The following is a 72089-nucleotide window of genomic DNA, read 5'->3' as shown; positions in this document are numbered from 1 at the left end:
AGAATCTCTCATTGTGCAGTGAGAGAAACATTTCATTGGGTGATCTTCTCGCATCTACATCTATATCTGCCTGTTATCTGCGTACAGCTCAGTCTTTCCATATGACTTTCCATGCAGTTGCTCATCATCTTAAAGTGAGATTAAACTGCTAATTATCTTTGCTTTGCTCTAGAGCTGTGGTGTTTAACTTCTGGGAAGTAATTTGGGGGGAATTCAGGGCCTGATTCAGACCCGGTCGCTCTGAAAGCGCTCGCTCTGAATCAGGGCCGGGGTTTTTTTTTTTTTTAGAACGGCCTCCTGGCCGCTCGCATAGCTGTGGGTGACCACCCACAGCTACAGCGAACGGCCATGATGAGGGTCGCGATGGTCAAGACCATCGCGACCATCGGGCTTGCGATGAGACCCTTGTGGTAGGGTCTCGTGGCCGCAAGCCCCAGAGAGATTTCGGCTCTAACAGAGACGGAATCTCTCCACTGACATCACAAGTGATGTCAGTGGGGCTGCCCCCAAACGACAGGCGTTCTCATGGGAACGCCTCCGTTTGGGCAGCCACCCCCCCGGCCCGCCCACCAAAGGGGGCGAGCTGTCACTCAACATTGACAGCTCGCCCCCTTTGTTGCAAGACCCTTAGCGACGGAGTGCCTGTCACTAGCCGGGTCTCGCGCATGCGCACGACGGAGCTGGCTCCGTTGTGCGCATGCGCTGTGGGCCACCATCGACCCCGTTGCGAGCGCTCAGCGCTTGCGACCAGATCTGAATCAGGCCCTCAGTTCTATGCGATGTGATATCAGGCAGTTACAGGAGTGCCCACATCACAAGTATCCTCTCATTTCTATCTGGTGGAAGAAGAGATTTACGATGCAGGCGGATGCTATATGCCGTTTTGCGATGGTAAAGCGCATGGATGGTGGATAATTTTATTTATTAAATGAAATAACCTCTCTCTTATTGACAGTACCAAGCCTGGCATTCCTGCAGGTCTCGCTGTATTCCATCTCGTCTCTGATGATTACCGGTCATTACTCCATGTATTGGCTCCCCGGAGATCTATGAATGAATGCTGACTCAGAGCTGTGCGCTATTGCTGCCACAGATGAGATTTTCACAGTTGAGGATTTGTGAGAATATGCTAATGGCACAGCGGCCGGGACTTGTACTGAGATGCCCACCTGAGCCATCACACCTGCCGCAATTGCGTGCACATTCGCTGCATCGGACACAGATAATGCAAACATCGACTCCCTGAGTGAGTCTTTGGCCAATCAGAATGTCCACCAGAGCCATGTTATCTGCGTACTGGATCACAGACACAGCTGGAGAACCGCCCGGAACATACCTCCATTTTAGTTGACACTCCCAGTTACCTCCCACAAAATGTTCGCTTCCTGTCCATCACTTGCAAATCACTGCACCGTAATCGCAATTCAATCGCCACGTGTGCTCATTGTGGCTGTGACGCATGCGTAGATCATCGATAATCGCTCAATTGCGTGAACATCAGATTAGCGTACAACTTTGAACCCTACACTTGCTAATGACTGACCTTTGGTTTGTGTACTGATTCCCAGTGCTGTGCTGCCAGCTCCTGACCCCCGGCCTATCCCTAACAACATGTCTCATGATTCTATTGTCACCTCGGCCCAAACTTCTCAGTTGCTGCCTGGAGGAGCCAGGGGGCCACAGAATGTGCATAGCTCACAACAAAGCAAATTATGTCCTTAGGGTGGCCCTGTTCTATACTGGGGTATTCACTAGACCCATCCCCCATGTGAGCCAGCACAAACTACTAGTAGAAAGTGGGTATATTGCTGGTGCTGTGACAGCAGGTGTTTACTTGGTTCCATCAAAGACCACATCAAACTGTAAGTCCTTTTAACAGAATATTACAACTTTCTACTTCAGGGTCCACAGGGTTGACCTTGGGGTATAGCTGGATCTGGATCCACGGGCACCACGCAGTTAAAGCTTTGCTGCTCCCAGGTTGCACTTGGGTCCGTCCTCCTCTATACCCCGCCCCGGCCACAGGCACCTCAGTTTTAGTTGGTGCCCGGCCGGAGTCGGGTCACCTGTCGCAGTGGGGCTGCAGGAGCAGCCCCTAAGCTTTATTTTAAAAGAGAAATTTTTTATTTTTTTCTTCTTTTTTTACACTGTTAGAGCGGCAGCATCAGACTGTCCTTTAGGACGTCCACGCTGCCGCTCCTTCTCCCCGCTGGCGCCGCGACGCCAGTACAGCTCTGGGGATCGCGGTGGGACCCCAGAGCCTGTACTAGCCGGGCTCTGGGGACTCCCTTGACTGCTGCCGGACGCGACGGGGATCAGGTAAGCCGCGGGTCGCCGCGTGCGGCGGCCCGCGGATACTTCAATGCAGTCAGGAGCCTCCGGTCTCTGGGGACAGACCGGAGGCGCTAGCGGCGGCGGCGGGCTCCCCCTCAATTGAGGAATACCCCGCGTGTCCGCTAGACCACCAGGGTATCAGGCTGGTAGCGGGACCGGCAACCCGGGGGTTAATTGCTAGCCAGGGGAGGCAGCCTTCCCTGTCTAGCGGCTCCTCCCCTCAGCTCAGCGCGCCTTTCAACTAGGAGTCTGGCGTCGCTGAGCTGCTCTTATCTTACGGCCACTCCTCCTCTGAGGTCTCCGGCGGCCATCTTTACTGGCACATCGCAGAGTACCAGGCGGTATCAAGTGGACCGGTCCCCCTGTGTACCTCTCCCCTGCTAAAGGACAGTGTACACAGCGCTATAGCCCGCCCAGACACTGAATCTGGGCGGTTGATTGTAGCGGAAGGTGCAGTGAGTATAACTTTTCTGCATTGTATGTGACTATTGCTAGTGCTGCCTGTCTGTGACTTATTCTCCTTTACTGTCAGCTTATACCTATCCCTTTCCTTCTCCTACGAGCCCGGCAGGTGTGTGGGGGAAGGGCGTTTTTCTGAGACCCTCACTTATATAAAACACGTATTTGTGGGGTCAGTCACATACTGTTGTGTGCTACACAGTACCATATCTGGGCTGTTGTGTCGCATACTGGTGAGTGCGCGGGTGTTAAAACCGTAATTCCTCTGGTGATACCTGTTTCTTGTGATTTACGGTATCATGTCTGAGGAGACTGAGCGCTCTGTGGCTCCTGTGTTATTTTCCTGCAGACGCTGTGCTGCTGGAGTTGATGGGGAGGACTTATCTCAGGATGGTCTGTGCGGGCGGTGCCAGCTGGTACCGGGCCCCTCCAACCCCCCTGTATCACAGGACCCTCCTTGGGCGATGTTTTCACAGGTGCTGGCGTCTATTGCGGACCGGTTATCGGTCCCATCAGCGGTCCCTTCTAGGGCGTTACCGCAGCCCACCATCCCCCATTCCCCGAGGGTTCCACAAATGTTGCGGTCTTCCCCCGGGGCCCAGACTGTGGGTCCTTACTCGGGACTGCCTGTGTATGTGCAGTCTTCCCCAGGGTCGTGTCAGTCTGTAGTGCCTTTGCAGCCTCCGCCTTGGGTGGATGTTCTATCCAGCTCCGTACAGAGCCTGGCGGCTTCATCCTCGGCGTTTCAGTCCATGTTGCAAGGTGATGTGCCACCAAGGGTGTCTAAACGTCCGGTTGTGAGTTCACTAGCTGCGCAGTTGTCGGACTCGGAAGTGTCCTCAGATGATGGAGAAATCCATGAGGACTCTGACTCTGATGTCATGGGGCAGGAGGTGGAAGCTAAGTCTTCCATTAATGTTCCAGCCTTAGTTAGGGCGGTGCGGGCTATCCTACATGTTGAGGATGATGCGCCGGCTCCTAGGTCGAAGTTTCCTAATTTTAAAAAGGCCAAGGTGACCGCAACTGTGTTCCCCCTGTCTGATCAATTATCGGATCATATGGCGGCGGCCTGGCAATTACCTAGTAAGAGGTTCCATCCACAGAAGAGGTTGGCGGCGAACTATCCTTTTCCTGAAGCTCATTGCAGGAAATGGGAAACTCCGCCGGCGGTGGATTCCCACGTTACCCGCTTGATCAAAAGCGCGACGTTGCCATTGCCGTCTATCTCCTCTTTGAAGGATCCCACGGACAGGAAGGTGGAGACTTGTTTAAAGTCCATTTATTCTCTTTCCGGGGCGGTGGCTCGCCCGTCCATGGCTATCTCCTGGGTGGCTAAAGCCATTGAGGCATGGGCCAATGCCTTGGAGGATACCTTTCCTGATGAGGCTCCGGATATCCAGAGAGCGTTAGTGGGACAGATGCGGGATGCAGCTTCCTATATTGGGGAAGCGTCTTTGTATGCCAGCCTGCTCACTTCTAGGGTGTCGGCTGCAGCGGTATCTGCTCGGCGCTCCCTGTGGCTGAGGTCCTGGAGGGCTGATGCAGATTCAAAAAAGGGTCTGGAGGCCTTGCCTTTTAATGGTGATTTACTATTTGGTCCGGATTTGGACAGAATAGTGGATACTTTGGCTAAGTCCAAGTCGGCTTTTCTCCCTTCGGCCTCTGCGCCGGCTAAAGTGAGGAGCTCTGCCTTTCGGTCCTTTCGGGTTCAGGGTAAGGCCAAGGGCCAGTCCTTCCCGAGACATTCGGTGACCAAGGCCGCACCCAAGCCCAAGAAGCAAGTATGGAGTGCTCGACGCCCTTCTTCCAAGCAGGAGGATAAGCCTGCTGCCTGATGGGACGGGCCTCTCTCTGGGGGACCCCAGAGTGGGAGGCCGACTTCTCCAATTCGCCCAGTGTTGGCACAATACCACCACGGATGCCTGGGTTCGAGAAGTAGTCTCTCAGGGGTACGCCCTGTCTTTTCGGTTCAGGCCGCCCCACCAGTTTTTCTGTACGAGTCCTTCTCTGGACAAGACCAAAGCTGGTCAGATTCAGGTAGCTATAGAATCCTTGCTACAAGCAGGGGTCATTGTTCCCATTCCTCAGTCTCAGCGCGGGACGGGGTACTATTCTACTGTTTCTGGTACAGAAACCCAATGGTTCTCATCGCCCTATCCTGAATTTGAAGTCTCTGAACAGATACCTCAGAGTTCCCAGGTTCAGGATGGAAACGTTACGTTCCATCATTCTGGCGATGGAACCCGGGGATTATATGGTCTCCCTCGATATCCAGGACGCCTATCTCCATGTGCCCATAGCACCGGCACATCAGCGGTATCTGAGGTTTGCTATCCTGAACCATCACTACCAATTTCGGGCGTTGCCTTTTGGCCTTTCCACGGCTCCGAGGGTGTTCACCAAGGTGATGGCGGTTATGGCTGCCCACCTTCGGGGTCAGGGTCTACGTCTGTTGCCGTACCTGGACGATCTTCTGCTGCTGGCGAGCTCCCCGGAGGTGCTTCTTCGACATCTCCACCTGACCATTGCTTGTCTTCAAGCACACGGGTGGTTGATAAACTGGAAGAAGTCCTCCCTGATTCCATCACAGCGTATGGTTCATTTGGGAGCCCTGCTGGATTCTCGTCAGCAGCGGATTTTCCTGACTCCAGAGAAGGTCTCCTCCCTGCAGCTGCGGATACACAGTTGCCTGAGCAGTTGCCGCCTGTCGGTCCATTCAGCTATGAGAGTTCTGGGGTCCATGGTGTCGACATTCGACATGGTGGAATTTGCCCAGTTCCATTCCCGGCCCCTGCAGGCGCTGATTCTATCGGAATGGAACGGGTTACCTCACCGGATCCGCTCTCAGATGCTGGTGTTGTCCGCGGAGGTTCGGCAGTCTTTGGCTTGGTGGCTTCAGACGGTGCATCTGGTCGAGGGGCGCCCCTTTTGGATCCCGGACTGGGTCCTGCTCACGACGGATGCCAGTCTTCGGGGTTGGGGGGCAGTGACCGGCTCATTATCGCTTCAGGGTCGTTGGTCCGCGGAAGAAGCACTTCTCCCCATCAACATCCTGGAACTGCGGGCTGTGTACAGGGCCCTGCAGTCGTCCGGCCCCGCTCTTCACGGAAGGGCGGTTCAGGTGCAGTCCGACAACGCTACCACGGTGGCGTACATCAACCACCAAGGGGGAACTCGCAGTCGGGCAGCAATGTCGGAGGTGTCTCGCATTCTTGCTTGGGCGGAGTGTCACGTTCCAGTGATCTCGGCAGTCTTCATTCCCGGAGTCCTCAATTGGGAGGCGGACTTCCTCAGCCGTCACGATGTGCATCCCGGGGAATGGTCGCTTCACCCAGAGGTGTTTCAGCTACTCGTGGACAGGTGGGGGCTGCCGGAGCTGGACTTGATGGCCTCCCGTCACAATCACAAGTTGCCCGTTTACGGGTCAAGGACAAGAGACGCAGGCGCCTGTCTGGTAGACGCTCTGTCGGTGAAATGGACGTTTCACCTGGCGTATCTGTTTCCTCCGATATCCTTACTTCCTCGGGTTCTGCGGAAATTCAAGCAGGACGGCGGCACGCTCGTGCTGGTGGCTCCGGCGTGGCCCAGACGTCCTTGGTACTCCGATCTGAGGTGCCTCTCCATCGACGCTCCGTACCTTCTTCCTCAGCGTCGGGACCTATTGTCTCAGGGGCCCTGCCTTTACCCGGATCTGGGTCGGCTGTCTTTGACGGCGTGGCTCTTGAGACAGCCGTCTTGAGGTCTAGGGGTTTCTCCAGTTCAGTGATTGGTACCATGCTTAGGGCACGCAAGCCTGCCTCCGCGCGGATTTACCACAGGGTGTGGCGCACTTATTTTCAGTGGTGTGAATCCAGAAACTATGATCCGCAGGTGTTCCGGGTTTCCAGAATCTTGGAATTTCTTCAATCGGGTTTGGACCTCGGCTTACGCCTGGCCTCTCTGAAGGTTCATGTGTCTGCTTTGTCCGTGTGGTTTCAGCGACGGATTGCTACACTGCCAGATGTTTACACCTTTTTCCAAGGTGTTCTCAGGATCCAGCCTCCCTTCGTGCCTCCGGTGGCTCCGTGGGACTTGACGGTGGTACTGAGGGTCTTGCAGGGTCCTCCTTTTGAGCCGCTTGAGTCGGTGGAGCTCAAGTGGCTGACGTTTAAGACCATTTTTCTCCTGGCGATTGCTTCGGCCAGGAGGGTTTCAGAATTGGGGGCGCTTTCCTGTCGCCCTCCTTTTCTGATTTTTCACCAGGACAGGGCAGTGCTCCGCACGCGTCCTGAGTTTTTGCCCAAAGTGGTTTCAAAGTTCCACATTAATCAGGAACTTGTTGTGCCAGCTTTTCAGTCACCTGATCTTTCTGCTGGTGAGGCTTCCTTGGATGTGGTCCGGGCACTTAGAATCTATGTGGACCGGACTGCTTCGGTTAGGAAGTCGGATTCTTTGTTTGTCCTCTTCGGTTTTCACAAGAGGGGTTGGCCTGCCAACAAGCAAACGTTAGCCCGTTGGCTTCGTTCAGTTATTTGTGAGGCTTATGCGCAGGAGGGTTTACCTGTGCCAGCCTCTGTTAAGGCTCATTCCACTCGTTCTGTGGGTCCCTCTTGGGCTGCTAGACGTGGCGCCTCCGCTGTTCAGCTGTGTAAGGCGGCTACTTGGTCTACAATTCAGACGTTTTTGAGGTTTTATGCGTTTGTCACCTTCGCCTCTCAGGATGCATCCTTTGGGCGCCGGGTACTCCTTTCAGCACAGGAGCGTCCCCGCCCTTAGTTGAACTGCTTTGGGACATCCCCAAGGTCAACCCTGTGGACCCCCTATGGACCCTGAAGTAGAAAACAAGAGATATGGTAAGAACTTACCTTTGTTATCTCTGTTTCTACGAAGTCCATAGGGTCCACAGGGCGCCCGCCCTGACGCACCTGGCTTCAAATGGGCTGTGTGGCTGGTCACCGGTTTTCCGTCTCCCATTTCTGTGAGTATGGTTTCTTGTGTGTTCCAGTCTTCCTTCTCTCTGTTTAGTCTCCTCCTCCGGCCTTAGCTGCTTACCAACTGAGGTGCCTGTGGCCGGGGCGGGGTATAGAGGAGGACGGACCCAAGTGCATCCTGGGAGCAGCAAAGCTTTAACTGCGTGGTGCCCGTGGATCCAGATCCAGCTATACCCCAAGGTCAACCCTGTGGACCCTATGGACTTCGTAGAAACAGAGATAACAAAGGTAAGTTCTTACCATATCTCTTGTTTTCGCACATTTAGTTATTAAAGATTCCACATATATCTCTCTTCTGTGCTCCTGTAACACTTTCATGGGTGCTCTGATGTCCTACAATATGACTTGCAGGATCACGCCACCTATATTAGAGCTTTAAATACTAGGGAAAAAAATACAAAAGAATTGAACAGAGGTACAGGAAAGTGAGAAAGATGTAATTATAAGGCAACCTTGTGAGAAGTAGCGTAAGCCTCCACAACTCTGTGTGTGAGATGTGATGTGTGTAGTGTATGCTATAGTAGATGACTTGGGGGGTGATGTATCAAACATTCTAAAGAGTGGATAAGTTGGGCTTAGCAACCACTCAGCTTCTACCTATCATTTTATAGAATATACTAGATAAATGCTACCTCGGAGCTGATTGGTTGCTATGGGCAACTTCACTTGTCCACTCTTTTTAGAGCAGGGGTTGGCAAAAAAGCGGCCCTCCAGCTGTTGTTAAACTACAAATCCCAGCATGCATTGTAACAGTTTTAGTAGGGCATGCTGGCATTTGTAGTTCTACAACAGCTGGGGGGCCGCTTATTGCCCGCCCCTACTTTAGAGGGTCTGATTCATTTCCCTCTAACAGTCATAAGTCCTCCTTTTTAATTAATTGTATATCAATTTATGTGGTATGAATATTTGCATTTCCTTACAGTGCATAATTGCAGGCTATACAAAGTTGGATGGAAGCGTAAATACAGCTAATTCAGACAATTCTTTTACCCCAAGTATAGGCTGGTGCACGTGTGAGCTGATGTTGATAAGTAATAAGCTACGCATATGGATAGTGGGCAGGGCAGAGCACAGATGCGTACAGCTCTGCTTCCAGGCGAACATACGCATCCTTTTCCATGCACGTAAAGAGGGAGCATCTGCGGTAGAGTTGCGTTCAACTCTGAATTGACCCTGTAGTTTGTGTAGGAGAACTATCTCCTCTATAGACCATGGGGTACATTTAATAAGTGGTGGGTTTGGTTCTGGTTCTGGCTGCGATTGTGGTGGAAAATGAAGGGAAACAACAGATCTGGTATTCTGCCTTTTACAGATACATTTTTCACATAAAAAACACTCACATTTACAACAATAAAATATAGCCCTGCATAAAATTTTTGTTCTCTCCAACCATAGTAGTGCACATCTTCCTACCAGAGAGCAGGGTTATGTCCTGCACCACTAGGAGATTCCTCAGATTCGTTTCCTTTGTCATCCACATAAGTACAAGTAGTGAGATCTGCTTCTACTGTGCTGTCATTCATTTATACTTCAAGTTGGAGGCACTCATGTATATAAAGTGTGGTTTTAAAATTGGATCCTTCTAGTGTGTTAAAGCATAATACTGTGAGTTCTATTCGCTGAAAAACTTACTATGGCTTTCCTTTGTTTACCTCTTTTTCTTGTTTGTTGGGCTTTTAGTATATTATTATTTAATATATCATTAAAATTTGTATTGCAGTATATAATTAGTGGGTTACTTATGTACACCACCATAGTATAACTTCCTTTCTCATTTCATTGAACATGATCATGTTGTAGTTATTAGCGGTAGCACCCTATGAGTTGAATATAAATCTGTTATAGTGTCAATGGTGAAGTTATTTAATCGGAGGGGGATATCATTGCCAACAATTATTATTGAAAGATAACAGCAGTGACTACTCCCTCATAGGACTCTAATTCATTTACCCATCCATGCTGAATCCCTCAATTACACTGAAGGACAGTGTTATGAATTGAGCTGTTGGAAAACCTGGGAGTGCTTCATAAAATAACAAGAGGTAATAACTATTGAATATCTCCTGGAACATATAAGAAACAGACCACTATATATAACAATTATCCTGATGAAAATGAGTAACGTGTGCAATTAATAGCAATAGACAGATTTTTGCATTAAGATGTTAATGATTAATTCCCACAGTTCCTCTTAACACATAATACATTAGATTATCCATCATTTCAAGTTCTCAGCCAAAATGATGTCCGGTAAGCCTCATCCTCTCTCTCATGTAGTAGATTGTAGTAGAGGACCATTAGCCGGTGCTACTAATGGCTGAACAGGCAAAGTACTGTGTGATCTCTGGATCCGTTCCCTAGAACAACAAACAGTGGAATTAGAAAATATAATGGCCGTCAGAATGAGAATTCAAGTCCATCTTCTTGTAGGGCACAACTTACATGTTAAGAGGATGTATAAACAATACACTACTGAGGGGGACATTTCTGAGACTGATGCACAGATAACAGAACACAAAAGTTGCTGTAACTCAGCAACCAATCAGTTTTTCTAGTACAGTTTGAATAAATTAAAGGCAGCATCTAGAGCTCTTTAGCCTCAGTGAGCCCACTGGTTGCTAATCACATGTTAGTATATATTATACTAAGGATGTGGTTCCCAAACTGGGTTCTGTGGTACCTGGGGTGCAAATAAATTACTTGGGCCACCATATTTGTAGGCTGGGCCATGTGCTACCTGTTAGCCTTAGAACGTCAGAGTGCAGCCAGTTACACAGGCTGCACTACTTGTGTGTGGCTGTGCTGTACAGCCCCATCTGTCTTCTCATTTCTCCTCCCTCCTTCTCTGTGCAGCAAAGTGAGAAGAGGTTAATGAGCACCAAATATTTGCTGCCAATACAACAAGGGTGAATGAGCGCTCTGCACAGATTCCTGTCCTGATGGGAGAATTCATTGTTGTCTCTTCTTCACCAGTCCAGCCCTGACTTTGGTCCACCCACCCAAGTTTGTCACATCCTCTGTGTGCATCTCTGCTCCCTGTCTGTGTCCCTATCTGTCCCTCTCTATCTCCAAAATGTAATATGTACCTGTTTCTCTGTCAATCCTTTGTGGGTATATCTCCCATTGTCCCTCATCCCAGCTATTCCCCCTATGTTTTTTTGGGGGGAGATTCATTTAAGTATGAAGTTCCAACTGTGCACACAGCAGGTTATTACTGATGAAAAGTCTAGCTTACTCTTGCTTGCACCTCTATGGGGTGCAAGAAAAAACGTGTTAGGAATTCCCGTCATAGGACCCACATTGTATTAGTGCACAAGGTTCCAACAGAACCTCGAAGCTAATGGAGGAGTCTATTTACTAAGCTTTAGATGGAGATAAAGTGGACAAAGCTAAAGTACCAATCAACCAGCTCCTAGCTGTCATTTTTCAAACACAGCAGTTAGGAGCTAATTGGAATGCACTTGATCTTAGTAAATAGCTCCCCCCTGGCCTAGGGATGCTGTGAAAAAAATGCTGAGGACCTAAGGGGACCATGTACCAAACAAAGTTTGGGAACCACTGTACTAGGGTATGTTAACCATTGAATGCAAAAGAACCAAATTGTAACTCACTTGAAAGCTTTTTCTTTTTCCCGATCAGAGAAAGAGCGTGCGGTTTTTGAGAGAAATGCGGATCGGTAAGTTTTGCCACTTGTGGGTTTGTTGATATCGTATCGACCAACGCCGACTGGGTTCTGCAATGTGACAAGTACAGTAGATTAACTGAATGTGAGAAACAAGGGGACTGGATAATCCGGAGGTTCTAATACTCTGTCTAAGACATAAGCTTTCAATTTGAAGACAGTACTAATTCAGGGTCCATATTCATAAACGTGGCGAACAGAAGGAAAATGCTAAAAGTATTTGAAACTATTTTTATACTATAAAGCAAAAAAATAAAAAGCTTGCTGTAAATGTGAGTGCGAAATACCCATAGATCTCAGGGAGTTACTGTGTAAGTTTGTGCAGAGCAACCCAAAATCTTAGGAAGAGCTAACTTAGGCCGAGTCAGCACCAGTAATGCAGAAATAAAAAGAACATCTATATTCTATGCACAATAAACTTACATTACTTCCAAAGAGGACTCTGCATGACTTTCTGTCAAATCGCTTAGCAGAGGTCAGGAAGGGAACCGAGGACTGCCTCACAGAAGCGAACACTGATTTTACATCATAGGAACCAGGACCTGGGGAATGCTATCATGAAAAACAATAGATCAAGATGCAGTGACACACAGTATATTAGTATAACACAGGCATAACAGGCCGCACAGACACTTCCTGTAAGAACTCTTGCTGCGCGTACATAAACATTGCAGATGTTATTGCCTAGGTGTCATTAGTATTGATACTGGAAGCTAGTCACTAGGAGGACTGTCACAGATCACCCCACTAACCATGTGCACTTTATTGCTCCCTCTAGGGACTGATTCTGAGCCAGACAAAGTGGCGTACGTGTTTGCGCTCTTCTGTCACAGTCTCACCTGTGACTTTATGCTAATTCTACAATAAGCACTTGGTGTACAGCCGTGCGCAGGAATGTGCAAGGACTGAGACAGCCACTTTGTGCATCTGTAGGTGCTAAATTACTGCTTGGTGCGTCACTGCTAGGTGCAGATTCTCCGTCAGAGTGTGGCCTCCAATGCACGCAATTAAGCATCTGATTCCAAAACCCCTCCTGCGACACACCCGCAAAACTCCCATAACACACCCATAAGATGCATCTTCCTGTGTCAGAAGAGCCACCTCCCAGTTACCGTTCAGGAATGCCCAATACATTTCTGATTCCATGCAAAGGTATCATTGGGTCCTGCGACTTTGTACCCACATACTGTGGGACGCTCAAGCTGAAATTTAAACGCATGCAAAGTTGAAAAAACATTGACCAATGCGAGAATATCGGCATTGGAACATACTCATAATAGGGCTCAATGGGTACATTTACTCAAGTGAGTTTTTAGAAGTGGAGATGTTGCCCATAGCAACCAATCGGATTCTAACTATTAGATTCTAGTTAAATGTTAAGTAGAATCTGATTGGTTGCTATGGGCAACATATCCACCTCTAAAAATTCTCACTTTATTAAATATATCCCCTAGTGTCTTCATTTACCTTTATGTAGCATATGTGGTGTAGCACTTGCATGAAAGTACGTGATCACCAGCCAGCATCAGTGGGCTACTATAATTATATATGAGACGCAAGAGTGGGATGGCCAAGTATAAGCTTCCCCAATATATCATTTCTGCACGATTCATGCTGCCCAATAGACACCAGCACAGCAGTTCCAATGCCTTATTTAGCCCCTCAGTTCCTTCCATCTTTAACATACTGTATGTGCAGTCCTTTTAAATAACCAGCTCTGGAAAGCTGTGTTCTATATGTACAGTACATACATTTTGTATTAAGGAATGTATCAAATTCAGGATTCTGTTGGAGACTTGGATGGACCTTAACAGCAACTCAAACATTTGGGATTCATTTAGATCCATGGGATTCAGCCAACTAAACCCAAATTCTGAGCTTACAGGAATGTTAGTGCACAAAACACTTGTTACAGCCAGGAGTCAAAATACTATTTTATCATGCTAAGTCTTAATATGCAATTAAGTAATGGAAACATATTATATGGCCCATCCATAGTTGTGTACATTTGCATAAAGGGTGCATTTGTATACATTCACACCCATCCAAGTTTCCATGGTAATACAGGCTAGATTTTGAAGCAGACATCCTGCAAATGGTTTGTACTGGATAATCAAATCCTGAATACTGACAAGTGGCCGGGGACAGTGGGCAAGCGAGCTGTAGAATATCCTGTCCGTTGGAGTTTTTGGAAAGCGATGAATTGTTCCAAACTTGCCATGTTTCTTTTTTTGATCATTTTCAAGATCTTCAATGAATGACTTTGCATCAAAGTATCCTAGCTCTGTCTGATAACATTCCTAGGGATATAATGAAACAGACATAAATACACACACAGAATAACCACCATATTCTGGCCACTTGTTTTTGCCTTTTTGGGAGAATGTAGGTGGGTTGAGTCTAGCACGTGATGTTCTGAAAACTATATCATGTGCACTGTGAATATATTTCATACACTTCTATTAGCACATTCAGTCATATTTTTAACCTCCATCTGTATTGAATCAGGAATACTAGAAGCAGAATTTAGGGTTGGCCATCGACCATTGATGATTGGCAACCATCGATGGTCTGATGTCGATCATAACTAGTTTTACCGTCAATCGGAGGCCACCAATGGTGAACATCAATGGCAAAATCCAAATGGCTAATGCCGGCTGTGTTCAGCGCATGCGCAGAGTTAAACCATTGATGGCTCAATCATTGATGGTTTCTTACTGATGGTTTGAAACCATTAGCCATGGATAACAGAGCCGTTGTTGGTCGACCCTAGTAGAATTTTGTGCACATGATTGGCGTAGCAGCACTGATAGCAGAAAGGCCGAGTTTTGCATAAAAAAAAAATCCTGTGGATATTCATGTCCCTGATGTCCACTCAAAGCACTAATCTTATAGGTAGGCATGGTATGTAAAACAGTATCTATGCTTATAAAGTAAATGCAAAAAAGATGAGGCAGTTTGTGTCCAGTTCTCCAAAGAACAGGAAACCCAATGTAAGGGCCGATGCAGATTTGAACGTAACTTTGTTTTGCAATTGGCTTCTGAGTGTTTTTGTGCTGTGTATGCTCCATAGCTGAGTCCTATGCAACTCAGTCGCATGACCGCTTCGCAGGCCTATCAACAGAATTGCGTGCTATGCAGAGTAGTGTGTACACAGCGATATGGCTGTTATCAGACTGGTGCATTCATAACAATGGTGTCTATGAAAGCGAGCAAATGCATAGGGACAGTGGGCTGAACAGATGGGACAGCACAGTTGGTATAGTGGTTAGCATTGCAGACTCACAGTTCCAAGATCAGGAGTTCAGTTCCTGACCAAGGCCTTCGGCTCTCCCAGTTTCCTCCCAGACTCCAAAAAACATAGCGTAGATTTACTGACTTCTGATAAAAAAGGACCCTAGTGTGTATGTATGTTCATGGGATACGGACCATAGATTGTAAGAACCATTGGGGCAGTGAAGGACTGAATTGTTCTTTGTAAAGCGTAGCATTATATATTCTAAATGTAAATAAATAAATGCGTACAGCTCTGCAAACAGGTGATCAACCACATTAGTTTCCTGTGCGCACAGTAGCGTATAACTGCATCCAACTTACATTCAACCCCTCATCGGCCCCATAGTGTGAAACTTGTGAGATTATTATATATATAAATAATATAAAATAAGAGATATGGTAAGAACTTACCTTTGATATCTCTATTTCTGCAAGGTCCATAGGGTTCCACAGGGATACCTTGGGTTATAGTCATGGCTTGGCCATCGGGCACCACACAGTTAACTTTGTGCTCCCAGTATGCACTGGGTCCCCCTCCCACAGGCCAAGGCACCTCAATTCAGTAATAAGCCAAGGCCATAGGAGGAGAGAAAAAGAGAGAAGGAAGTCTGGAATACACAAGAATCACATTCTCACAACAGGGAGACGGAAAATCGGTGACCAGAACCAGACCCATATGAAGCACAGGGCAACAGGGTGGGCTCCTTGTGGAACCCTATGGACCTTGCAGAAATAGTGATAACAAAGGTAAGTTCTTACCATCTCTCTTATTTTCTGCAGCAGGCTCCATAGGGTATCCACAGGGATACCTTGGGAGTTCCCAAAGCAGTATCCTCAACGGTGGGGGCGCTCCTGTGCAGAAAGGAGCTGCCCATGATGGACCCACAGACCTCATAGAATGAGCAGTAACAGAGGGCGGAACAGGAATGCCCTCATGACTGTAAGCCTCAGAAATCGCCATGCGAATCCACCTGGCCAACGCTTGCTTGTTGGCCGGCCAACCCTTCTTATGGAAACCATAGAGGACGAACAAAGTGTCCGACTTCCTAAGGGAACTGGTATGGTAAAACCGTAGAGCTCGTACCACAAGGTCTTGTGAGTTAAAGGCCGGCACTACAATTTCCCCATTAATGTGGAAACTATAGACCACCTTAGGCAGGAACCCAAGGCAAGTCCGAAGCACTGCCCTGCTGCTGTGAAAAACCAGAAAGAGCCCCCAAATCTGACACCCTCCTGGCGGAAGCAATAGCCAGGAGAAACACAGTCTTAGCTGTGAGCCATTTGAGATCCACTGAGCCCAGTAGTTCAAATGGAGGTCAATTCCCAAGGAGCCACAGTAGGCACAAAGGGAGGCTGTATGCGAAGAGCACCCTGCATAAAAGGTGCGAACATCCGAGAGTGGAGCAATCCTCCACTGAAACCACACAGACAGTGCGGAAACATGTACTTTCAATGAGGCTAGACGAAGACCCTTATCTAATCCTGCCTGGAGAAAAGCCAGAACCCTGGATATCCGAAATACCTGGGAATCGTACCCCCTGGGGCGACACCATTCAAAGAAGGTATGCCATACCCTGTGGTAAATCCTGGCAGAAGCAGGTTTCCGAAGCATGGATGTCTCAAGACCCACGCCGTCAAAGACAGACGACTCAAATCCGTGTAAACACAAGGACCCTGAGACAACAGGTCCGGACGTTGAGGAAACAGCAACAGAGCGTCTATGGAGAGACTCTGAAGATCTGAGTACCAGTGACGTCCGACCACACTGGAGCCACCAGCAGGATCATGCCTCCCTCTTGCTTGAACTTCTTCAATACCCGAGGAAGAAGGGAGAAAGGAAGAAACAGGTACGCAAACTGGAAGGTCCACCGAACCGACAGAGCGTCTACCAGGAGAGCCTCTGCGTCTCTTGTTCTGGACCCGTACACTCTTAGCTTGCATTTGTATCTGGAGGCCATGAGATCTATCTCTGGAAAACCCCATTTGTCCACCAGGAGTTGGAAGACCTCCTGGTGAAGTGACCACTTCCCTGGATGTACATCGTGTCGACTGAGGAAGTCCGCTTCAGAGTTGAGTACTCCTGGAATGAACACTGCCGTATGGAATCTCATGCATGAACACCACACATTATGCACAGTTAAGCTGCTAACATGACGCTCAGTAGCGAATGCACAATATCCTGCATGCGAACGCTGTTTATTAGCTGCATGCGTGCACATCTGCCCCAAATCAGATAAACCTAACTAGCGTCTTTACATCAAACCCCACATACTCACACATTACATATTCACATACAAGGTTCCAAAAGCTTTAAGGTATAAGATTCAAGTATGCACATTTACTATAATTGCTATGAAATAAAGATTATTTTGTAACTAAGGTTTTATATGTGATAAGTAAGCCATGTTTGGTATTGTACTGATGCATACTCTCTCAACAGTATTCCGGTAACATCGATGTAGAGATCGCAACAGGCATTCTCAACTTATGGACCGCAGAGACTTCAAGCAACAAAATGAACATTATATGACCAACCATTAGGATTTGCATGAGGTGGGAAACCAGAGACCACCAGTTGTTAGAGGCTGGACTGTGTATATTTGAACCAACCTGTTAAATGCCTTGTAACATATGCCCTCTCCTTTAGGACCAATGGTATTAGCAACAAACTTCTCTATTGTGTTGTCTATTTCTGGAGGGTATAAATATGTGTGCTCTGACCCTGGGTTTCGAGTCTTCGTGCTGAATGCTGATTGACGAGGGGTTTCTTGCTGATGCCTACATCTGGTCCAGAGCGCTGCGTATGTATAACTGTACTTGGGTCTGTATAATTCCTTTGCGCTAAATTTGTACTTATAACTAGCGTGTAACTGACTGTACTTTTGCTTGAATAATATTTTGTGCTTTGGAACCACAGGTTCTAGGTCTGGAGTCTTTATTTACTGTATAACTGCGTACGCAAAATAGCGTCGTCCTTAGAGGTTTATAGGCAGGATATCAGAAGGTATAGGCAGGGGTGTATAGAGGTTCAAAGGCAGAATCCTTAATCCGACCATGTGATCCATCCCATCTGAAGAGGATCAGCCTCTGTAGAGGTCTTGAACGAAACTGGGCATATTCCACCATGTCGAATGTCGACACCATGGAAATCAGTAATCTCAATGCCAAGTGAATGAACACCTGGCGACCCTGGAGACAGGAACGTAACCTGGTATGTAGGGCTGAGATCTTCTCCTCTGTAAAGAAGATTCTCTGCTGCTGAGAGTCCAACAGTGCTCCCAGATGCATCATCCTCTGAGATGGCATCAGTGAGGACTTTTTCCAATCGATCAGCCGTGAGTATGCAACACCGATATTGTCAGTTGCAGATGATTGCGAAGTACCTCCGGAGACCCTGCTAGGAAAAGCAGGTTGTCCATGAAAGGTAACAGGCGAACCCCCTGTAACCGCAGGCGAGCCACCATGACCGCCATTACCTTGGTGAACACCTGCGGAGACGCGGAAAGAACAAACGGCAGCGGTTGAAACTGGTAATGGTGATCCAATACAGCAAATCTGAGAAACCTCTGAGGAGCCGTAGCAATGGGGATATGCAGGTAGGCATCCTGAATATTCAGGGACACCATGAAATCCCCAGGTTCCATAGCTAATATAATGGAACGTCGAGTCTCCATACTGAACCGAGGGACCCTCAGAGACTTGTTGAGAGCCTTGAAGTTGAGAATAGGACGGACAGAACCGTTCGGTTTTGGTACCAAAAAGAGATTGGAATAAGAACCCATCCCCCTGAGGGACGGGGGGACTGGAACTATGACCCCGTCTTGGAGCATAGAACTTACCACTTTCTGGATTTCCAGAGCCTTTGTGGAATGAAGGCCTACCTCCGGAGTGTAGGAAACAAAACTGATGGGGAGGCCTTCTGTTGAAGGAGAGGGCGTACCCGTGAGAAACCACTTCTCTGACCCAGGTGTCTGTGATAATCATCCACCAGTGCTGGGCAAACCAAAGAAGTCGGCCTCCCACCCTGGGGTTCCCCAAGGGGAGGCCCAACTCATGCTGAGAGTTTGCCCTAGGCTTGGTGACAAGGCGTCTAGCACTCCAAGGTCGCTTCTTGGACTAGGGTGTCTTCCTGGTGGCTCCTGATGGCCTGGGAAAAGACTGCACCTTCTGCTTACCTTGAGGACGATCGTCTTTTCAGCCTAAGTAGCAGTCCTAGACGGAGCCTGAGGCGATGGCAGACATGCAGACTTTGCAGCTGCCAATGTACTTACAATTTTATCCAGGTCTGGGCCGAAGAGGACCAGACCATTAAACGGCAAGCCTTCCAGGCCCTTCTTTGAATGCAGACGTGGAATCTAAGAACGTAACCACCACGATCGGCAAGCCGAAACTGCTGCTGCTGAAATCCTGGAAGTAAGCAGGCTAACATCCAACGCTGCTTCGCTAATATAAGTAGCAGAATCACGGATACTACCAGCACCGTCTGCTCCTCAGAAGCATCAGAGGAGAATGACGATTAAAAAGCATCAGCCCATTTTTCCATGGCCCAAGCCACCCAACAGTCCGCCATGAGCAGTCTGGCGGATCCCCCGGCCAAAGAGTAAATGGATGTTAAGTAAATCTCTACCTTGCGGTCCGAAACGTCCTTAAATGAGGACATAGATGGCATGGGTAAGATTGCACTCTTAATCAGGCGTGTCACATGGGAATCCACCTGAGGAGGGGTGTCCCACTTAGTGAAGTAATCCTCTGCAAAGGGATAAGAATATGAGTCTCTTTTGGGGCTGAAACATTCTGCCTGGGAATTTCCACGCTTCCTCCATATGGTCCACCAGCTGACCAGAGAGGAAAAACTGACGCCTTACCTTTTAAAGTATGCGTAAGACGATGCAGTCTCAGGGAGACAGTCATCCTCCATAACCCTGCGGAAAGCTTTAATTAGCCCGGATACATAAATCCTGCACTTATACTCAACCGCTTAAGTGGGTCGTTCAGAGTCAGATTCCGGGAGCTCCCCTTCATCTGACATCATCATCGTCATAATGTGGTAACAGTGGCGCTACTAATGGTCTCTCAGCAGGCCGTAGAGCGGGCACCTGCAAAACGTCCGTTAAGTTCTGTACTGTGGCGGACCGAGGGCCTGATTCAGAGACGGATGCTCTGAAAGAGCGCTCGCTCTGATTCAGGGCGGTTTTCTTTTTGTGCGGCCTCCAGGCAACTCGCATAGCTGTGGGTGACCACCCACAGCTATTGCGACCGGCCAGGCCATCGCGACCATCGGGGCTTGTGGTAGGGTCTTGTGGACGCAAGCCTCAGAGAGCTTCCGGCTCTAATAGAGCCGGAAGCTCTCCCACTGACATCACTGGTGATGTCAGTGGGGCCACCCACAAACGGCAGGCGTTCGCTTGGGAACGCCTCAGTTTGTGAAGCCACCCCCCCGCCACGCCTCCAAAATGGTGCGAGCTGTCGATCAAAATTGATAGCCGCCCCGTTTTGGTGCAAGACCCGGAGCAACGGAGCGCCCGTCGCTAGCCGGGTCTCACGCGTGCGCACGTCAGAGCCGGCGCTAGCCTGCACGAACAGCGCTATCATCAACCACTCAGATGCTAAGTCTGAAGTGGGAATAGCGCTACCTGACCAAACATTAAGCTGTAGGAGAGGTAGGATGGTGGGGGACCCAGGCTCCACATTCCTACTCAGCGTTGCTGTGCATCCAAGATGGCCACCGTGCGTTCTGTAGGCGGAGCCGTGGGGAAGGATCCCAAGCACCAGCGCGCCAAGCCTCAGTAGAAAGGCAGCTGGTGCAGTGAGAGAGGGGTCTTTCCCATAGTCTAAAACCGGAAAAGCACCCTCTCTGGCAGGCCATTAACCCTCAGGATGCTGGAGCGCTTCCTTAATGCTCCAGCCCCATATCCCTGGTGGTCTAGTGGTAGCGCAGGATGAGTACCTGGCTCCACTAACTGCACCCCTCAGGTAGCCCCCAGCCCTGAGGACACTGGACTGTGCCACAGTGGGCTCCGTCCGCAGACGCCCCCTGTGCTTACCTTGTTGCTCCCTGTGCACCTGACCACAGTCCTGCTAGCTGGGACCCCCAGAAAAGCCTGCCGAGTTCCCTGGTTCAGTACCGGTGGCTCAGCGCCAGCAGGGGTGTAGGTGGGGGTAGTGGGGGCTTCCGCTGGACTGTCCCCACTAGCCGCACTTGCAGTCTTCTTAACTTCGGGGCTGTTTTTGCCAGCAGCCCCCATGCAGTGACCCGACTATGGCCGGGTACCAACTGAAACTGAGGTGCCTTGGCCTGGGGGCGGGGTTATAGGAGGGGGGCCCAGTGCATGCTGGGAGCACAAAGTTAACTGTGTGGTGCCCGATGGCCAAGCCAGGACTATAACCCAAGGTAACCCTGTGGATACCCTATGGAGCCTGCTGCATAAATATATTTTAAATAAACAAATTCAAATGTTTTCTGTATTAGTTCCCTAATCGTAAACAATTATAAACATTCCACCCATAACTGCACCAAGTGGGACAATAATAACACCAATTTGACCTACAATGTTACAAGTTTCTCCAGATAAAGTTGGCCAAATCTGGCAATTTCCACATACAATTTATTCATTTACCACCCCTGCAGTGTCTTTGATCAAGAGGTCATAAAATCTTGTGGGTGGCTGTATTTTATTGTACTGTATTGTATTGTATAGGGTGCAGTTATTCAACCTCACCTCCTGATGGTCAGATCTGCCTTATTCAGAGATGTACGCAAACCCAATGGTGTGAGATCTGTGCATGTGCAGATCTCGTTCTGAGAGATCGCTAGCAGTGCCCCCTAAGCCACAACATGAATGACAAGCTGCGGCAGTTTGGGGACTGGGTGGTCTTGAAAACAGATGTGTCGGCCGCGTTTTTGAGGCACGCCGTGGCCAGTGTCTGCGTCTTGCAACACAGGGTTACTCAGATGGCAGATGTTCCCACAGAGTGAGCCGATGCTGCACCCCTCGGATCTGCAATGCATACAGTAGGCGTCATTTTAAACTAGACGCCACCTGTGGCATAAGCATATTATTGCACAGCCGCTGCATGCAGAGTCGCAGTCTGTGCATTATCACCCATCTCTGATCAGGCCCAGAGTCTTCTGGATTTCCAAGTTGGCCACAGAACAGAGAAGATTGCTTTTTCTTATTTTTTTAAACAAGGGAATATTGTGATCATTACATGGTAGCCATAAATCACAAACAATACTTAAAGAGAAGTATACCATTTATATAATAATTGAAAATAAAAAAGTACAGGCATATACTATTGTATACCTCCTGTACCGTTCGTCATATACTGGTTCCCTAATTTCTTATATTCAGTTTTATACATGTACATACTATATGTGGTCAGCATCTTCCATTCAATGACCTCTAATGGAAGCGTTCCACTTTGTAGCATACTTACAGGTGTAGCAAAGTGTCCGTACAGGATGTGCTGTGATCTTGGCCCGGTGAATAGGTCATAAGGTCCTCTTTTACCCACAACGTGCTTCAAGGTTTCATCTATGGAGCATTTTAGGTTGTAGGTTCCTGGTCCCGGCACACATTCCTGAAATATGAGCAGTGCATTAGGAAAGCAATGACACACGGCCCCTCTCATCCCATAATCACTTACATTGCTGCTTGCTGAGCCACATTTAGTCGTTTCGCTGTCCATTATACCCTTGGAGCTGGCAGACTCTGAAGCCCTCTCTTCTATGAGTGTGTGGATTCCCTGCTTTGCCGTAAGTTCCAGGTCCTGGGGTACAATTCTGTGTGGAGGACAGAAACAGGAATCATGAACAAAATAGATCACATAGCAAACATTCATCTGCATGTGACATCATTCACACACTGCCAGGAAGGGGGTACAGAACTGATTCAGGTGTCTATTTATTAAGATGAGAAAAGTCCTTTCTCTGGTGTTTTCACCAAAGGGCTTTTCTGTGCTTTTATTACATTATTAACAGATTAGCACCAGTGAAATCAGTTTGTGAGGCTTACCCCCGCCCCTATAAATCTCTATGGAGATGGCAGCTTACTGTAATTTATTCAGATTGCGTTACACTGTACCCGACAACGGGGACATGCAAAAATGGAAATACTTTGCTTCGCCAGCGTCGGGTCAAGCTACCGTGTAAAACAGAGGGGGCGCTGCCAGGGCATGCTTATATTACTGTGACCGTTCGCCGGCAGCACTAGGCTGGGAATTGGTTAATCGGTCCCATAAATGCACAGTGTGTACCTAGAACTAGCCTACAGTTTGGCTGACCCACAATGTGTAGAGGATCATTGTGCATATTCCTAGAACTCCTCTATCACTGTTTAACATGCTCTACCTTTAATTCGTCCTTGAATCGCACATCTTTAGTGTTACACAGTCCTCGCACGCTGGCAGGTTTCTTTTCCATTAGCTCCAGAAATGACTTTATGTTGTATCGACCCGGCCCCATGTTTTGCTTCTAAAGTAATCAAGCATACAAACGTTTCAGAAAATTGATTCATGTTTCCCAGAGTGTAAATTACAGCTTCACCTCACCAGCAAACGGTTCCTCTCCCATGTTTCCTTGTACAGGACATGTGGCATCACAGTCAGCCGTTCTGTTTCTTCTGCTCTTTTCCATCCAGGCGTAGATGCAACTCGCTCCAGAACGAAAGGATTATAGGGATTATAGGTTCCAGGCCCTAAACGTCTTGCCTGGATTAAATCACAGTCTTTTTACAGATACAATTTATGTCCAACATTCACATTCTTACTTAAAAATAAGAAAAAACGTGAAAAATGTTTTCTTTCTCAAGAAAAACATATAGAGAAAACCAGTCTTACCCTATAAAATACAGCCCTGCAATCAACAGAGGCTTAGGTAGATGAGGGACAGAGGGGGTAAGTGGTGTCCTGTGACCTCTAAAAGGACATTATTGTTATTCGGATGTAGCCTTGAACTGTACATCTTTCATAAACTTTCTTGAATCTAAAATCAACTTCATCAACTAGATCTTATTTAATAACATGGTGCAATGAGCATGAACTGTTTCAATCCACAGCAACCAACCAGATATCACTTTACAGGACTCTAGAGACACAAATTAATTTATGTAGTTGCCATTGGCTACTGCATGTTCCCCTCCTAATATTTTATGAAATATGTTCTTTAGAGTTTCTTAGCCAGTGGTGTATCATATATGTACTCACTGTCTCTGAAGTTGCCCTCTTGCAGTAAGGTACTTGTGTGTAGGAACCAGGTTTCTTAAATTCAGGATAAACCGCAGATACATCAAATCTATGGGATAAGATAGAAAATCTAAATGTAACTATTTATGTAAAAAAATGTATTTGTTGTTCACTCATTGGTTCGTGGCTAAAAAGTGTGTAAACATTAAAGAACAGTGGGGCCTGATTCACTACGGATAACTATTGCAATCGCGGCTGCGATTACGCACACAGGTGTGCTGAAACAATATGCTAATGAATGCTATCGCAATGCCGTCGCACAGCCAACATAAAGACGCCCACTACCGCTATGTCACATCCGTAATACCTTGCAGTGCTGTGTATACATCGGGAACATCGAGTAACATCGGCCCCTCACGCACAATTACAGCAGGTATGACCTTACTCATAAATTGCTCGTTGCACGCAGTGAGTACTCAAGCTGTGTATGCCGTCGCAGTGGACAATTTATGCACGTCCATGCAACGGCGTTCAAACGGACAGGCACGCCAACGTTTCTCCAGCCACTCCTCCATCACCACCCCCAAACACCCTCCTGTCCTTCAGTCTGTGATGGCTTTGTATCGATCGCAATGCTAACTCACGTACGCGCACTGCAATGCATACGAAGTACGTACCATCGGCCGATTTGCGATCCGTAATGAATCAGGCCCAGTGACCGCAAGCCATGACTGATTCTACATAAGTAACTAATTGCTTCCTGACCATATGATAGAGGTTCCCAAACTCCGCCATACAGTCCATGTTTTAAGGATATCCATGCTTGAGCACAGGTGATCTACCGTATATACTCGAGTATAAGCCGAGTTTTTCAGCACAAAAAATGTGCTGAAAAAGTACCCCCTCGGCTTATACCCGAGTCAAGTGTAGCGCTGACCGGACGGAGTTCGGTCAGCGCTACACACTGCCAAACACACAGCCGCCGGAGCCGGCTGCTGCGTGTTTGGTGTAATCAGCAGCGGCTGAGAGTCTGTCAGACTCTCAGCGGCTGCTGCTGCTCCCACTGCGGGAGCCATCTTCCGGCTCCCGCAGTGGGTGATGGGAGACAAGTCGTCATGACGACGTCTCTCCCATGAAAGCGGCCGGAGGAGCGGACAGCGGCGGGACCAGGAGCGGGATTTTCAGGTAAGTGTTTTTTTTTTTTATTCTTGTTAAGTCTCTCTCTACTGCGGGGGGGGGGGGGGGGCGGACTGTATAAATCACCGGGACTCTTGGAAATGGTTGCACCAGTTGTTTAGCAGATTAGAACTTAGATGCTGATTAAGTACCGCCGTGTGTAAAGTGGAATCCAGTTCCGACTTATATATTAAAGTAGGGTCATATGTTAATTTTTCATATACTGCAGTGTCCAAAAGTTGATTATCTAATTCCTGTTTGTACTGGAGAATATTTTGAATATTCAGGATTGAGGATGTTCATGGACACCATTGTTAATACACCGCTATTTAAGGTAAGCTTCCTTATTTGTCACACTTTTGCACCCTGATGACAAGACCGCCCAGGTCTTGAAACGTTGGCGAATAAAGTCACTTTTCTTCATTTATAAAGACCGTGGAGTGCCGCCTGTAGCTGTTTTCTGACAGACATCGCATTTTTACATACATACACATATATATATATATATATATATACACTGTACAAAAAAAATAGGCAGCACTCGGAGACTGGATAAGACTCGTGAAACCCTCAGCCGAGGGACTTTTAATCAATCATAGGTCGACGTTTCGGGGTCTTGCACCCCTTCCTCAGGACAGCAGAATAACACAATTCAAACAAACAGACATATTTATATCATAACTACTCACCACTAAACAGGCGCCATGCACACCTGAGCTCCGTCCAGCAGCCGCACTTCCGGTCGCGGCAAGTCCGCAAAAACCGGAAGTGACAATTAGATATCAGGTCTAAAAAATTTGAGAGGAGAGGGTATCCGGTGGAAGAATTGATTAAGGCTAGACAAAAAGCATTGTCTGAGTAGGGAAGAGTTATTGAGAATTGATCCTAAGGACAAAAAGCTAAATCAGCTACCATGGGTCCATGAATACGATGTTAAGAGCAAATATACCAACAAAAGAGCTAAGAAGTTATGGCCCATTATTACATCTGATCCAGAGCTAAAGTGTTTGCACAATACTAAACTATTACCTAGCTATACCAGAGGGAGAAATATCAAAGATCTGGTGGTTAAAACTGATGTGACAAATTTTTTAAAACCTATGCCTAAGCCCAATTTCTTGACACGTAAAGATAGATGTTTTAAGTGCCTAGGGTGCACGACGTGTTCATATCTTGAGACCGGGGATACCATACTCCATCCATACTCGGGGAAAAGATATAAAATTAAGTGGCCTTTGACATGTACCTCTAGATTCATCATCTATGTTATTATATGCCCATGTGGCCTATATTACATAGGCAAAACTGAATGCCAATTTAAAATCAGAATGCCTCAACATAGATCGGCAATTAGAACAGCTATCTCCACTAATGGTAGTGAACAACCGGTAGCACGCCACTTTGCGCATAACAAACACAGTATAGCGACCCTCAGATATAAGATTATTGACCATGTACCCTTGTCACTAAGGGGTGGCGATAGAGGAAGGAAACTCCTGCAATTGGAGACACAGTGGATCTGTAGATTGGATACTCTTTTTCCTCGAGGGTTAAATGACTCTTTGGGTCTTATTAATTTCTTATAAATTTGTGTAATTTTGGATGGCTTTATATGCCAATGTTGTGGATCTTCTATGACATGAATATGTTCATTAAGGATTGTATATGCATTTAAATTTGGTAGTAGTGGTGTTTTTTTGCCCACTAGATGGCTCCATTTCTCCATTATGTAGTATTGATTTTTTACTTGTCATATTGATGACAATAAGAGGCAATGTCATTAGTGGCAAAATGTTTTTTATAGTGTTACTAATGCATTTTTTATCTTTAGTTATATGTCCACGTTAGAATATGTGTATTTTATTTGAGTATTTATATGTATGTGTATTCACTTTACACTTTTTGTAAGTATCACTTTTTATACACAACAAAGTTTGTATAATCCTTTCTGTGCATGATATTTGTACGCAGATCTTATGTTTTTTACACAGTGTACATGTGCTGAGATATATACACTTTATGGATCTATTGCATTATGATAATGACTAAGTTTGTTCACGATCGCACTGTGTATGTTATTGCAGGTTGCCATGGCGCTGGGTCCCGCCCGGGTGACGTCACTTCCGGTTTTTGCGGACTTGCCGCGACCGGAAGTGCGGCTGCTGGACGGAGCTCAGGTGTGCATGGCGCCTGTTTAGTGGTGAGTAGTTATGATATAAATATGTCTGTTTGTTTGTATTGTGTTATTCTGCTGTCCTGAGGAAGGGGTGCAAGACTCCGAAAGGTCGACCTATGATTGATTAAAAGTCCCTCGGCTGAGGGTTTCACGAGTCTTATCCAGTCTCCGAGTGCTGCCTATTTTTTTGTACAGTGTGTATTGGGGGTGCTGTCCTCCTAATAAGGAAGGCACCGGAGCAAGGTGTGGGCTGTTTGTCCAAGTTACACTGCGTGAAGGAGTGCCGGAGTTGTTGCTTATATATATCTATACACACACACACACGTATAATACGAGGGCAAATAGCACCCTGCCCTCCAGGAGGGCAAAAAGCGCCCTGCCCTCACAGCCTGCGGGTGCCGTCTTCACCCGCGGGACGCAGTGTCCCGCAGGGGGAGAAATGTGCGGTGACCCAGTCACCGCCGGAGAATAGACGCCGGGTAGCATCTATTCTCCCTCTCTGCAGCGCTTGGGGGCTGCCCGGCGTGTCCGTAAGTGCCGGGCACGCCCCCAAGTATGACGAAAAGGGGACGCGTCTTATACACACACCCCCTTTTTGGGCGCGCGCACAACGTTGCCCTCTCTAGCTCCGGCACCCTGCCTGCCGCCGGAGCTAGAGTGAACACTAGGACACTAATATATATATACATACACACCCACACAGGACACTATAGAATTATATATATTTCTGCTGGTGCATACCTGGTGCTGCAGTACTGTACAATAATATTGGGCAGTTTGCTGCTGGGCGCTGGCAGCCTGGCTCAGTGCTGCATTACATCTGCTGCCTGGTCTGAAGTCTGAGGCTGACGGCGCAGGGGCTAGAGACAGAGCAAAGGCTCCGTCAGCCATTTTTTTTTTTAACTCCATCAAGCATCCAGCTGCCTGATCGCATGGAGGGGGATCAGATATTGAAGGGCGGGCTGAGTGTGAACTGACCTGGCGTCCCGGCAGCCCAATCCACCCCCATCCACCCCCGGAATCAGTCCAGGAGGGGCGCATACATAGCACCAGGACTCAGGGAACATTGAAGACTGGAGGCGGAGCAGCAGACTGGGCCGGCCAATGACATCGCCGGCACAGGACCCAGGCAGCTGCCGCAGCCTCTAGCATTGTGAGCCATATTCAAGTAGAGGTGTAGTTTTCACCTGTCCGACTGTTCGCTTCATTCGCCTGTTTCAGAGGCGAATTTATTCCATGCTCGTCCCCGCTTTTCGCCTAATTCAATTGCAAGACAGGCGAAAACGGAAATAGGCGACTGCGGAACAGGCGAAAAATACTGAAAGAATTGGGGAAATGAGTCTGTACCCCAGAAAAAGATATATTAACCTAGGGAATCAATATAAATGTGTACTAATAGCCCTAATAAGACTATTTTGGGTACTTAAGTTGTGTAAATTGCTTGCTATTAGCGTCTTTGTAAAAGTGGTGAAGAATGGCATAAAGCTGTATTTTTTGGTGAAATTAAGTAAACCAGTCAAATTTGGGATGCTTGAAAAGGGTGCTAGCATGTTTTTATGTCTCTAAAGTGAACTTTTAAAAAACGTGAAAAATCCACCTGCTGCATGCACCTGCAATCCCAAAAACCCCTGACCCATACTTGGGGACCCCCAAGAAGTCTATTTCGATACTTTTAATGTTTATCCCCCCACTTTTTAAATTCTCACCCCAAAACTGACATGTCTTTTTTGGGGTGTTCTTAGGTTTTTGTTTCTGTTTTTTTTGCAGATTTGTCCTTTGGTGGGCTGTCCCAAGGGGTCAGAGTTTTTTCACCACGTTTACACCCCAAAATAAAAATTTTGCATTTCTTTTCACCAGCTATTGATTGGAGAATCATTTTTGGAGAATTGTTTCCACTTAGGCGAAATTGTCCTGGAATTGAATTTGGCGAATTTTTTTTTAGGCAAATTTTTCACAAAAAAACAGGTGAATATGGCTTTTCGCCTCTAATTGAATTCCCCTCTATGTGTGTCTGTTTAGTTTGTCTTCTCCGCGGTTGGGTGGGAGGGAGCGGGTGTAATGGGCGCCGCCACTGGGATTCACCGGGTCTCAGCCTGCAATAGTGGCTTCTAAGAGAGGGAAGGCAATGCCCTCTCTCCAAGACAGCCTCAGCGGGCCGCCCATCAGGTCCCGACGCTCTTAGGCAGCTGCCTAAAGCTGCCTAATGGAAGCGCCGGCCCTGGAAGTGTCAGCTTATAAAACCTGCCACTACCTAAATAAAGCCCCTATAGTGCGAAGTTAGAGTTCAGCTGGAGACTATGGTGTATCCCTTCATGAGTGTTGGTGCAGTATTATATACATCAATTACCAGACCATATTTCAGTTTTTCGGTTATTCCAAAAAAATATATTTTTTAAAATGCTTTTTGTGCCCTGTTGTATGACACCTGACAGGAAGATCTCAACAGAAGGACAGCACTAGAGCATTTCATGGTAAAAAAATATTTTTCTAAGTTGGATTAATTTCTCTTTATTTTTCTATAAACATTTAGTTCTAATTTTAAGTTGCATAACATATCTGCAACTGCACGTTTAAATGTATTAACATGGGTGGGAGCTTTCATACTGCTAATCCTGCCACTAGCTAAAATACACTATAGGATTTGACGGCAGATAGGAACCACTTGGCCCATCTAGTCTGCCCATTTTATTTTGGTAAAAGAACCGTATATGATGCTTTAGAAACATAGACTCTAGGGAAATAGTGCACATTTATCAACAACATAAAAAATTATATTTCCATTTAAAATTCGATTCGCTGTTTACCAAACATGAAACTGGCATTTCACCTAAAAATTTTCAAAGTGTCTTTTCAAGGTCATCAAGGCAAATTTACATTATTATTGGTAGAGTTCAGTATAAATGGACTTTGTCATTGTGTAATGTCAAAATGCCAAACTATTGGAACAGTGTGGAGGGTCAAAGAGCCTGATTCATTACGGATTGCACAGCGAAAATATGCTAATGTTTGCAATCTCAGTGCCATCGCAGCCTAAAATAAGGATGACCACTTCTCCTTACTCACATCCATAATACTTTGCAAATCTGCATAATCATCGGTAGCAACGAGTACCATCAGACCCTCACGCACACTTGCACAAGGTCAGAATTTGCTAACCTCATCGCACACAGTGAGATCCCAAGCTGCATATGCCATCGAAGTGGCATTTATGCACGCCACTGTAATGGCGTTCAAATGCACTGGCATGTTTGAGTTTTGCCGACCACCCCCCCAATCACCACTCCCAAACACTCACTCTGTTATAGGCCTGTGTAGTCACTGCGATCGCAGTCCGATCGCAGTGACATTTGCGCACTGCAATGCAAACATCGGCCGTCTTCGTGCATAATCGCAGTTGCGATCAGTAACGAATCAGGCCCAAAGTGCAAATAGGGGTGTGTTTACTTAATACAGAGTATTATCCTTTATTTCTTGCGCTGCTTATACATGAATGACTTACACCAATATTGTACCGTGTAAACCTTTTTTTTATCAGGAGACATCTGGGCATTATAGAACAGTTCTCTACTTGAAAGCAACTTCTATTACTATAATTGATGCTGCTATTATTCTGGTGCCATTTCAATTATAATCTATGTGATTCCCACTGTTGTCACATTCTCATTATTGCATATATTTTGCCACATTTTGGACTCAATTACTAAACATTATTTGTCCATATTATCTATTGTAGGCATTATTATTCTTTATAAATGATTGTCTATCTCCCCTTTAAAATACCTTGGGCTCATTTCAGCCATCTACTTAACGCAGGGGTGTATCTAGGGGTCCGAGCACCCCTGGCAAAGTAAAGGACCTGCGCCCCCCCTCCCGCTCCCCTCCTTTTTATAGGAATAATTATACTTTCTAATTATAACTTAAATATTTGCAAATAAAAACAAAATTAATCAGTTTTAAAAGAACTAAAAAACTCTTTATGAAGCTATCTGGGGCTGCTATGAATAACAGGCACACAGGAAATTAACTACTGCACAAACTTCTTACCCCGTTACCCTCCTGCTCATCCCCCTTACTACACTATGGGTGGTATTCAATTGTTATAGTGCTCCCAATCTCCCGTCTAAAGTGACAGGAGATCGCAGGGCGCTTTTCAATTGTTGCAGTTTTTCGCGCTGATCGCGCCCAAAGTGTTCAGGTTTAGCCGTGTAAAGCAGCTTCCCCCGACCAAAGTGCTGGGTGCGACCGCGAAAAGTGATGTTTGGGTGCCCAAACAGGTCACTTTTCGCACATTTCAGCTCGCAACCCGCTGGGGCTGCGAGGGGCGTAACAATTGAATACCGCCCTATAAGGACAAAGCTATCAGGGGCTACCCACTCCACTTACTTGGGTTGCAGATTGCTGGCAGGTCTCTGGTGGGCTGGAAGACTGCTGGGCCCTGTCACTGGTAAGCGGGCTGCTGGGCTCCCTGGCTGGTGCTGGCTGCTGGGCTCCCTGGCTGGCAGGTTGCTTGTCTAACCAGATGCAGCATGCAGACTCAGCATAGGGAAGTAGAATCCATGTGCAGGTGGAACGCATAATTCCTTTCTACTTCCCTTCCTGTGTACACACAGCACAAGTCCACTCACCACTATACAGGCAATCATTTGTCCAGTAGCCTGTCATTTAAAGTTTGTCCCACCCCCACCATTGGACCTTATCCAATCAGCGTGGGGTGTAGTGGACGGGTGACAGAGAGGACAGAGACAGAGACAACTTCAAGTACTGTATGTAATTTATGTGTTTAACACTTTGCTGCCAGCCAATTTTATGCGTTGGGGAGGAGGATTTGTGCTATAGAAGCTGCTGCCTGTGACTAAGAGCAGACGCTGCCTCTTGCCTGTCTGCTCTAAATCAGTGATCCCCGCAGCAGCAGTACACACACGATACACAGAGCAGTCAGGGAGGAGGGAGGACGGGCTTAGGCTGCTCAGCTCCAGGACAGCGTGTCCTGTCATGCTGCAGCTACATTGTTTCACATACATGATAGAAGAACTAACCAGCCAGCTGCTGTGTGTGTGTGATAGCGCTGGATGTAGATACGCCCCTGACTTAACGATACATTAAAGAAAGTTAGGCTGTAACATTATAGACCTTCTCATACACCAAGGTGTGCTGTTATGTCTCTGTTTGCTTTAGTTTCCCACTGTCCCAAAAGCATTATATTCCCGCAGCCTGTGCGTCCTGGGCTGGACATTTGTACCTGGCCTCCTGGCTGCCGAAGGGAGCTCCACTAAACTTCTTCTTCTCCGCCATACCTGCGCCTGGTCACCATAACAACGGAGACGCCTGTCTCCTTCCCTGCTACTACCGCATCACGTGATGACACTCACTAGCCAATCAGAGCACTGGCACAGTGGTGTGACGTCAGATGCCATGCAGCGTCCTGTGTGTGTTAGCGCCTGTCTCCTCATAACCTGCAGATGATGTCTCCTCCTGCCCTGGCTAGTGGCTACCTGTCAGTGCATTTTACTGTGATTGCTCTACAGAGAATATGAACTGCTTTATGTACCTTCCCACAAATACTGAGCCGGCCCTAGGCATACTAAGCAAATGCCTAGGGCGACTGAAACGCCTTGGGGCGGGGAGGCATTCCAGGGCTCTGATGCTGCCCCCACACCCTTCGCGACGCTGCCTCACCCCCTCCCCTCCCGTTGCAGCTCCGATCGGGCACTACAGTACGGTAGTCAGCCAGTCAGGTGACTGACTGTGAGCCAGGTCAGAAGAATGAGCGTCTGCATAGAAGCTCATTCTGGCTATTGGCTGCAGTAGGAGAGAAGATGGCTGCGGAGGGTATGCTGCGCATGCCCAGTCACGGCCACTCTTCCCATGTGCCTTTGCGGAGCAGAGCCATGTGTGACCTCACGGCTCTGCTCCCAGACTAACCGCCGGCGCTCCACCCGCATTGCCCAGCGCCCAGCCCTTGCCCAGCAGCATTACCTGCATCAAAAAGTAAGTGTAACCTGCGTAGGCAGGCAATGTTGGCAGAGAGGGGGGCTGAGCTGTCATATATATATATATATATATATATATATATATATATATATATATATATATATATCCCCCAAAAAAACAACAATGTCATAGATATGTGTGTGTGTATTTATATCTATCTATATATAGATAGATATACATACACACACACAAACATATCTATGATATCTTTGTTTTTTTGGGGATATATATAGATATATATCTATAGATATTTATAATATATATATATATGTTGACAATGGATCAGCGGCACTCAGGAGTCTTTAAAAGTTAGTGAAGAAAAGGTGTCTTTATTTCGACGTTTCGGGGGTTAAGTGACCCCGTCTTTAGGAACCTGTGTGTGTTCCTGAAGACGGGGTCACTTGACCCCGAAACGTCGAAATAAAGACACCTTTTCTTCACTAACTTTTAAAGACTCCTGAGTGCCGCTGATCCATTGTCGACTTCATTGAGGGGAGTGATCTCTACCCTCTGAGGGCACCTGGAGCAAGGTATATACCCTGACTAGGGTTTGCAGAGTGCCGGGCCATTTGCATATTATATATATATATCTATATATATATATATAATGTATCTCAAATAGATATATCTCAAATAGATATATATATATATATATAGATAGAGATCTCTCTCTCATCTATCTCAAATGAAGTAATTGCAGCACTCTGTGGACTTCAAGGAAATAACCACGGCACAAGGCATAGGGCCGTATTCAATCACCCGATTTTTCGGCGATATTATCGCCATCATGTAAAAATGGAGAAAACTTTCCTTCATTTTTAAAAAGGTGGAAAATGGGCAAAATCCCTATTTTTGTGTAAAAATGTGGGGATTTCTTACAGAGCCCTTTGGACAGCCCCCCCAATGATACTTTGGCAAAACATTTTTACATAAATTGCGTGCTTTGGCGAAAAATGACAGCTGAAATTTATTTATTTTTTGTGAAAAATGCATTTAATGTATTGGGACTGGTATTTTGAAGGGACATAAAGATGCGCCAAGTGTTTTAAACATCGTACGTTGCCGGCACAGGTGGTTTTTTAGTGGTTTTAAAGAACCACCTGCGCCAGCCACGTGCGATGTTTAAAACACTTGGCGCAGCCTTATGGCCCTCCGAAATACCAGACCCGATACGTTAAACACATTTTTTACGGGGAAAAAAAATTTAGACTGAAATTTCAGCGCCTGATTTTTGACAAAGTACGCAATTTACGAAATATGTTTTCGCTAAATTATCATTAGGGGGGCTGTCCAAAGGGTTCTGTAAGAAATCCCCACATTTTTACCCAAAAATAGGGATTTTGTAAATTTTTTCGCCTGCCCTAGGCTGGAGAAAAGGTTTCTCCAGTTTTTAGGTGAAAAATGTCAGTTTTTCGCAGTTTTTCACAAATCGGCCGATTCGCAAACGAAGGCGAAAACGGCCGATTTCGCCTCTGATTGAATACGGCGCTTAATGTTCAGAAAATTATGCATTGTGCTGTGGTCATTTCCTTGAAGTTCATGGAGTGCTGCGCTTCTCTGCGTTTGGGGTCAGCTTTGGTCTCTGGATGTGCACCCTTGCCGTTTATATTTTGTGGCGCCGACCTCTGTCCGTATAGTATATACATACATACATACATACAATACTGCGCACCGGCACTCCCACTATCCGTGTCATAGGGCAAGAAGCCCAATACTTGCTCTGGTGCCCTCCAAGGAGGACAGCACCCCCAAAATGTAATAGTAACAAAAGTCAGGCGGCACTCAGAGTCTCAGTAAATCCAATACCCTCACCAGAGGGATTTAATGGTCAATGGTCGACGTTTCGAGGTGATCCACCCCTTCCTCAGGACAACATAACAAAGTGAAACACATACAACAAGGCATATAAACACATAAAACAATATGCACTTACCCCACTGTACAACCATGCAACCATGGATTTACTGAGACTCTGAGTGCCACCTGACTTTTGTTACTAATATATATATATATATATATATATATATATATATATTGTATATGTATATATGTAAATGTGTGTATATATAAAAGATAGCGAGAGCTATAATGACAAACAGCGGTAATCTTTGATTATAACTGTTTTCTCTAGAAAAGATGGCATAACCCCTTTAGCAAGCGCTAAAGGGGTTATACTTCATTGATAAATAGGGGCCTTAGATTGGTGGTGGGATTATTTGATAGGGAGACCAGTCAAAATTTTGCCTAGGGCACCAAATTGGCTAGGGCCAGCTCTATTGTGCAGCCTTAGAAAGTTTACCTTATGTACATATGCTTAGTCTGGGAGCCTCTGTCTGGTCTTTCCTACTGTTAGAATTGCTAGATTACATGTGACAGAGCTAACAGCATCTGACATCTCCTGAGACAGATCTCCCTTGCAGCAGCAATGTCTGTAATAAATCCCTGCTGACAAAAAGTGCTAAAACTCATGGGATAGATGCCTAGTATCGTGTAGAAAGCCCTCTAGACTGGTGAAGTGCAGCAACTCGACATGACATCGATTTCACAAGTGGACGGAAGACTTCTGGAGAGATGTGACCCATGCTGTCTGGATAGCTTCCCACAACTCCCTGATATTTGTAGATGCAGGAATGAACCTCTCCACCACGTCCCATAAATGCTAGATTTGATTTCATGTTGGGAGAACATGGTGGCCACACCATTTGTCAAATCTCTCCAGAATGCTCCTCGAACCAATACTAGACGACTTGGGACCGATGACACGGTGCATTATCCTGCTGGAATATTCCATCATTGTGGGGGTGCATGAAATCCATGAAGGGCTGCAGATGGTCATAAAGCTATGCAACGTAGAGGTTAACGGTCAGTGACATTTTCAGGTGGCCCCAACCCATGCTAGATGAACACACCACACATCATTATGAAACCACCACCAACCTAGACGGTACCTTGTTGACAACTGGGGTCCATGGCCTCATGTTGTTTGCGCCATATCTGAACCCTACTATCAGCCCGAAACAACTGGAACCGTGACTCACCGGACCACGCCACATGTTGCCAGTACTCCAGTGTCAAATTAGCTACAGTCAGGTGGATAAATATTGGGACATTGACAGAATTTTCATATTTTGGCCTCTATTCACCACCACAATGGCTTTGAAATGAAACAAACAAGATGTGCTTTAACTGCAGACTTTCAGATTTAATTTGAGGGTAATTACATCCAAATCATGTGAACAGTGTAGGCATTACAACGGTTTCTATATGTGCCTCCCACTTTTTAAGGGGCCAAAAGTAATGGGACTATCAACAAAAGCTATTTCATAGACAGGTGTGGGCTATTCCCTCATTATTTCATTATCAATTAAGGTCTGGAGTTGATTCTAGATGTGACACTTGCATTTGGAATCAGTTGCTGTGGACTCTCAATATGAGATCCAAAGAGCTGTCACTATCAGTGAAGCAAGCCATCATTAGGCTGAAAAATCAAAACAAACCCATCAGAGAGATAGCAAAAACATTAGGTGTGGCCAAATCAACTGTTTAGAACATTCTTAAAAAGAAAGAACGCACCGGAGAGCTCAGCAACACCAAAAGACCCGGAAGACCACGGAAAACAACTGTGGTGGATGACAAAATAATTATTTCCCTGGTGAAGAAAAACCCCTTCACAACAGTTAGCCAAATCAAGAACACTCTCCAGGAGGTAGGTGTATATGTGTCAAAGTCAACAATCAAGAAAAGACTTCACAAGTGTGAATATAGAGGGTTCACCACAAGATGTAAACCATTGGTGAGCCACAAAAACAGGAAGACCAGATTAGAGTTTGCCAAACAACATCTAAAAAAGCCATTACAGTTCTGGAACAACATCCTATGGACAGATGAGACAAAGATCAACTTGTACCAGAGTGATGGGAAGAGAAGAGTATGGAGAAGGAAAGGAACTGCTCATGATCCAAAACATACCACCTCATCAGTGAAGCATGGTGGTGGTAGTGTCATGGCGTGGGCATGTATGGCTGCCAATGGAACTGGTTCCCTTGTATTTATTGATGATGTGACTGCTGCCAAAAGCAGCAGAATGAATTCTGAAGTGTTTCGGGCATTATTATATGCTCATATTCAGTCAAATGCTTCAGAACTCATTGGACGTCTCTTCACAGTGCAGATGGACAATGACCCGAAGCATACTGCAAAAGCAACCAAAGAGTTTTTTAAGGCTAAAAAGTGGAATGTTATGCAATGGCCAAGTCAATCCCCTGACCTGAATCCGATTGAGCATGCATTTCACTTGATGAAGACAAAACTGAAGGTAAAATGCCCCAAGAACAAGCAGGAACTGAAGACATTTGCAGTAGAGGCCTGACAGACCATCACCAGGGATGAAACCCATCGTCTGGTGATGTCTATGCGTTCCAGACTTCAGGCAGTAATTGCCTGCAAAGGATTTGCAACAAAGTATTAAAAGTGAAAGTTAGATTTAGGATTGTTTAGTTTGTCCCATTACTTTTGTCCCCTTAAAAAGTGGGAGGCACATATAGAACCGTTGTAATTCCTACACCATTCACCTGATTTGGATGTAATTACCCTCAAATTAAATCTGAAAGTCTGCAGTTAAAGCACATCTTGTTTGTTTCATTTCAAAGCCATTGTGGTGGTGAATAGAGGCCAAAATATGAAAATTCTGTCAATGTCCCAATATTTATTCACCTGACTGTACGTCAAGAGCCCAGGTGAGGCGCTGTGTCTGGTGTCGTAGTGTTAATGGGCACTCTGGTGGGTCTTTTGCTGCCATATCTCACAGATGCTAAAGATCGCTGCATTGACCTTCTGCATTTGCGTGTCTTCTGCCAGGGGTGGATTGGCTGTTGGAGTCAGCAGGAAGATTCCCGGTGAGCCGAGGCAGCCTGCAGTGGGGCCGGACCACATTAAATTACACACGGCAGGCTAAAGTGTGAGGCCAGGCATATATTACAGTCTGCAGTCATCCTGCGGGGCTGAGGGGCGGGCTGACAAATGAGGTGGGCGGAGCTAAGTGGGCCGGAAAGTGCTCTACAAAGCTCCGTACACACGGACCGATCAGCCAGCGATAACGATATCGCTGGCTGATCGTCCTGGTGTACTGGATGATCGATATCGATCATCCAGCACACCAATGACTATAGCGAGGTCCCTATAGTAACCTGCTCGATATCGAGCAGGTTGGCCAGCATGCATGGCCGATGGACGGTATCGCTATCGTCCATACGTGCCCGCACATCGCTGATCGTTGGTAGGCAAAAAATGATCGATAACGATATGAACGATATCGTTATTGTTCAAATCGTTCATTTAAATTGCTGCGCGTATACGCAGCATACGTCAGTCAGCCGGTTGTGCTGGGAGGCCACGCTGACAGATGAGCTGGGCGGCAGATGGAGCTGAGGGGTATAAAGGAAGGGTAGTGGATAGATCCCTTTCATTATTTGTACCCTGACATTAGTTACTGTCCAATGTCATTCCTTACTGCACTCAATCCACGTCACTTCCATAGTGTTCACTCTAGCTCCGGCGTGACGCAGGGCCGGAGCGAGAAGGGGGCGTGGTCATCAAAAAGGGGGCGTGTCTATAAGACGCGTCCCCTTTTCGTCACTCTTGGGGGCGTGCCCGGCACTTACGGACACGCCGGGCAGCCCCCAAGCCCTGCAGACAGAGAGAATAGATGCTGGGCGCATACGCCCGGCGTCTATTCTCCGGCGGTGACCGGGTCACCGCAAATTTCTTCACCCGCGGGACACTGCGACCCGCGGGTGAAGACGGCTCCGGCAGGCTGTTAGGGCAGGGCGCTTTTTGCCCTCCTTCTGGAGGGCAGGGCGCTTTTTGCCTTCCAGAAGGAGGGCAGGGCGCCGCGCCCCGCTAAAACAGCCTAGCGGGAACGCTACTTCCAAGTACATATATTGAAGGGGATCTAAACACTCCCATAAAGGAAAGTAAAGGAAGCGCCAGGGCACAGATCTGACAGATGGGCTGCTGGTGCTGATGATCGCAGCTGCAGCCTGCCTCTCGCTCACAGCCACATGTCTCTGTCTGTGAGTCAGAAGCCGCTTGGGCTGGGATCGTTAGCACCAGTGGCCCCTCAGTTTTGATCATTAGACCCAGCCAGATTTTAGATGGGGGCATTGGTGGTGTGTGCTCTCCTCCCCCACTCTTGCAGGGGACTTTAGTCTCACTGTCCGGCTGAGTTTCACTTTCCTCTCCCGACTACTCTGCATGATGCCCCACCCCAAGGTCCCCCACAGCTCCTCCTTTCTCCTCCGCCCCCTGCTTCCCCTCGCTGGGCTAAATAGAGGCACTCAGACGTTCCTCACCTGTGCCTCTCCACCTACCCACCCCACGTGTTCCCCTAAACCGCCACCAATGTGTGCCTCTGCCACCGTTATATGCTGTGCCTCTGCCCCTCCCCTTACAGGTATGCCTCATTCCTGTTTCCCATCCTTTGCCACATTTTCCTTCTGTCCTCCTCTATCTGTGCCTCTGATACTTCCCCCTGCTATGTCTCTGCCCCCTTTGTCATCTGTACCTCTGCAACCATCTCCATTTGTCCCTATGCTTCTTTCCCCATCTAGTACCTCTGCTACCTCATCATGTGTGCATATTCCACCTCCCCATGGCTGGTGTCTGCCATCAGAAGTGGTGCAGACCATAGAAATACAGGTGTGTACAGCACCACTTCATTCATCTAAAGGATGGCAGCTAAGCACAATGTTATGTTAATAATAATTTTATATTTCTATTTTATGTATTTTATGTATTTTATTATTATTATTATTTTATGACCGGACAGGAAAATTAAAGGAAAGGATGGCGGTCCACAGATCAGCCATCCGGGCAGCACTGGTGTTAGTGAACAACCGGTGGCAAGCCACTTTCTAGAATATAATCATCCCCTTACATCGCTAAAATACAGAATGATAGACCACATCCCTCCACTTAAACATAGGGGTGATCTGGGCAAGATGCTGCTTAGACGGGAGGCACAGTGAATTTTAAACTCGATGTTGTCGCTCCTTGGGGCCTAAATGTAAGTATTTCGTACTCATGTTTTCTGTGACAGTTAGACTGGCTTGGACGGCTGGGTTGCAGACCAGAGAGAGGTGCCTATGGATGCAGTCTCCTGGTTCGGTCCCCATACATACTTCTGGCCAATATGTTTCTTCTGGGACTATTCCCTCATTGACATCAATGATAGTGACATGAATATGTGTTGCTTTCCTCATATGGTGTATACTACATACTATACTTTTTGATATTATATTTTTCTTTATGGCTGCTCTATCCTATTGACAGGACCCCCGGCAGGAGGCTGAGCATGGTGAAGAGGAGCACATATAAATGGTGAATACACACTTATTCTTTATTTCTGATGAAAATGTTGGTTTAAACATTGAAACGTTGACATACCAAAGGCTGCTGTTTTATTCTTTTGAGAAACCCTGAGTGCCGCAGTCAATACCTGCATACATCCTCATGTTGGAGACATGACATAATGAGAGCAGCGGGGTGAAGTATAGAATTAGAGAGAGTGCCGGTATGCACTGAAAAAAAACAGCACTTCAAATAACTATGCCAAAATGTAATTTATATATAATGCATGCTCATAAAACAGCCTCCAGTATGATTCTTCAGTCACAAATCAAAGTGCTACATGCAGAAAATACCAGTTAATACTTAACGGACTTCATCTGCCTGGAGCCGATACAACAGCAATTGATCATGATATATAGATAGCCCGACGGCCGCTTCGGTGGCCACTGGCATATTCATCACGGGGCAAATCACAGTTAAACAATAACACACACTACTTGTTTTTAGTGCATACCGGACTTTTTCATTTATCACCTATGACTGAGCACCCATCATTCATTTGATTATTGAGTATGCAGGATTTGACTGTATCTTTATATATATCGTGGTCTGGCGCTTCAAATACCAAACCTTTAACTGCAGACGGTGCCTTCACATAAAATCCAATAAGTATGTCATAGGTGCAGCACTCATCCATAAAGAACCACTCCACTCACAGTTCGTTTCAGTGCTTTAATGCACTATCTTCAGGATGCAAAAGAAGACTAATATAGGGTTAAGGTGCATACACACAGTCAGATCTTCCTTCAGATCTGTACAATAACGATTTTAAAAATCGTTCATATCTGAAGGAAAATCTGACATATCTGACATGTTGGTCAGATGAACGATGCGCGTTCCCGCTTGTCAGATAACGATATCTGACATCTGATGTCTTTGCAGTCAGATTTGGACGATTCCATTCATTTTAATGCAGTCAGAAATCATTCAAATCATTGGTAAAATCGTTTAATTGTTCATTTGACACATCTGACCGTGTGTATGCACCATTAGAATACCTAGCGTTCCCGCTAGGCTGTTTTAGCGGGGCGCGGCGCCCTGCCCTCCTTCTGGAGGGCAAAAAGCACCCTGCCCTAACAGCCTGCGGGAGCCGTTCTCACCCGCGGGACGCAGTGTCCCGCGGGTGGACAAACATGCGGTGACCCGGTCACCGCCGGAGAATAGACGCCGGGCGCATGCGCCCGACGTCTATTCTCCCTTTCTGCAGCGCTTGGGGACTGCCCGGCATGTCCGTAAGCGCCGGGCACGCCCCCAAGTATGACGAAAAGGGGACACGTCTTATAGACACGCCCCCTTTTCGTAACCACACCCCCTTTTCGGGCACGCGCGCCTTCGTCGCGCGCACAACATTGCCCTCTCTAGCTCCGGCGCCCTGCCTGCCGCCGGAGCTAGAGGGAACACTAAATACCATAGATTATTATGGTACCATGATGGGATGGAATTTATCCTTATCTTTTCTCTGACTATTACCCTAACATACAGGTGTATTCAGGGGGTTTCCAATGCCTCACTTCTATAGAACTAAGTATTTGTGAGGTTTGTCACATACAGGAGTTCGTTGCACTGTGCCATATTTGGGCTGTGGGCTCATGCTGCTTAGCCAAGCATAAGACAAGACCAGTATTTTGCATTGCTACTAGTATCCTACAATAACACAGAGGTTGCATTATACCCAGTGCCATATTGTGTGCAATTTACTCTGCAGCTATGTTTAGCAAAGGCAAGAGTAACAACAGGCATCTGCTCACATACTGCTATCTTGCAAGTTATGTGCTGCAGGCTTAAGTGAGGAGGATTTCATACAAGATGGGCTATGTAGTAAGTATTATACTCCACCTGGCCCATCAGACAGAGCCGGTGCTAGGGCCCTCCTGAGCTTAATTTTCTCCAAGGTACTAGCCACTATTGCGGACCGCATAGCGGATCTGGCTGTAATTCCCCCTATGGGGTTATCACAGCAGGCAGTAATGTCCCCTTTGGGGTTGCCTCAACAGGTTCAGGCGATACAAGCCCCCTGTACTGCCACCATGGGTAGATGTACTTTCTAACTCGGTGCAGAGTCTGGTGGCTACATCTAATGGCTTTCACTCCATGTTGCAGGGTAAGAAGCCCCTTCCCAGTAACCCCTTTAAGCGTCCTGTGGTATCGTCACAGTCCACGCAACTTTCAGATTCTGAGGTATCATCCGATGAGGTAAAAGATGCTGATCTCTTTAAACCTGACTCCCTTCTGGAGGAGAATGAGAGTCGGTCAAAAATAATATTCCTGCTTTGGTGCGAGCTGTCAGATCCATCTTATTAATAGAAGATGACGAGCCAGCCCCTAAATCCAAGCACCCGCTGTTTAAATGGCAGAAAGGGACTTCAGCAGATTTCCCTATATCGGATCAGCTAGCTGAACACATGGCTGCAGCCTGGCAATCGGTCTGGTAAGAGGTTTCAACCACAAAAATAGCTAACTTCACCTTACCCTTTTTCTGTGGCTCATTGTGCAAAGTCAGAAACACCCCCTGTGGATTCCCATGTTACGTGTTTAATTAAAATACGTTGCCTATTCCTACAATTACTTCCTTGAACTACATAGGAAGGTGGAAGATTGCCTGAAATCGATATGCTCTCTTTAAGGGACTGTTGCCCGCCCACCCATGGCTATCACATGGGTAGCTAAACCTATAGAGAGCTGGGCTGACGCACTTGAAAACACTTTTCCCTCAGAAGCTTCTAGGAATCAGATGTCTTTTGTTGCTCACATTCGAGATGCAGCTTCCTATATTGGTGAAGCAACCTTAGATGCCAGTCTCCTAACCTCCACAGTTTCGGCCGCCTCTTTGTCTGCCTGCCGTACCCTGTGGCTGTGATCATGGAAGGCAGATGTGGATTCCAGGAAAGGCCTTGAAGGATTACCCTATAATGGGGAGATCTTGTTTGACCCATTGACAAATATCGTAACCACGTTGGTAGTATCAAAAGCGGCATTTCTGCCTTCAGCTACCTCTACTACAAGGCCTCGGACTATGGCCCTGATTCAGAGCCGGACGCTCTTTCAGAGTGCTCGCTCTGAATCAGGGCCTTTTTCTTTTATTTGTGTGTGTTGGCCTCCTGGCCGCTCGCATAGCTGTGGGTGACCACCCACAGCTTTTGCGAGCGGCCAGGTGATGGTCGCGACCATCGGGCTTGTGACGAGACCCTTGAGGTAGGGTCTCATCCATCGCAAGTCCCAGTGGACTTCCTGCTCTAATAGAGCAGGAAGTCCACCTACTGACATCACTGGTGATGTCAGTAGGGCTGCCTACAAACGGCAGGTGTTCCCTTTGGAACGCCTCCGTTTGTCAAGCCAACCCCCCCTGCCCACCTCCAAAACAGGGCGAGCTGTCAATTATAATCAACAGCCGACCTGTATTGGTACCAGACCCGTAGCGACGGAGCACCCGTCATGCGCAGGGGCCAAACATCGACCCGCTTGTGAGTGCTATGCGCTCGCGAGCGGGTCTGAATCAGGCTCTAAATCTTTTTAAGTCCTTTCCTCCTCAAGGAAAGCCTAAAGGAAATCCTTTTCTAGGCATTTGGCTTCCACGAGGGCTCCCCAAAACCAGAACCAAGCAGACGCCCTGCTTCAAAACCCGAGGATAAACCCCTTAGCCTGGTGGGACGGGCCTCCCTCTAGGGGTTCCCAGAGAAGGAGGCCGACTTCTTCAGTTCGCCCAGTATTGGTGTCAAACCACCACGGATGCTTGGAGACCATGAGAGGAGTGGTCTCTCATGGGTATGCCCTCTACTTTCTCAGACTGCCTCCCCACCAGTTTTTATACAAATCCAGAAGGCCATACAGTACTTGCTGCAAGCAGGGGTAATTGTGCCAGTCCTGCTATCTCAGCGAGGGACTGAATATAATTCTACTCTTTTTGGTTCAGAAGCCGAATAGATCTCATCGGCTTATCCTCAAATCCCTGAACAAATCCCTAAGGGTGCTAAGGTTCAGGGTGGAAACCATATGCTCCATCATCCTAGCTATGGAGCTGGGAGACTTTATGGTATCGCTGGATATTCAGGACGAGTACATACATGTACCTATAGCGCCCTCTCATTACCGATATCTCCAGTTTTCTGCCCTTTGAACTGTCCACAGCTCCATAGGTGTTTCCAAAAATTATGGCTGTCATAGCAGCCCACCTGCATGGTCAGGGTGTCCGACTGCTACCATATCTGGGCGACTTCCTGCTATTAGCAGAATCCCCAGAGGGGCTTAAAAAGCCATCTATAGCTAATCATTGCTTTCCTTCACAAGCACAGTTGGTTAATCATCTGGAAATAAGGGCCTCCCTGAATCCCTCACATAGAATGATTCATCTGGAGGCCCTGCTGGATTCTCAGGATCAGAGAATCTTTCTGAAATCAGACAAGATCTCCACACTTCGAGTACGAGTGCACAGATGTCTTCACAGTCACCGAGTGTCGATCTACTCAGCAATGCAAGTTCTGGGATCCATGTTGTCCACCTTCGACATGGTGGAATATGCTCAGTTCCATTACAGGCCTTTGCAGAGGCTAGTTCTCTCCAGATGGAACAGGTTAAGACATCGGATCAAAGCTCAAACGATGGTGCTCTCTCCGGAGGTGCTTCTGTCTCTATCTTGGTGACTACAGACATCTATTCTAATCAAGGGTTCGCCCCTTTTGGATCCCGGACTGGGTAATCCTAACAACGGACTCTAGTCTCCGGGGCTGGGGCGCAGTGACCAGTCCGCATTCCTTTCAGGGCCGTTGGACATCAGTCCAATCAACCCTGCCAATCAACATATTGGAACTTCGAGGTGTCTACAGGGCCCTCAAACTAGCCCAGCACATACTTCACGGAAAACCTGTACAGGTTCAGTCCAACAATGCCACAACAGTGGCTTACATCACTCACAAGGAGGCACTCAAAGTCGGGCAGCAATGACAGGAGTGTCACACATTCAAACGTGGGCTGAGGGTCACCTTCCAGCCATCTCTGCTGGGTTTCTTCCGGGAGTTCTCAATTGGAAAGCAGACTTCCTCAGCCGTCACGACGTCTATTCCGGGGAATGGTCTCTTCACCAAGTGGCATTTCAACTCCTAGTGAACAGATGGGGCCTCCCAAAGGTGGACCTCATAGCCTCCCGGCACAGTCACAAACTGCCAGTGTACGGGTCCAGAACAAGAGATGCCGAGGCAACCTTTGTAGACGCATTATCAGTGAAGTGGACCTTCCAGTTTGCGTACCTATTCCCTCCAGTCTCTCTTCTTCCTCAAGTTCTTCGCAATTTCAGACAAGACGGAGGCACTGTCCGGCTAGTGGCTCCAGCTTGACCCAGGCGTCATTGGTACTCATATCTTTGGAGTCTCTCCATCAACACAGTTCCTGCTGCCTCAACGACCGGACCTGCTGTCTCAAGGTCCTTGCCTTTACCCGGACCTGGGTCGTCTGTCTTTGACAGCATGGCTCTTGGGACATCCCTCCTAAGGTCCAAAGGATTCTCTAGCTCTGTCATCAACACGATGCTTAGAGCACGTAAGCCAGCTTCTGCTAAGATCTATCACAGAGTGTGGCATAGGTATTTCCAATGGTTTCGTCCCAGAGGTTACGACCTCCAGGTGTTTTGGATTTCCAGAGTCCTGGCCTTCCTTCAAGCTGGATTGGACCCTGGTCTCATTGAAAGTGCTTGTCTCTGCTCTGTCAGTATGGTTCCAACGTAGACTTGCTCCGCTAATGGATATCCACACCTTCCTCCAAGGTGTCTTATGGATTCAACCTCCCTTTGTCCCCCCAGTGGCTCCTTGGGATTTTGCAGTAGTTCTTTGGGCCCTCCATTTGAACCACTAGAGTCGGTGGAATTCAAGTGGTTGACGACTAAGACTCTTTCTCCTAGCAATTGCTTTGGCCAGGAGGGTATAAGAATTGGGGGCGCTTTCCTGTCGTCCTCCCTTTCTGATATTTCACCAGGACAGGGCGGTGCTTCACACTCATCTTGGTTTTCTACCTAAAGTTGTTTCTAATTTCCATATTAATCAGGAAATTGTTGTACCGGCCTTTCAGTCACCAGACCTCACAGCTGGTGAGGCCTCCTTGGATGTGGTCCGTGCTCTCAAAATTTATGGGACCGGACCGGTTCCCTTCGGAAATCTGATTCCTTATTCGTACTCTTTGGATTTCACAAGAGGGAATGGCCAGAAAGCAAACACACTTTGGCTAGATGGCTTCGTTTGGCTATCTCTGAGGCTTATACACAGACGGGCCTGCCTGTTCCAGTTTCTGTTAAGGCTCATTCTACTCGGTCTATGGGCTCCTCGTGGGCAGCTCGCCGTGGTGCCTCGGCTGTCAGCTGTGTAAGGCGGCTATGTGGTCTTCCATCCAGACCTTCCTGAGGTTCTATGCTTTTGACACCTTCGCCTCTCAGGATGCTTCCTTTGGGCACTGGATTCTACTCTCAGCGCAGGAGCGTCTCCATCCTTAATTGGACTGCTTTGGGACATCCCCAAGGTCAACCCTGTGGACCCCCTATGGACCCTGAAAAAGAAAATGAGAGATATGGTAAGCACTTACCCTTGTTATCTCTCTTTCTTCGAAGTCCATAGGGTCCACAGGGCACCCGCCTTGATGCACCTGGCTTCATATGGGCTGTGTTACTGGTCACTGGTTTTCCATCTCACTTTCTGTGAGTATGGTTCTTGTGTGTTCCAGTCTTCCTTCTTTCTGTTGTTCCTCCGCCGGCCTTGGCTACTTATCAACTGAGGTGCCTGTGGCTCGGGGGCGGGGTAAAAAGGAGGATGGACCAAGTGCATCCTGAGAGCTAAAACTTTTAACTGTGTGGTGCCCGTGGATCCAGATCCAGCTATACCTAAAGGTCAACCCTGTGGACTTCGAAGAAAGAGAGATAACAAGGGTAAGTTCTTACCATATCTCTCAAGCGGGTGTAGCCAGGCTGTATACAAGGTGACTATGCTGGGAGGGTATGGTGAAGGTGTGTAGCCAGGCTGTATACAAGGTGACTCTATGCTGGGAGGGTAGGATGAAGGGGTGTAGCCAGGCTGTATACAAGGTGACTCTAGGCTGGGAGGGTATGATGAAGGGGTGTAGCCAGGCTGTATACAAGGTAGGGTCTTGATCATCGCGACCATCAACCTGGTTGCTCGCTAGAGCTGTGGTGGTCACCCACAGCCCAGCGAGCGGCCAGGAGGCCGGCTCATAAAAAAGTAGCAGCCTCCCTCATTCAGAGCGAACGCTCGCATTTTGCGAGCGGCTCTGATTGAGGTCCAGTGTTTCGGTCAGCACTGATCGGGAGGAGGCCCGCCCTCATATCATGTTCCTTAGCTGGAGAGAGGCCTGCCTCCAATGAATTCAGCAGCCTCTGTTCAGACAGCTGCCTTAGACTGACGGCTCGGCAGTCCCACCCCACCGGGCCACAATGCCACCAGTGCTCCCGAGAGGGGGGGGAGCGGGTACTAATTACCCGACCCCTGCCTTGATGGAGGGGCCCGGTGCTGCCTCCCCCTCCCTCTTACATTAAAGCAGCAGCCACAGCAGTCTCCAGTGCCTGTGGGGAGAGCAATCATACTGATTGCACCCCCCTCCACTGGCTATGTGCCGGGTCTCACAAAGCCCACCTCCGTGGCGCTGCAAAACTGTGTTGTTTTTTTCTCTAAGGGGGTGTGGCCATGCCTCCCGCAGTTAGGCCACACCCCTTCCCCATGGCCCGGTGCGGCTCTCCTGACCGCCACACCATGCCATGCCACTCCACTCTCAACTCTGCTCCTGGACCTCAGCTCCTGCCTCCCAAATCCCAGCTGAGGTGCTCTGGAGGCTGCTGTGGCTACGGATGCTGCTCCAGTGAGTTTGCGGGGACTAGGCATGCTCAACAACCCAGGTAAGTACTCCCTTCTCTGTGTCTCCACCCCCCTTCAGCCAAGTGTCTCTCAAACCCCCACCATCTCACTGACCCCTTCACCGTCCCCAGTCCCATTGTCTCCCCTTTCCCTCCACAACCATCTCCCCAATCACTGCTCCACCTCTTAAAAAAACCCAGCCAGCCCAGTAACAGTGCCCACCCCATTGAGTCCAGTGTTCCCCCTTCCCACCCCCAATCTCACTGCCCTTCATTCCCGTCTAGACAGGTGCACCCCCATCTCACTGTCCCTTCTTCTAGCCCAGTGTCCCTCCCATATATCACTCTCTCTCTCCGCCCCCACCCGATCATTAGGACCACTTGGTTGGGCACGGATCCCGGCGGACAAAATCCCAACGCCGGCATCCCGACAGGGTTAGGATACCGACATCGGTTGGTCTGTATCCTAACCCCCCCTTTCCCTACCCCTATACCTCCCCCTCCCACCCCCGCACCCTAAACCTAACCCTCCCCCTAGCGCCTAAACCAACCCCTAACCCTCCCCCAATGCCACTACTTACCTTTGGGATTCCAGCGCCGAGATTCTGTCAGGTGTTGGGATTCCGGCGCCGGCATTCTGACCAGCGGAATACCCACAGTCGGTATTATGACCGCATCCCGGACCGCTGGTAGGATTAGAAAAAAAGGCCGGCGGGTCAATAATCTTCATTAAAACATCAATTCTTAAAACCATATATACAAATGGCACCAAATTAGCAAATATATTTTATTAATATAAAATTGTTAGATCAGAGAAACTCACATTTTGCCCTGCCCCAAAACTTCTGTTATTGTGGGATTATCTGGTTGAATCGCTATTGCATGATGATGATGTTGGCTTTATTCCTAGGCAATCGGGCGGCTTCCGCACCATTTGAACACCTGCATGGATAGTGAATACCGACACTGCCAGTCCAAGAAGGATCTATTCTTCAGAGGTTCCCCCGTTGCAGAGAAACCACAATACAATTAAGGTGTATTTTTATTTAGTACACACAAAAAATAGTTAATTTTTTTTCCTTCAGACATTTCACCCCCTGGCTCTACTTGGTGTAGGCCCGTCCATGCAAGTAGTGAATAGTGCTGGTTGCTATCACTGTTAGCCAACGTGTGCCACTTTATGAAAATTTTCCAGGGTCACTTAAGTTTTCCAATCCGCCCCTGCACTTAGTACACACTAATAGGAATAAACCTATTGTAATAGGTAGCCTATTCAGCTTGTAAGAGTCTGGTAGCATGAACTATAATAATTGTTTTTCTTTTCCTTATGTAGTGCATAACACAGTTCGTGGGCATATATTGTCCTGATGAAAGAATACACCAAATGCCTTTAAACTGAATATTTTATATACTGGCAGAGATTATGGGCTTCATTCAGAGGCGGCCGTACGGTCTACTAGTGATGTCAGTGGAGAGCTTCCGGCTCTGACAGAGCCAGAAGCTCTCCGGGGCTTATGACAAGTGAGACCCTACCCTAGGGTCTCGTCGTAAGCCCCGATAGTCATTACCCTAGCGGTCATTAGAGCTGTGGGTGTAAACCCACAGCCTAACGACCGAAACAGGCGGCCGGTCAGGATGCAAGTGGCCACCCAGTTTCTGAACGACCGCTTGCATCCTCCGACCGCCTCTGAATGAGGGCCTATATGTTTAGATTTTGAGGATATACAATGTTACATTGTGTTACATTCTAATTGCTATGCTGCGTACACACGGTACGACAGCAACGATCAGATAACGATCAGACGATCGTCTGAATGTTCTGCATGTGCTGGGTCGGGCATCCAGCACATGCAGCAGACCCTCCACTACTATAATGACCCCCGATCAACAATCACTGGTCCCTATAGTAAACAGGCTTACCTGGTCGATATCGGCCAGGTCTGCCTGCTTGCACAGACGACGGTAGTTCGTCGTCAACTAACATATGTGGACGCGCATCGTCCATCGTATGGTCGTTAGCAGGGCCCAGAAACTGTCAGATTTTAACAATAACGATAGGATCGTTATCATTGAAATCTGACATGTTATCGTACTGTGTGTACAGGAGATTACTCATAGGTCATCCTTAATGTAAAGCTGGCCATACTCTAGTGCGATTTCAAGCCGATTGCCCGATATGCGACACGTCGTACGATGAATCGTGTGGAAATCGTGTAGTTTTTAAGGTAGGATACGATGCGATGCGCGCTCCCGCTACTCTTAAAATGTATCGTATGATCAGATGTGCAGCCCATATTATCCGTCGTATGCTGATCGTGCTGTGCTTTTCAGTATGCGGTGCATCATGCGCTCGAGCTGCGTCATTTGTTAAAAAAAAATAGACTGATGCACGCACGGGGAGATCCATGATGCATGCATCTGTCTTTAATAAAATAAACACAGTTGCAGGGATGGTTCAGTGAGAAGGTACAAGTTTTTGTACCTTCTGGGAAATACTTGAGGGATTTTCTTGCCTCAATGTGCTTTTTTTTTTTTTTTTTTAAACAAATATTTTTAATAAATTTTCTTTTATCAATAGAAAAGAAAAACAAAGTACATATAATAAAGAAATAAACGATCAGTATTGTACAGCATTACATACAAATCAGTACAGTAGCAGAGTATCTGACATTCCGGCAAACATCTAAATAATATTTCTATAGTACATACTTTAAAGCAGAGGGTGAACAATTACAATCACTCAATTTTTACATTATCACTCTTGCATGTATGACTTACAAAAATACTGTGTGAAAAGCACTTATAAATAAACGGCTGACGAGGCACTCCAAACACAAAAACTAATAAATCATAATCACTATTAATTAGAGAGGGCGTGACGGGATCTCTGCCACAAAGACCAGACTTTATTAAATTTACTCGGACAGCCACGTTTCTGATACAAATAGCGTTCATGGGATGTTGTAAAATTAACCAAGGCGACCCAGGATGCAAAGGTGGGCGGATCAGGGGCCATCCACATGAGGGGAATACAAACCCTTGCCACAATTAAAAGGTTATTGACATATAATTTATGGGAACCAGAGAGTGAATCCTCCAAGTCCAGGCCAAATAAACAGATACGTGGAGTTAATAGAGGTACATGAATACCCGTATCTCGCACACCAGTAACCACACTAGTCCAAAACAAAGCAATACAGGGGCATGACCAGAGGAGATGCCAGAAATCAGCAGACGGAGCAAGGCGCTTGGGACAGGAGTCCACGGCAGAACCTCCAAACTCAAAAAGTGTAAGTGGGGTCCTATGAACCCTTTGCAGAATATACAATTGTATCTGCTGAAATATTGTATATGCCGTAGCCACCTGAGGAGACCCGATAACAATCTTCCAGTCATCATCAGACAGTACCCAGATCATTGTCCCAACGGGCTCTAAGGCCAGCCAAACTCCCTCCTCCCCCAGAAGACAAAAGTAAGGAATAGCCTACCGAAACTGTTCTACTAGAGGGCAGAGTACGCACCAATAGGCGCTTTGGGGCTTCACTAAAGTTAGGAACTGCATCCCTCCACTGCACAGAGAGCATGTTGAATCTGGAGGTATCTATAAAAGAAGTGAGCTGGAAGACCATATTTGGAGGACAAATACGTAAATGAATAAAGAACCCCATCTTGGTACAGCTGCCCAATAGCTACCACTTCATATGACCTCGAAGCCTCTCTACCCTGTAATCCCCTGACCTCAGAAATAGAGAGATTATCCCAAAGTGGGGAACATAGATCAATTGGAGTCTCCCCCAATAGCTTCTCCCGGCCAGCCACACTCTACGAGCCTGTTGCAGCAATGGTGGACACCGTGAGAGAGGTGTACAAGCCAACAAAAATTGTAAGGGGGAAAGCTTCAGGCACGCTTTTGCAAGGAGAGCCAAGGGAAGATCTCCCCGATCCACCGGAGTAACCCACTCCCTCATCTGGGACATCTGAGCTGCTAGGTAGTAAAGATATAAATCAGGCAACGCTAGTCCACCTTCCCCTCGAGGTCGACAGTGTCTTATAAGCTATACGTTGAGCATTATTTCCCCAAATAAATGAAGTTATACAGCTGGTAATCATCTTAAATTGGGACAAAGGGATGTACACCGGAGAATTTTGTAATATACAGTCAGGTGCATAAATATTGGGACATTGACAGAATTATCATATTTTGGCCTCTATTCTCAGCAGGTCTGCTGTTTCAATGTGTGTCGGCGCTTCGGCCGCCTCTTAGGGGTTCCCAGCAGGTCCCCCTCTGCTGTTTCAATGTGTGTCAGCGCTTCGGCCGCCTCTTAGGGGTTCCCAGCAGGTCCCCCTCTGCTGATTCAATGTGGGTCGGCGCTTCGGCCGCCTCTTAGGGGTTCCCAGCAGGTCCCCCTCTGCTGATTCAATGTGGGTCGGCGCTTCGGCCGCCTCTTAGGGGTTCCCAGCAGGTCCCCCTCTGCTGATTCAATGTGGGTCGGCGCTTCGGCCGCCTCTTAGGGGTTCCCAGCAGGTCCCCCTCTGCTGATTCAATGTGGGTCGGCGCTTCGGCCGCCTCTTAGGGGTTCCCAGCAGGTCCCCCTCTGCTGATTCAATGTGGGTCGGCGCTTCGGCCTCCTCTTAGGGGTTCCCAGCAGGTCCCCCTCTGCTGATTCAATGTGGGTCGGCGCTTCGGCCGCCTCTTAGGGGTTCCCAGCAGGTCCCCCTCTGCTGTTTCAATGTGGGTCGGCGCTTCGGCCGCCTCTTAGGGGTTCTCAGCAGGTCCCCCTCTGCTGTTTCAATGTTTGTCGGCGCTTCGGCCGCCTCTTAGGGGTTCTCAGCAGGTCCCCCTCTGCTGTTTCAATGTTTGTCGGCGCTACGGCCGCCTCTTAGGGGTTCTCAGCAGGTCCGCCTCTGCTGTTTCAATGTTTGTCGGCGCTACGGCCGCCTCTTAGGGGTTCTCAGCAGGTCCCCCTCTGCTGTTTCAATGTTTGTTGGCGCTACGGCCGCCTCTTAGGGGTTCTCAGCAGGTCCCCCTCTGCTGTTTCAATGTTTGTCGGCGCTACGGCCGCCTCTTAGGGGTTCTCAGCAGGTCCCCCTCTGCTGTTTCAATGTTTGTCGGCGCTTCGGCCGCCTCTTAGGGGTTCTCAGCAGGTCCCCCTCTGCTGTTTCAATGTTTGTCGGCGCTACGGCCGCCTCTTAGGGGTTCTCAGCAGGTCCCCCTCTGCTGTTTCAATGTTTGTCGGCGCTACGGCCGCCTCTTAGGGGTTCTCAGCAGGTCCCCCTCTGCTGTTTCAATGTTTGTCGGCGCTTCGGCCGCCTCTTAGAGGTTCTCAGCAGGTCCCCCTCTGCTGTTTCAATGTTTGTCGGCGCTTCGGCCGCCTCTTAGGGGTTCTCAGCAGGTCCCCCTCTGCTGTTTCAATGTTTGTCGGCGCTACGGCCGCCTCTTAGGGGTTCTCAGCAGGTCCCCCTCTGCTGTTTCAATGTTTGTCGGCGCTACGGCCGCCTCTTAGGGGTTCTCAGCAGGTCCCCCTCTGCTGTTTCAATGTTTGTCGGCGCTACGACCGCCTCTTAGGGGTTCTCAGCAGGTCCCCCTCTGCTGTTTCATTGTTTGTCGGCGCTACGGCCGCCTCTTAGGGGTTCTCAGCAGGTCCCCCTCTGCTGTTTCAATGTTTGTCGGCGCTACGGCCGCCTCTTAGGGGTTCTCAGCAGGTCCCCCTCTGCTGTTTCAATGTTTGTCGGCGCTACGGACGCCTCTTAGGGGTTCTCAGCAGGTCCCCCTCTGCTGTTTCAATGTTTGTCGGCGCTTCGGCCGCCTCTTAGGGGTTCTCAGCAGGTCCCCCTCTGCTGTTTCATTGTTTGTCGGCGCTACGGCCGCCTCTTAGGGTTCTCAGCAGGTCCCCCTCTGCTGTTTCAATGTTTGTCGGCGCTTCGGCCGCCTCTTAGGGGTTCTCAGCAGGTCCCCCTCTGCTGTTTCAATGTTTGTCGGCGCTTCGGCCGCCTCTTAGGGGTTCTCAGCAGGTCCCCCTCTGCTGTTTCAATGTTTGTCGGCGCTTCGGCCGCCTCTTAGGGGTTCTCAGCAGGTCCCCCTCTGCTGTTTCAATGTTTGTCGGCGCTTCGGCCGCCTCTTAGGGGTTCTCAGCAGGTCCCCCTCTGCTGTTTCAATGTTTGTCGGCGCTTCGGCCGCCTCTTAGGGGTTCTCAGCAGGTCCCCCTCTGCTGTTTCAATGTTTGTCGGCGCTTCGGCCGCCTCTTAGGGGTTCTCAGCAGGTCCCCCTCTGCTGTTTCAATGTTTGTCGGCGCTTCGGCCGCCTCTTAGGGGTTCTCAGCAGGTCCCCCTCTGCTGTTTCAATGTTTGTCGGCGCTACGGCCGCCTCTTAGGGGTTCTCAGCAGGTCCCCCTCTGCTGTTTCAATGTTTGTCGGCGCTTTGGCCGCCTCTTAGGGGTTCTCAGCAGGTCCCCCTCTGCTGTTTCAATGTTTGTCGGCGCTACGGCCGCCTCTTAGGGGTTCTCAGCAGGTCCCCCTCTGCTGTTTCAATGTTTGTCGGCGCTTCGGCCGCCTCTTAGGGGTTCTCAGCAGGTCCCCCTCTGCTGTTTCAATGTTTGTCGGCGCTTCGGCCGCCTCTTAGGGGTTCTCAGCAGGTCCCCCTCTGCTGTTTCAATGTTTGTCGGCGCTTCGGCCGCCTCTTAGGGGTTCTCAGCAGGTCCCCCTCTGCTGTTTCAATGTTTGTCGGCGCTTCGGCCGCCTCTTAGGGGTTCTCAGCAGGTCCCCCTCTGCTGTTTCAATGTTTGTCGGCGCTACGGCCGCCTCTTAGGGGTTCTCAGCAGGTCCCCCTCTGCTGTTTCAATGTTTGTCGGCGCTTCGGCCGCCTCTTAGGGGTTCTCAGCAGGTCCCCCTCTGCTGTTTCAATGTTTGTCGGCGCTACGGCCGCCTCTTAGGGGTTCTCAGCAGGTCCCCCTCTGCTGTTTCAATGTTTGTCGGCGCTTCGGCCGCCTCTTAGGGGTTCTCAGCAGGTCCCCCTCTGCTGTTTCAATGTTTGTCGGCGCTTTGGCCGCCTCTTAGGGGTTCTCAGCAGGTCCCCCTCTGCTGTTTCAATGTTTGTCGGCGCTACGGCCGCCTCTTAGGGGTTCTCAGCAGGTCCCCCTCTGCTGTTTCAATGTTTGTCGGCGCTTCGGCCGCCTCTTAGGGGTTCTCAGCAGGTCCCCCTCTGCTGTTTCAATGTTTGTCGGCGCTTCGGCCGCCTCTTAGGGGTTCTCAGCAGGTCCCCCTCTGCTGTTTCAATGTTTGTCGGCGCTTCGGCCGCCTCTTAGGGGTTCTCAGCAGGTCCCCCTCTGCTGTTTCAATGTTTGTCGGCGCTTCGGCCGCCTCTTAGGGGTTCTCAGCAGGTCCCCCTCTGCTGTTTCAATGTTTGTCGGCGCTACGGCCGCCTCTTAGGGGTTCTCAGCAGGTCCCCCTCTGCTGTTTCAATGTTTGTCGGCGCTTCGGCCGCCTCTTAGGGGTTCTCAGCAGGTCCCCCTCTGCTGTTTCAATGTTTGTCGGCGCTACGGCCGCCTCTTAGGGGTTCTCAGCAGGTCCCCCTCTGCTGTTTCAATGTTTGTCGGCGCTTCGGCCGCCTCTTAGGGGTTCTCAGCAGGTCCCCCTCTGCTGTTTCAATGTTTGTCGGCGCTACGGCCGCCTCTTAGGGGTTCTCAGCAGGTCCCCCTCTGCTGTTTCAATGTTTGTCGGCGCTTCGGCCGCCTCTTAGGGGTTCTCTGCAGGTCCCCCTCTGCTGTTTCATTGTTTGTCGGCGCTACGGCCCCCTCTTAGGGGTTCTCAGCAGGTCCCGCTCTGCTGTTTCAATGTTTGTCGGCGCTTCGGCCGCCTCTTAGGGGTTCTCAGCAGGTCCCCCTCTGCTGTTTCAATGTTTGTCGGCGCTTCGGCCGCCTCTTAGGGGTTCTCAGCAGGTCCCCCTCTGCTGTTTCAATGTTTGTCGGCGCTTCGGCCGCCTCTTAGGGGTTCTCAGCAGGTCCCCCTCTGCTGTTTCAATGTTTGTCGGCGCTTCGGCCGCCTCTTAGGGGTTCTCAGCAGGTCCCCCTCTGCTGTTTCAATGTTTGTCGGCGCTTCGGCCGCCTCTTAGGGGTTCTCAGCAGGTCCCCCTCTGCTGTTTCAATGTTTGTCGGCGCTTCGGCCGCCTCTTAGGGGTTCTCAGCAGGTCCCCCTCTGCTGTTTCAATGTTTGTCGGCGCTTCGGCCGCCTCTTAGGGGTTCTCAGCAGGTCCCCCTCTGCTGTTTCAATGTTTGTCGGCGCTTCGGCCGCCTCTTAGGGGTTCTCAGCAGGTCCCCCTCTGCTGTTTCAATGTTTGTCGGCGCTTCGGCCGCCTCTTAGGGGTTCTCAGCAGGTCCCCCTCTGCTGTTTCAATGTTTGTCGGCGCTTCGGCCGCCTCTTAGGGGTTCTCAGCAGGTCCCCCTCTGCTGTTTCAATGTTTGTCGGCGCTTCGGCCGCCTCTTAGGGGTTCTCAGCAGGTCCCCCTCTGCTGTTTCAATGTTTGTCGGCGCTACGGCCGCCTCTTAGGGGTTCTCAGCAGGTCCCCCTCTGCTGTTTCAATGTTTGTCGGCGCTACGGCCGCCTCTTAGGGGTTCTCAGCAGGTCCCCCTCTGCTGTTTCAATGTTTGTCGGCGCTACGGCCGCCTCTTAGGGGTTCTCAGCAGGTCCCCCTCTGCTGTTTCAATGTTTGTCGGCGCTTCGGCCGCCTCTTAGGGGTTCTCAGCAGGTCCCCCTCTGCTGTTTCATTGTTTGTCGGCGCTACGGCCGCCTCTTAGGGGTTCTCAGCAGGTCCCCCTCTGCTGTTTCATTGTTTGTCGGCGCTACGGCCGCCTCTTAGGGGTTCTCAGCAGGTCCCCCTCTGCTGTTTCAATGTTTGTCGGCGCTACGGCCGCCTCTTAGGGGTTCTCAGCAGGTCCCCCTCTGCTGTTTCAATGTTTGTCGGCGCTACGGCCGCCTCTTAGGGGTTCTCAGCAGGTCCCCCTCTGCTGTTTCAATGTTTGTCGGCGCTACGGCCGCCTCTTAGGGGTTCTCAGCAGGTCCCCCTCTGCTGTTTCAATGTTTGTCGGCGCTACGGCCGCCTCTTAGGGGTTCTCAGCAGGTCCCCCTCTGCTGTTTCAATGTTTGTCGGCGCTACGGCCGCCTCTTAGGGGTTCTCAGCAGGTCCCCCTCTGCTGTTTCAATGTTTGTCGGTGCTACGGCCGCCTCTTAGGGGTTCTCAGCAGGTCCCCCTCTGCTGTTTCATTGTTTGGCGGCTCTACGGCCGCCTCTTAGGGGTTCTCAGCAGGTCCCCCTCTGCTGTTTCAGTGTTTGTCGGCGCTACGGCCGCCTCTTAGGGGTTCTCAGCAGGTCCCCCTCTGCTGTTTCAATGTTTGTCGGCGCTTCGGCCGCCTCTTAGGGGTTCTCAGCAGGTCCCCCTCTGCTGTTTCAATGTTTGTCGGCGCTTCGGCCGCCTCTTAGGGGTTCTCAGCAGGTCCCCCTCTGCTGTTTCAATATTTGTCGGCGCTTTGGCCTCCTCTTAGGGGTTCTCAGCAGGTCCCCCTCTGCTGTTTCAATGTGTGTTGGCGCTTCGGCCGCCTCTTTGGGGTTCTCAGCAGGTCCCCCTCTGCTGTTTCAATGTGTGTCGGCGCTTCGGCTGCCTCTTTGGGGTTCTCAGCAGGTCCCCCCTCTGCTTTTTTTCTGCGTGATTATTATTGTTTTATTCATAAGTACAGTGTATAAAGTAATGTGTTACTGTACAAATAGATTATTTGTCACTGTCATCAGTTTACTGCCTAATTGGAGCTTGCACTCTACATTCCCTCTCTCAGAATGTATACACACTAAGGTTTTGAGTCCCATCTCCAGTACACAGGAACCTCATCAGCGCATGTTTTACAGATATTTTCAGTATCACAAGTGAAATAATTTGCACCTTTTGTGTGAGCCAGTAATTAATACACCTGTGCACCATCTAGGAGATCCATAAAACATGCACTGTCAGGGGCCACTGAGGAATGGAGGTGGGAAACAGTGCCATGGGGTACATTTATAAAATAGCAGTATGTTTTTGGTATGTGGGAAGAAACCAGAACAGCCACAGGAAACCCTTATATAAACACCGGGAGAATATACAAACTCCACACAGATAGGGCCCTGGTCATCATATATATATATCGTATATACTAACTATATTTTGCAATATTTATAGCAGATAGAAATTCTGTCTTACAGTCATTTTTTAAGACTATAAATTGTAATGCAAAAGTTCACATATTATTAAACGCCTTCTGAAATGGCAAATCAGTCAGGAATGTGAGTGCAAGCTCTTGGTTCTTGGACCCGAATAAGGGTTTGAGACAATTAGTTTCCCTGTAAGAGGTCACATATTACAATGATGAAAATACAGAAGGATAATTATGATACACATAGTAATAGCTGCATTACAATTGTAATTCTTATTCTGTCCGATTACAAGATATACTCAGGATATCAAAGATAAATATTAGAGATGAGGGGTTCGGTTATGGATCGGATCATCCCCCCAAAATCAAATCTCAGAACGAGGCAAAATGTCATCTTTCACGGACATCTTGGCACAGAAGATAATGTTTTGCCTCGTTCTGGACTCAGCGGAAAGACACTAGCAGATGTACCCAGTTTTGCTCAGGTAGCTATTTACTGTTTCCATTTCCAAGATGGAAACAGACCTCTCCAGTAACACATTAATCCTAAATGTGCGGATCGGTTTTACTCGGATTTTAAAAACGGCATGATATTGGCTATCCGGCTGTGACGTGTTTTTGATAGCCAATAAGATAAATCCAAACTAATCCGAACTTGCGGTAATGTGGCAAAAAGAACCGAGTAAATCCGAACCCGCACATCTCTAATAGTTATGCATTATTGCCATAGTAAGACATTACCCTCCCTCACCTATGTACTAACACATTCCACTCCCTCACCTCTATAGTAAAACACATTACCCCTGCTCACCCCTTTAGTAACACATTCTCCATCGTCATCCATGTTGTAACTCATTCCCTTCCTTCACCCCGTAGTACACATTTGACATTTCCTCTCTCACCTCTGTAGTAACGCAATCCCTTCCCTCACTGTTGACGTAGGGGAGCCACACCAACTGCCAGTGTTGAGTGGCAGCAGTTGGAGTGACAGTTGGTGTTTGAATTCTGAACTGTGCTGCATGCACGATGCGATATACTGTGTGTGTATAGTATATATATATATATATAAATAAATGTTTAAAAAATGTGTATCGTATCACATATATGCGGTAACCTTCCCGAATTACCCCAGCCTTTCAAGAAGAAATTCCCATACTGGTCACTAGGTTTAGGCAACTTATTTTTTGTAAAGTGTTGTCACCGTGACGCAACAGTTAATTTTGCACTAAAGGTATTTTGTAACTTAAGTGTAATTTTTTTACATTGATTTTTGTAATTGTATTGATATGTGCATTGCACTATATGTACTAATCTTTTAGTTGATTGATACAACAATTTACCTCAATACCAATAAATGAATGTATGGTTTATACAATGAGGATAAGTAACTGAGTTTGGGCACTGTACCTCAGGGTGCGTCTCACAGCCGGAAGCCGTCCTCTTCTGTCTGACCACTCATCAGCGTTGATAGGGCCCAGTGTAACTTCCAGCCCCGCCCCCTCAGTTGCCAGATATCTCTGCCCACAGCCTGTCACTCTCACTGGCTCCACCTTAAATCCTACCCTCAGATCTCTGACACAGCCTTCTCCTGCGGGTGACCTCTGGAAGGAGACGCTCAGGATGGTGGTTCCCTATACAGCAGCGCATGCAGCTGCCAACTGCCGCCCGTGTGCTGAGAGTTCCGGCTCCTGCCTGCCCACTCAGGTCTCCTGCAGCTGCTGCAGCACTTGCACAATAATGTAAAAGGAGCATTGGGCACTACCATTAATAGTATGGGGCAGCTCTCATAAGTCCTAACCATATGAACCTCTTTTTAGTACAATTATATTATATACTACGGCTATTGGGTCATGATTCCAGCCGCAGGACAGATTAGATCTACATTTGTGTATTTGTAAATTCATTTAGACAGAGAAAAATGCAAACAGACCGACTCTTTTTTTGCCAGGTTATCACCCCCCCAATGATAAATTACCAGAAAAATAAATCGTAAGTTGCAAATTTTGGGCAAAAAAAAAAACGTTGAAAAAAGATTGAAAGCTATTTTTTTTCCAGGAAATGACTGTTCCATGTAAATTGGGGGTACGTTAAAATGGGTACAAGTATATTTTCATGTTGTAAAAACAGTTTTAAAAACTTAAAAAACTGCCTGCTGCGACTGCGTGCGATGTTTAAAACACTTGACGCATCCATATCGCCCATCGAAAAATCAGACCCAATACGTTCAAACCATTTTCAAATTTATTTATTTTTGCCCAAAATTTGAGCTTCTTTTTTGGCTAAAGTGCGCAACTTACAATTTTTTTTACGGTAATTTATGATTAGGGGGTATCCACAGGGTTCTGAAAGAAATCCCCACATTTTTAGGTAAAAATAGGGATTTTGCATTTTTTTTGCCTGGTCTGGGATGGAGAAAACTTTTCTCCAGTTTTTTTTCGCCTGTTGTCGTTTTTTGGGCGGAAACGCCCGTTTTCACAAATGGCGATAGAAACGTTTGTTTTCGGTGCTAATTGATTCAGGCTCTGAGTGTCTATTACTGCATATTGCAAATATATATTTACTACTGCATCCTGGCACCCAATGTAATTGTTATATTTGGAAATCCTTAAACAGACGGCACTTGTACAAATAAAAGAAACATGAGGCAGGGTAAAGTGGGTTAATTTGCCTCATGTTTGTTTTATACTTGCAATATGCCACCTGTTTAAGGATTTTATTATGTCCTGTCACTATGTACAGTAGGAGCTATAGGACGTCACCATGACATTAGAATATTGAAGGAGAGTACCGCTGATACAATATATTCTATATCTATCGATATATACATAACAGGGCTGCTTAACTGGAAAAATAGATTCAGGAAATGGGGGTGGAGCTATAGAAAGTTTTTCTATAGCTATTATATACAGGGCCGGATTAACAATGGGGTGGGTGGAGCTACAGCTCCAGGCCCCAAATGAAAATAGGCCCATATGAACGAAAATGCCAGTGCTGACAGTTTATTACTTTTTTTCTGTCCCATCAGCTTTAGCAGCATTGCAAAGTCTAATTCCTACTCTCCCCCAATAGTCCCTAGCCACGCCCATTCAACCCACTAACCCCGGCTGTCCTTAGCTTATCCCCTGCCCATTCACCTCACTGAAGTCCCAAGCCTCATCTATTCAACTTCGCTGACCGAAGCCCGGCCTTAATGCTGGGGAACCTTTCAGTGTTTTTAGTATGCAATATGTAAGTGTGGGGATATTAGATAAAAGATGCTAGTATGCGTCGTGCATCTACGTGTTTGTGGAGTACACCGTGGTACGTGTTTTGCGGGGTTGGTCATATTATGTGTATTAATAAATGTGTGTATTGTTTTAGTAAGGACTTTTAACAGTGTTCTGTTGCGTAGGAAACGCACAATGCTAAATAATAACATAGTGCTGTATATTTACTGATACTATGTGGGATTCGCAAAATGGCCCTGTGTGACTTTTCGCAAAATGGCGTCATGCAGACTTTAATTTTAACAGATTCTGGGCCTGATTCAGAGCCAGACTGTCTGAAAGAGCGCTCGCTCTGAATCAGGGCGTTTTTTTTCTCTTCGTGCGGCCTCCTGGCCGCTCGCATAGCTGTGGGTGACCACCCACAGTTATTGCGAGTGGCCGGGTGATGGTCGCGATGGTCGAGACCATCGCGACCATCTTGGCTTGCGACGAGACCATTGCGGTAGGGTCTCATTCCCGCAAGGCCCAGTGAGCTTCCGGCTCTAAATAGAGACGGAAGCTCACCACTGACATCACTCGTGATGTCATTGGGGCCGCCCCCAAATGGCAGGCATTCCTTCGGGAACGCCTCCCTTTGGCCAGCCACCCCCCATGCCCGCCTCCCAAATGGGGCGAGCTGTCAATCACCATCGACAGCTCGCCCCCTTTGGTGAGAGACTCGGAGCAACAGAGCACCCGTCGCTAGCCGGGTCTCGCGCATGCGCGCGTCGGAGCCGGCTCCGGTGTGCGCAGTGGCCAAACATCGACCCGCTCGCGAGCCCATAGCGCTTGCGAGCGGGTCTGAATCAGGCCCTCTGTCTCAGCCAATCATCCGGCTTCGACAACTGCAATCGCAGTCCCGATCGCAGTGGAGTGTTCGTGCACTGTGATGCATACGCATGTGCAGTACGCAACAATCATCCCATTGCGTGCGTAATCGCAGGTGCGATGCTTGCTGAATCAGGCCCTAGGTGTGCTCCCACACACCGACATCGGGGTCGTTCCATCATTCGTGCATGATGGTCGTTCACCGGATCGTGTAGATATATCGTTCCATCGGATGATCAGGCATTGTGTAGGCGGGTCGCCTAGTGTGTACCCAAACTTTCACTCCCTGGTGCCAACCCTCTCAACACTGGTGGGTTTGACTTTTGTTGGGTTATGGTAGCAGCAGGCAGATAACAAATCCTAGGTTAATAAATGTGGGCTTTACACACAGGTCATATTTAAAAAAGGGATCATAGGGACTGATTCAGAGATGGACGATTTTGTACAGTAGCTGTGACTTTGGACGCAGCTGCTGTGCAAAAATAGTCTAATGTCTGCAGAGGAAGGAAAAGACGCCTCCTGTCGGCATCTCAGATCCGACACCTGCAGGATCAGATCAGCATCGTGACGATCACATCCCCCAAAATGGCTGCAGCCTGTCAATCTCTGCGTGCAAGGACACAGGGACCATTCTGCACATGCGCAGTTTCCCCGCCTTTGGAGATGTGCGCAAACCATCAGGTTCGCATAAATATCTGAATCCGGCCCATAAAATTGCATCCATTTTCTCCGGCATTGTCTATGCCCTTCAAGCCCACATAGAGATCAGTTATACTTAGGGAAGCCAATCCTGGTATCAGCGGGAACCCTGGGATTTACCGTTACAAAGTCTGGGATTTAAATTCCAGGATTGGTGCCTCGACTCACGGGATTTTCGGGATTAACTCAGTGGCCACTGCGGAATGCTCCAGTGCAGGCTGTGCGGCTTTTTTCACCCTGGGCAGCACCAGTCCAGAGGGCTCAGACGCTGCCCCCGGGCCTCCTACAGCTATGCAACTGTGTGTGACGTCATAGGGGTCATGCTGCGCAGACGTACGCCTCAAAGTGGAGGTTGACTCTCTCTGTCTGAGCCTGAGGACTGCAGTGACTGTGAAAGAACCACGGTGACACACTGCTTGCCTGGTCCTGTACTCTGCAAAATGACTATGCTGTGCCTGTAATTGTTCTTCTTGAGGAGGGTGAGTCAATGTGTGACAGTAACACACACACAGACGCTCACAATTTCTTCTCAGTGTGGGCTGAGTGTGAGGGCTGGGCTGGCTGGCTGGCTTCCTGTGACTGTTCTGTATATGGGGGCCATGATGGGGCTTGGAGGCCATGAAATAATTATTTTTTTCTGTGGGGCTGGCGGCCTACTTTCATTGATAAACTCAATCCCGGGATTACCGGGATTGAGATTTTTTTCAATCCCGAATCCTGGGATTAAAAAAATGAGGCGGGATTGGCTTTCCTAGCTATACTCATTATTACATTTAGTCCCAGGGCCAGCATCAGGGGGGTACTGCCGGTACTAATGTGCTGGGCCCGTACTCAGAGGGGGGCCCGCAGAGTGCAGATGATACAGCCTGTGAACGGCTTGTTATGCTGGGTACAAATTAGACGATGTATACCTAGTGCAATGGGACCTAACAACATCCTCGACGGGCGATGTCGCTAACGACCTGCGGGAGCGCACATATCATGGGTACACACTAGACAATGTACCCGATATGTGGCTCCGATCTGCGGGAACGGGCGATATATCGTCTAGTGTGTGTACCTAGCATTAGTCACAGACACATGTCTGCTTGTGAGGACAAAGCAGTTTGCAGCTAGGATCAGTGGTAAGCTGTGGGCCCCCCTATCAGTGTCAGTCACTGTGACTACTGGCTAGCGGAAGATGTGTGCCCCTTCTCATAGGAGAGCAAAGCAGAGGCTGCAAGACTGCACAACTTAAGGTGGTTACACCCTGGACGATGTGTACCTGGACAATAGATTGGCCCAACAGGTCGAGATATAGTACCGCGAGTGCACATTAGAGAGATGTAATGAACAAAAGAATGATCCCTTGCTCCGTTCTTCATTACCTGCAGGGGCGTATCTATAATGGATGCAGGCCCCTGGGTCCAGGGGGGCCCCGCATTGCACACCCTGCACCCATAATCTTACCTCTCCGAAGTCCCATGTCGGCGCGGGGGTCCGGCGCTGTAAAACGACTGGAAAATGGCTGCGGCATGCCATTTTCCCGTCATTTGTGCATGCGCAGTACAGGAAAAATGGCCACCGTGGCCATTTTCCCGGTGATCTGTGCAGACACTGTAGACTCTGGGCATACTCTAGTACCCAGAGTCTATAACTCTGGCACTGGCAGCGCACAGCTCAGTGCGCTGCCGGGCGGAGAGGAGGGGGCCCGTGTCGGAGACTGCACGCGGGCCCCCTCCTCTCTAGAAACGCCCGATTACCTGCAATGGCGCCGCAAACTATATCATCTGGTTGACCGAGTAGCATGGCCGACCAGACGATATCGCATGCGACCACGGGAGGGCATGGATTGGGTGTACACGCGATCGTACGATCCGGCCGATATTTCATTCCGATTTGTTTTCGTAAGAGACATGTCGTGCCGACATCATCCCAGCTTTATAGTGTCTCTGCATGACCTGTCCATACTTCTCCTCTGCAGGGGATGATCATGAGACAGATAAATCCCCTCTCCCCACCCCCTCTCTGAGTCCCCGCCCCTTCCTGCTTTGCCTGTCCTCCCCAGCAAGCTGAGTGTGAAGCCCCGCCTCCCTGCACCCTTCCAGTCCCTATCCCGAGTCCCCGCCCCTTCCTGCTCTGCCTGGACTGGCTCTCTCTCCTGCAGGCAGCATGTGAGGGAAGACACTGAAGGTGCCCACACATATAGCGACATTTTACACGATCTGGCCGATTTCGACGAATCGTGACGACGAATCGGGTAAAAAAAAGTACAAATCGTGAGTTTATACTCACGGGCACGATGCCGATGCACGTCCCCGCTCGTCGTACATCGCATTTTCTGATCTGCCGTGCTGTAGGGCAGATTAGCCAACCATGAACACGATGGAAGCAGATCGTGAGGGTTTTTTCCCTCATGATGAATCGTACGATTCATCACACAATGCGGAATTTGACTGACAGAAGCCTGGACACGCCCCATCGCCATCTTGTGCAGCATCGTGTATGGAGCAAGACAGTCGCACATTGAGGAGCCTGCACACTGGATTCTTGTTTTGGACAAGTTTTGGTGAGTATTGGTACAGTTGAAATACAACCACATTGACCACCAATATGTGCTCCCCACTGCCCACCAATGTGTGCCACCAGGTAATAAATGCATGACCCAGCCACCGCCTACCGTATTGAGGCGGGCAGTGGCTGGGTCATGCATTTAAGCTCCCACTGCCCACCAATGTGTGCCCCCAGGTAATAAATGCATGACCCAGCCACCGCCCGCCGTATTGAGGCGGGCGGTGGCTGGGTCATGCATTTAAGCTCTCACTGCCCACCAATGTGTGCCCCCAGGTAATAAATGCATGACCCAGCCATCGCCCGCCGTATTGAGGCGGGCGGTGGCTGGGTCATGCATTTAAGCTCCCACTACACACCAATGTGTGTAATATAACAAAAAAATAAATAAACACGTATTTTACAAAATAATCACCATACATTACATTTAAAAACACATTATTTAAAGCTGGGGGTCTTCTACCTTTCGGTCTCCAGCTGTTGTGGAACTACAGATCCCAGGATGACCTGCCACCCACCTTTGAAACTGTTTTTAGGGCATCCTGGGATCTGTAGTTCTACCACAACAACAGGCCCAAAGGTGGAAAACCCATACTGTCAAACAAAGAAAAACAATAAACACATCACATTCCTGTAAAAGAAAGCATGATTAGAATACCATAACAAACCTTTAAAAACCTGTAAAAAAAATAATATTAAAACATTAAAAATGTGAACTATAACAACATTACATTTAACAAAACTATATACACAAATATTTAAATCTCCTTTTTTTTCTTATTCATAGATAATGTCCATGGATTCTGAACGTGAATTTGTTACAGGATTCATTGAAATCCTGCACTCGAAAGAGTGTCTGTGGAAGATCAGTTCTCGGAAGTACCACAATAAGTCGCACAAGTTGGCCGCACTAGAGGAACTTTTGGTGTATACGAAAAAATACATATCTGATGCAGACCTGAAAACTGCACGGCAAAAGATTCAAAATCTCAGGACAGTGTACATCAAAGAAAAAAAGAAGGTGGATGACTCCAAAAAATCAGGAGCGGGCACAGATGAAATATATACTCCTGCACTGTGGTACTACCATATGATGTCATTCATCAGTGAACAAGAGCCTCAAAGGGAATCTATCATCTTGATGTCTGAGCGTGAGGGAGAAGAGGAGGTTGCAGAAGTCTTGGTAAGTAGTGACACAGTTTAAACCAAAATCCTTAATGTTTTTGTTGTTAAATCCCAAATGTCCAATTTAGTCAGTAGTTCACAGACAGTCCTCCTGCAATGGTACAGCACCTGGTCCATTGAAATAGGTCATGTACTCCTCCCTCACTTCTTTGGCACGTGCGGTGGATGTTGTTGTAATTGGTGGTGCAGACACAGATGTCAAATGTTCAATGTCCTCCAGGGGTCCTACATCTTCTGCTCTAGCTGGGACAGGTCCTCGTTGAGTAGATTTTCTTCGCAGAAAGTTGTGCAGCACACAGCACGCCATCACGACCCAGTTTATCTTCTCCACATGTAGATTGATGGTGGTGTGGAAAATGCGGAAGCGGTTGCTCATTATTCCAAACGTATTTTCCACAATGCGTCGTGCCCGGGATAGACGGTAGTTGTAGATCCTTTTCTCTCTGGTCAGGCCCCTGTGTGCAAATGGCTTCATCACATGTTCATGTAATGCAAAAGCCTCGTCTGCAACGAAAACGTAATTTAGGCCGTGCTTTGTCTGGTCCAGTGAGGGCAAGTTGAGGGTTTTGTTGGCGAGTCTCTGGTAGAAAGCCGTCTTTTTGAAGGACCCACCATCTGAAGCATGGCCATTCTTGCCGACATCCACAAACAGAAATTTGTAGTTGGCATTCACCACTGCCATGAGAACGATGCTGAAGAATCCTTTGTAGTTGTAGTAGTATGATCCCGTGTTGGCAGGTGGGTTGATGCGGATGTGTTTCACATCGATGGCTCCTCCGCAGTTAGGGAAATTCCAACATTGTTCAAAATCTTACGCGATGCTGGTCCACTCCTCCACGATGTTAGGAAACTGTAAAAATAGTAAAAAAGGGGTTAAAACATGACTATAATTTTTTTTCATATCTTTTTTTCCTATATAGACTCCCACCCAACACCCTGATTTAGCATCCACACCGGACCTCAGTCTGCTCGGTGGTGACAGTGATCCGGAGAATAGCACACAAGTGAAAACTCCACTTCCACCTGGACCCTCATCTTCTCAACAACCCCAAAAAAAGAAAAAAAAACAAGGGAGAAAGGAAAATCTTACTGAACGTGAGGACAATATTTTACAAAACGCAGAACGGCTTCTGCAGAAACCCCCAGATGCAATAGATGATTTCACAGCTCATGTGAACAGCACATTGAGAAATATGGATACAGATATCCAAAGAAATTTTCTAAAGTTAACCCACGACCTATTGAGTCGCTATATGAGCAAAAATCTCACAAATTCTACATACATTGCAGATCCAATGCTATTTTCCCCTGCCCCAAATAGGTATGTCCGCCCCCCCCCTGCCCAGTTAGATATTACTCCCCCACCAAGCACCAGCACGACCTTGTATAATGCTCTGCTGGATGCAGATGAGTCGCCCCAATATACAGAGATGTAAATTTATTTGATAAGTAATTTGGTTGTTTTTTCTGTCTTGCTTTTAATGTCACCAAATTTTATGAATTCTAATAGGTGCTTGCTGCATGGGATAGGGTGGTGATGACGCTATTTGGACAAGGTCACTACGCACATGGCACAAGTACACATTGCTGGAAGCTGGGGCCACAATGTACACTTGTGCCATATGTGTATTGGCCTGTTCAAACTGGCGTCTGACCCACCCTATCACATACAGCCGGCTACCTATTGGGATTCATAAAATTTGGTGATAATGTTCTTTTGTGAACTTGTTACAAAAAAAGTATATTGCACACAGTTTAGTGCACACTTTCAGTTGCCTGCAGGTCAGTGCACATTGTACTAAAAGAAGGCAATTTTTTGCTTTATGTTGAGTAAAAAATAAAAATAAAAATTATTCTTTGCACAAGAAACCAATGTGTGGTGTTTTTTTTTAACTTACCTTGCAATACTGGTACTGTAGCACTTTTACGATGGCTTTGCAGGTCTCCGGAATGATGACGCCCAAAGACTGAGGTGAGATGAGTGTCCCAAACTTAGGTCTTCCAGTGATCTTCCTGTAGCCAGGTACCTTAGGGTAGCCACCAGTCTGTCTTCAGCAGGGATTGCCCTCCGCCACCTTGTGTCCTGTCTCTGGATGTGGGGGGTCACCAGATGCAGCAATTCTTGGAAGCTGGCGTCATCCATGCGCAGGTAGTTCCGATAGTCGTCCGGGTTATTCTCCTTGATTTCCATCAGCAGGGACATGTGAGAGCGGGTATCCCTTTGTAGCAGCCACTCCTTGGTCCAGCATGCTCTCGTCCTTCTTCGCTGGGCCCTCTTCCTAATCTCCAGGACGCCAGCTTCAGCGACCAACACTCTATACCGATAGGGATGCATCAGTACAGAATTCAGGAACAGGTTAGAATGCAGGTAGGTACCTCACACTTGCAGGTAGAATAACCTTTATAAAAGGCAAGCCAAATACAAAGAGCACAGTAGCAATGTACAGGATTCAGCAGGAATACACCTAGCCTCATCTAGTAGCAGAGCAGAATGTACACAGAGTTTAAAGGATGCCTGCTTTTTATACTCCCTAGATAGCCCCTCCCATTGTTATGGCTATTTAAATTTCCCACTAATAGTCAAGAGCCTGTTTTTTTTTTTTTTTTTAACTCACGATTTGTTATGGCCAATCTCACGATGTGTACGATCCGATAGATCGTGAGATCGCAACACAGATTGGGTGTCTTCTTTCCAAAATAGTGATCACGACGGCAAGGGAGCTTCCGTGAAAGTTCATGAGGAAATTGGCCATAAAATCGTATCGTGAGGACATCGGTATGTGTGTGGGCACCTTAAGTCGCAATGCGATGCGACTAGGGTGCACCAGGAGACAGTGTGCTGATTAGTCTGATATGTGACACTTGTATTTCTGTGTGCGACTGGCTGTCTCAATCAGCGCGCAAAGTGCGACAATGCAGCGACCACTGATTTTTCCCACGCCAAGCACCGTTTACATTCTCAGTCGCAGACACAGATATACAAGTGTCACATATTATATTAATCAGCACAGTCTCCTGGTGCTTCCTAGTGACATTGCATTGCGACTTAGGGCCATATTCAATTTGAGGCGAAAAGTCAGTTGCCGGTCTTTTCGGAGCCAAAGGAGGTTTTGGAAGTGAAAAGTTATCGCGCTCGTCCACGCGATTCCTCGTATTCCGTTGCATTTTGGCGAAAACGGGACCCGGCGAAAAGGAAATCTGCGATAAGTGCTGTCATTTTAGGGGAAATCAGCCTGACACCCTCCAAAAGATGCTCTGACATGTGGGTTCACTATGAGTACCCCCGAATAGCCCTGCTAAAGGTATGTGGGGTCTTTAAACGGTCTCTACAGGTGCTTTTATGCGTCTTTGACAAACATTTTTTGGGAAAAATAACTAGTCCCATCAAATTTGGGGTACATGAAAATGGATGCAAGCATATTTTTAAGTCCCTAAAGTGAAAAAATCCACCTGCCGCAACAAACCGCAATCAAAAAACACCTGGGGCAAACTTAGGGACCCCCGCACAGTCTATTTTGCTAGTTTAAAAGGTTTGTCACCCCAATTTTTATTTTTTGCTCCCAAAAATAAATACATTTTGCATTTTGTGGAGTGTCCTGTCCTGTGGAACTCTTTTTTTTTTTTTTTTACACAGAATACTTTTGGGGGGACAGTGCAAGGGGTGCAGGGTACTTTTTTTTAGTTTGTACCCCAAAACCCCGATTCTGTACTTTTTTTCGCCACCTATTCTATTGTGAAAACTTATCCCTAGATTTTGCCAAAGACTTTTCGCACCTGTGAAAAGTCTTTGAAATTGAATACGGGGAAAAGTGAAAACTGAGAAAATGACGTCATCGGTGATAAAGTATCGCCAATAACGGGTTTTTCGCAGCCTAATTGAATACGGCCCTTAGATGCATTTTCCTACCCTCCAACATGACCCCTTCCACCCGGTACAAATGCTCTGCTCCTGGATTTCTCTCTTAATTAATGATTACAGACACCTGTGTAGAGCTAGCTAAAAGATGAGGCAGGTGTTTCACCACAAGTAGCTGCAGTCATCGATTAAGAGAGAAATCCAGGAGCAGAGCTTTTTGTACCAGGTGGAAGGGGTCACATTGTAGGATCTGCATTTTTGGCACAAAAAGACTACCGATGCGACCAGTGCTGCACAGGACCTGACGGCTCCCTCACGTCAGGCATGTCGCGCTGCATGGCGTATTGAGGATAGATTTAGGAGGACACATCTATCTCCCTGAAGCCTTTTTATATTGGCTGTAAGGGACAGAGTTGGCTCAGGCCTGACGTGTCATCCAAATAAAAACATTGAAACACACTTTATTAGTAGGAGAAGTTTTGTAGTATTTTGAAGGCTCTTCAAGCAATTGTTTGAACATCATCTTTGTAGAGCACAGGTTCTCAAACTCGGTCCTCAGGACCCCAAACGGGTCATGTTTGCCAGGTCTCCTGACAGAATCACAAGTGAAATAATTAGCTCCAACTGTGGCTCGTTTAAAGTGTGTCAGTGAGTAATGAGTACACCTGTGCACCTGCTGGGTGACCTGGAAATCGGGAACTGTTTGAAAACCTCTGTTGTAGACTGATCACAAAAAGACAAATTTCAGTGCAAAGTACCCAGTAATATAGTATAGAAAAGGGGTCTTCAACCTTGGCCCTCCAGCTGCTGTGGAACTACACATCCCAGCATGCACTGCCACCTTTTTGATATAACAGCATGCTAAAACTATGGCAGTGCATGCTGGGATGTGTAGTTCCACAGCAGCTGGAGGGCCAAGGTTGAAGACCCCTGGTATAGAACCTTACACCAACCATTAATAGCCAATTTCTGTAACTGTATCTTTGTCTCTCCTCCATCATTAATAAAAATGGGCCAAAGGCTTCTGTACTTTTATTACTCTTTTTTTGGACTGAAA

The 72089-nt window shown here is 47.9% G+C and overlaps 1 protein-coding gene and 2 long non-coding RNA genes across 3 annotated transcripts; 1 reads left to right on the top strand and 2 right to left on the bottom strand.

The window, feature by feature from the left end:
* Positions 1-9564: 9564 nt before the first annotated feature.
* LOC148516991 (uncharacterized) lies at positions 9565-11980 on the bottom strand. Its single transcript, XR_015879342.1, has 3 exons — positions 11869-11980; positions 11375-11496; positions 9565-10120 (listed from the first exon to the last, which is right to left on the bottom strand). It is a non-coding gene; the product is annotated as an uncharacterized LOC148516991 (long non-coding RNA).
* Positions 11981-22390: 10410 nt separating this feature from the next.
* Positions 22391-24008, bottom strand: LOC148516990 (ciliary microtubule-associated protein 2-like). The gene is made up of 4 exons (XM_088479343.1): positions 23926-24008; positions 23272-23430; positions 23072-23194; positions 22391-22504 (listed from the first exon to the last, which is right to left on the bottom strand). The coding sequence occupies exons 2-4, from the start codon at positions 23317-23319 to the stop codon at positions 22391-22393; spliced, it is 285 nt and encodes a 94-aa protein (XP_088335469.1). The 5' UTR covers positions 23320-23430; positions 23926-24008.
* Positions 24009-31955: 7947 nt separating this feature from the next.
* Positions 31956-49522, top strand: LOC148516989 (uncharacterized). The gene is made up of 3 exons (XR_015879341.1): positions 31956-32019; positions 40577-40624; positions 49405-49522. It is a non-coding gene; the product is annotated as an uncharacterized LOC148516989 (long non-coding RNA).
* The last annotated feature ends 22567 nt before the right edge of the window (positions 49523-72089 follow it).

This window comes from Taudactylus pleione, unplaced genomic scaffold (assembly GCF_031769625.1).
Source record: "Taudactylus pleione unplaced genomic scaffold, aTauple2 ptg000230l, whole genome shotgun sequence".
Classification (NCBI taxonomy): Eukaryota; Metazoa; Chordata; class Amphibia; order Anura; family Myobatrachidae; genus Taudactylus; species Taudactylus pleione.
The sequence above is the reverse complement of the archived record's forward strand: the minus strand, read 5'-3'. Positions and strand labels throughout refer to the sequence as shown.

Coding starts and splice junctions, on each gene's coding strand:
- LOC148516990 (XM_088479343.1), bottom strand. CDS start 23,319: ATGCCACATGTCCTGTACAAGGAAACATGGGAGAGGAACCGTTTGCTG. Junction 23,195..23,271: donor GGGAGAGGAACCGTTTGCTG/GTGAGGTGAAGC, acceptor TGATTACTTTAG/AAGCAAAACATGGGGCCGGG. Junction 22,505..23,071: donor GATTCAAGGACGAATTAAAG/GTAGAGCATGTT, acceptor TCCTCCACACAG/AATTGTACCCCAGGACCTGG.